Raw genomic sequence first — 66,629 nt, 5'->3', positions numbered from 1 at the left:
CCTCAGCAAGATGCAAACAAGTTGTCAGTCTTCACTTGCTTGGGTGAGCCAGACCTTCAGTCTGGCTAGCTTTGGTTATATCTCACAGCACAGCAGTGACTGCAAAGATGGGAGGTTGCTGCTGAGTTCAGTGGCTGGGGATTCATCACATCACTGCAGAGATAGAGGGGAGATGGAGTGTGTTTGGAGGCCAGCCTGCAGTGAGGGGAAAGCAAGGCCTCGGGTCAGGTCCTGGTTGACATCACGGCCCCAAGATGGGAGATGCACTACTGCCTGGGAAAGGGACCTGGAAGTTGTTGGCATAGCATAAGGGAAAATGAGGAGGTTAGACAGAGTGTAATGGAAAATAAATAGCAGATGGAAACATGTGCTGCTGTTTGTTCCTCACTGCTGCAGCAGATACCTCTGGGAGACAGGGGAAGCTGCCACCAGCCTCACACCTATGGGCTGCCCAGAGAAGTCTGTGGCCCAGGGTGCAAGGGCAGGGAGAAAAACTGCTGTGAGAGGCTGAAGACACTAAGCCAGGAGCAGCAGAAAGAATAGTGCCAGAAAGATAGTGCCAGTGAACAGCTCTTGGCAAGGTCATGCTCTTCTCCTCCCTCTGAACCTTTTCTTTCCATTTTTCTCCCCAGTACCTAACTCTCTTTCTAGAGATGGCTGCTGAGCACAGCAGGCCAATGAAGACTCCAGCATGACCACCTGACAAAGAAATCTGAGACTTTTCTTGATTCAACACCAAACAACACAGCCCTCAGCAGCCCAGTGCTTCAGCCCTGAGGCAGGAGAGCAGAACTGACTGCAGTGGTTCACAGAATGGTTACTTCATTGTGTGTACTCTTCTTTCCCCAGTGAAAACCAGATCTGCTTTTCTCTTTCTTGTATTCTCACCAGAGTAGTAGTAAAACTTCCTACAAGACTCCTCATTTTATTTGCCCCAGTCTCCAGGGGACTGCCAGCACTGCCTCACCTCAGGCAACTTCTGGCTGGCTGCAGCACCCCTACCCTCCCTCTCCAAGCACTGAGTCAGGAGCAGTTATGAAAAACCCTATTGCCAGTCAAGGTGAGGGCCTGAAGAGCTGTAGACAACATCATGTGTGCTCAGGCTAAAAGCTTCGATCCGAGTCCTAAATAGATGTACTCTTGATTTGAAGAAAAGCTGTGTCTAGTTAGCAGACAACGTCAGCAACTAAGGTTAACTGCAGCAGTAAAAAGCATTTTCAGCCATCTGCTCTTCACACACCTTAATGGTCTCCTCAGCAACAAGGCTGCTGAGTGCAGACGTGCCAACGGCTGGCTGCATGTGGATGCGAAGATCAGGCTGTGAAGGTGGAAAGAAGCAAGTCAATGCTGGACATGAAGTCCCCTGCTCCTCATGCAGAGACCACCCAGGAACTTGTCTGCCCTGCCCACATCCTTCCCCAGCCCCTCATCCCTTGCTGCACATTTTATCTGCCGCGGGGCAAGGCACAAGGTCAGCTGCCTTCTGACCAGCTCCATGCTTTTGCAGGAGCACAGACCAGGCAAGGCTGCTTTTCTTCTTTCCAAAACATCTCATCTTCCAGCTTGAAACAATCCCTCTGAGATTCCCTTTCCTCTGTTTATGCAGTTTCACAGCAACTAACTAGATTTAAAGTTTGGGTTTCTTGCCTGTGGGAATCAAGATCAGTAGGTGAGTCAGGAGCTGTGTACTTTGATCTGCAAACAGACTGCTGTTTGAATACAAACTACTTTGTCACTCCTGATTTTGGTACCAGGTATGAAAGTAGCAGTTACTGAGTCCAGTGCTGTGTGCAAGGCCTGCCACACTGGAAAGAACAAGAAATGAGCTGCTCTGAAAAGGAGAGAACCTGGCTAAGGAGTCCAAAAAGGCTGACAGGATTTTATTGAACTTCAAAATACAAAACAAGTCAGATTGTCTCCCACTCCCTCAGTACCTTCCCATCCAGCATGTCGTAACAAATAATCAGTATTCACAGTGACAGCTCCAGCCAATCCACAGGACTGTTAGTCTCAGTCGGAGCCTCCAGCACCCCACATATGAACCCACCTGAAAACCATTCCTATTTCTGGTATCTCAGCTTTCAACAAGGAGGTCCACTTAGCCTCTTCCAGGACCAAAGGCCAGCTATTAGAAAAGGTGCTGAATTGAGGGGGTCTGAAGAGTGCTCCATTTTGTGACTGTTGCACAGTTAAGCTGAATCCTAAAAAAGAGCACTTCCAAACCAGGGATTGCCAAACTGCGGGGTGGATATTAGTACCAGCACGCTGCATGGGTGGCAACTGATTGCGGCTGGGCATGTTGTCACCCTGATGTTGCTACACGCACTCTACCGACAGGGTTTTTGGATCCCTGCTCCAAACGAGGCTGCCTGCATTCTCATCACTGACCACAGTGGGGCGGAAGAGAGCCCATCTGGGGCAATCCCCAGCCTCGTTCACAGCTGCATCGCTTCAGGCGCCCAGCAGGGGTCGTCAGTCGCTCCTCACGGCGCGCTGAAGCTCCCGGAGCACCTCTCCACGGCAGGCGAGAAGCACAGCACGGTTCAGCTCTTAACTGTGAGCTGTGGGTCAGCACAGGAGGCAGCCTTCAATCCATTTCTATCCTAGCCCAGTAATATGACTGAGTACACATTCTCCTGTCGCAGCTGGACCTCTTGCCCAAGACTGCCAGTAATAGGAAACACAGAAGTCAGTTGTGGTGTTTTCTGGTGGGGTTTGGTTTTGTTTTTTACAAGATGGAGAAGGCTGCATAACAAACTCTGATAGGATTAACTCACACCACCCCCCCAAACCCAGGCTCAGTCTTGCATCAGGGCAGCCCTGACCTGCTAGCTGCCTACCTGGGTACTTTTTGCACTGTAGTATTTAAGCACTAACTCGAAGCGGTGATGTAAAAAATGAGGCCAGTGAAAGCTATTAAACTAGTGATTAAACCATTTGTAACCAGAGAGATTCTCTGCCCACTGACCACAGACTCTCAGGAGGTTAGGATTAAGCCCCAATGCCTGCTTCTGAAGGCAGTATGTTTGCTCAGCTGCTAGCATGCATAATGAAAGGTGTTCTCTTCTCACAGCACAAAGCCTTCTGCTGTCCAAGGCATCCACCTTCTTTCCCCATGCAATGGAGTACTGTGGAGTTGGCAAAAGGTGCCTCTTCTGAGCATGTCTGTGAGGTTGTCCAGCTGCTGAGTGCACTTGTCAGGGCTGCTGGCTGCACATGGCATCAGCCACCAAGACCTGAAGTGCTTAGAAGAAGGCAAAATATCTCAGGAAAGGGTATCCTATTCAGCGCCAGCCCATCTGATAAAAACGACAGCTCTTTTTTCCCAGAAGTCTCAACTGCAGCACTGTTGTCTGTTGTCCAAAGCCTGCTGCCTCTCCATGAGGCACCTGTGGCAGCACCAACAGGAACAGTCTGAGCACCACTAGAGGGTGGATCTGGCAGGAACAGCAACAACGTTTATTCAGTGATCTGGAAAGCAAGCTTCGCCTTCCTCCTCTCTAAGGCTCCTCCTGCTGCATCAGGTATATGATTTGGAAGCTCATTACCTCTTCTCCATTTTCTGCATCTGCAGGCTGAGTGATGTGAAGCTGGCCAGGAGGTCTGTAACCTCATCCACCTGCCAGAAGAGCACAGCAGGCTGTTAGGCAGGGGAATGCAGTAGTGCAGTCACCCACCACCACTGAACGAACTGCCATGCAGCAGGGACCACTCTTACAAACAGACTGTCAGTAATGCCCATGTGAGCTTATACCAGGACAGGATCTTTGGTCCCATAATTGTGTAGAAGAGCTCCTGTCCTCATGATGAAAGAGGTTCTAATCTAAGGCAATGGGAGCTTTTCCCCATTCCCCATGAGGTCAGTGCTTGACCTCCACCTCGTGTAATTCAACCAGTCCTCAAAACAGAAGCATGTTGCTGCATTACCCAGAACTCAACAACAGCAGCAGGGCTGTTTCCTCTGAGCCTATTTGTAAGGGCCAATCTTGTATAGGAAAACAGAAAAACACCCAAACAAACCCAGGCCCTGCAACTGTGTGGTTGTGCTGATCCTGGCCTTAAAATGCCTCTGCCCTTGGCCCATTTGATCTTCAGAGCTTTGCTGAGCTGTCAGGCACAGTGATGCTTTCTGCCTTCTGAATTCAGCCCAAAGGAGTCACCACATAACTTGCCTCCTTTACCCAACGTAACCAAGAGTGCTTCCATAACCATGTCTTCACCATCACCTCGCTCACACACTCTTGAACACAGAAGGCAAGACACAAACATGTGACTCACAGCAGCACAATGCTGCCTACCTGTTCCTTTGTGCTAGTCATCTGTAACCTGGAGCAGAGGTCATCCAGCTGTTCCTTCTGCTCATGCCTCCCTAGACGGTCCAGGTATTCCCGCAACATCTGGATGATCTGCAGCCAACAAGCAGAAGAGGCAAACGTCAGATGTCTGTTCCAGGCTGGGATGCTGCTCACAGGAAAAATTAAGCTATGGTGAAATTGCCAAGCACAGCCTTGGCACTACAGTATGTGGCAGAGTACGTGACCCACAGAGAACATGTTCAAAGCAACTAGAGAGACCTACTGGAGCATCGGCACCCAGCAAGTCACTAGAGGCATTGGTCAGCCACAGATGGACTAGCTGTGATCCCAGTGTCTGGTCTGACGACAGGAAAGAGCACAGGCTCAGCTGAAGGAGTGTAAGGTCTAGCCCTGAAAGCACCAATCTTTTTTTTATGGCCAGTTAGCTTCCTTGACTGTGAGGAGCAGAGACTTCTCACTCCAGCAGGATCTGCTTGTGCACCAAGAATGAAAACCTGTGGTTCCCATGTGGCTCCTAAAACAAGGCCCCACACTCCATGCATTTGTGATGCAGTCCTATGACTGCTTTCCTAGAACATGCTTCCACACATCACAGCAGGGCAGACTATGTTAAGAATGCAGAGTCCCTCTATGTGTAGGCCACAGCTACAGTCCTATGTGGTGGTGGTCTCTCTCCTACCACAAGGTGATGGAAGAAAAGAGTGCTCCACACAGCCTGGGAATTAAGACATTCAATGCATCTTCAGCCTACCAGAACCAAGAAAGAGCCTTCAAAAATTCAGAGTATTGGTTGGGAAAAAGGAAGATCTCTGAAAACAGAAGGCAAAAGTCACTCTCTCCAAAGCTGCTATGAGACTACACACAGGTATTTAAAACAGCTGCTAAATGATATCTGACCCTTAGAGGGTGCAGGAGACTGGCACCACCTTACCAGAACATAGGGCTGCTTCCTTTACCTGTTTCACTTCAAGTCGCACAGCCTCCAGGCTGTGGGAGAGTCCTTCCTGCAGGATGTTTAACTTTGATTTTGCAAGGTGCAGCGGAGTTCTGCCAGCTCGATCCAAGGCATCGACTCTGGCCCCTGCAAGACACATGAGCAAGGACAGAAAGTAAGGTCTGTCTTCAAAACTTGGTGTCCCTGGGGAGCATCGACAGGGGCAGGGCAGGAAAGGGACAGGCTGTAATTGTTTGAGAGGAAATGTTACCTCCGCGCAGCAGCGTGGTGATGACAGGAACATGGTTCGTGCAGGCAGCTGGGGAGGGAAAACACAGGACACACAACTCAGAGGTGCTAGCAAACAACAAAGGCAGTTTGCTGCTTCCCAAAGGGCTCTTTGCCACGGGAAAGAGGAACAGCTCAACTGTTAGGGGCAACCTCACCCTCGAGTCTGAGTACTCTCCCAGGGTGGATAGGAAAATTGATTTTCTCAAACTCTGACCCTTAAAACCTTTGTGAAGAGTGAAGCTTATGAAATGCAGTCCTTCCTATGTCCTTAAAGCTGGGGATGCACACTGTGATGCAGAGGAAAAAGGAAGTGGAAGAGGAAAGAAAGAGAACGGGGACATTCACCTCACCTCTCTGCATGCAAAGCTTATCTTCATGGCACTTACCCAAATGTAAGGGGGTGTTTCCCAGCCCATCTCTCTGGTTTGGGTCAGCCCCATGGTCCAGAAGCAGTTGCACTGCAAATAAGGAAAAGAGACACATCAGTCTCTCCCTTTTGCCCCATAGGTCAGGCCTATGTGGGCCACAGCTGCAGATGGCAGCCACAAGGCTGCCTTAAGGCTGCTTCTGTTCAGTTCATCAGCTTCTGCCCAGACACAGAAGCACAGGTTTGTGCAGGAGGACAGCAGGACCCACTACAAAGCCAGGCAGTGCCACTGCCCCTGGGCACCCTGAGAGGCAAAATAAACTAAGGACACCATTCCTTCTGCATCAGTACAGGCCTGGAGCTGGGAACTCATGCCTCCCCTTCAGCAGGGATAAACCTGGGAGCCAGGGTCCACCTGGCAATTTTGCCACAGAGCACCCAGAAAACAGGAATCTCTGTCATGTGCTGAATCAAAACAAAGAGCATCCTTCACAACCTTTTCCACAGAGAGGTTGCAAGACAACTCCCACTCACCAATGTGATCATTGCCATTGCAGGAGGCGAAGTGCAGGGCTGTCCGCCCCTTGTCATCCGCAGCACAGGGATCACTTCCATCCTCCAGGAGTTGCTGGACTGACAGCACCAAGAAAGAGAGGAAAGTGGGTAAGCTGAAGGGGCCCCAGTTAGTAATGGGTAGTGCTGTCCACTCCTCTGCAGGAAGATACACAGTCTGCCAAACTCAACTGGATTTGAATCAAGCCCAGCCAGCACTTTGGCTCAGCAGAACCAGCCAAGGCAGTGTACACTCCAACCTCCACTACAACCTTCACCAGCTTCCATATACTGCCATAAAAGGCAAGCTAACAGCTGTAATGGCTAAGGCTAAGGATCCCTCTTGCCAAATTTTCAAGCTCCAAGGACGATCAGCAGCAAATACCTACAGAAGAGTATAAAAAGACAGCATGGGTGTGGCGCTAACTCTCAGGCATGTTTCAAGCTAGATTATCCTTAAGGTCTCTTCCAACCAAAATCATTCTTGCATCTATGAATTAGTTCCTCCATGGGCTTTCTCTGTAGATTTCCATGGCCATTTTCTGCATCTGTTTCAACTTTTCACATCAACATGGAACCAGGGTGAGAAGTTTCGCAGTGTAACCCCATGCAGTGAGGGAAAAAACACCTCTTCACACCAGTTCTGAATATGCCCCTTCCTAGGTAAATTTAAAGCTCCTCATTTTTGCCATACTAATGGTGGCTGCTCTTTGCCAAGCAGGCAGGTGAGGCAGGGCTAATAGGATTAGTGAGCAGCCCAAGAAGCCATGCCATCATCTACTCGCACTCACTCCTCCTGCTTTTCTACCCAGATCTTTGTCAGTGTCACCACTGGCACTTCCTGTAAGCTGAGCTACCTCCTTCTTTCAGATTAAAAGGGAAAACCTGCTTACACAGAAAGACAAACTAATGTGACTCTCAAGTATTTGGTACAAAAAAGGCAAAGACACCAGTAAAGGGAATAAAAGTAGCATCTACAGCAACATGTGTAAGGGCAACTCTAAGACCTACTACTCCTATTGTTTCAAGATCATCCTGATATAGTAACCAGTAAGTAAAATAAAGCTCATTCCATGGCTGCTAAAAATACTGACAGACTTGCTGTATTTTGAGAGCTTTAACAGCATACCCTGCAACAGTCCAAGCTGACCAGTATTGGAGACAAGAAACAAGACTGCTCAGATCATCAAACATCACTACTTGTCCCAGCTTCCAGAGATTTAATTACAGTCACATCTGAATTTCTGTCTGTGTGGATACTGCTTTAAGTGTGGTACAAAAGTGAAAGGAACACCTGAAAAGATGGAATTGGTATTAACAGGGGATGCCTGATACTCCAGAAGAAAGACAGAGACTGACAGTGCCACCAGTAAGAACCATTACTGGGGAACACTCTACCTAGTCCTTCCCTGAAGCCAGCAGGAAATGACATAACCTCTCTCACCCACTGCCACCACAGGAAACAGCAAAGATTTTCACTTGTTGATGAAGAGTAAATTAATCATTAGACACTTCCTCAAGTTGCACAGTACACAAAACACAGCAGGACTGTAAACAGGGGAACCTGTGTTATCAAATACAGATGCGTCAAGCTTCTAAACCAGATTGAAACCAAGACCTTCATAAAGCCTGATTCTTTCCTCTTGACCTGCTGACTGAAGCCAAGCCTTTCTGTACTGGCAGCTCACAGATGGACTTTACCCATCAGTTCACAAAACAAGGCATACTGTGGAACTAAAGGGTGAAACATGCCAGACAAACTGCAGTTTTGATATACTGGGACTTTCTTTAAGGCAATTTCCAGTTCCTTTAAGTCATTTTCCAGTTCTGTTCAGACTCACTTGCTGAACAGTTAGACCAGCACAGCTGAGAGGACAATATAGTCTAAGGAGGGTGTGTTAAGAGGCACATAATACAGAGCAATATTGCTATTACATATTTCTTATCAAACCACATCTGATCTACAGTAGAGTAAAAGGATTCAGAGACAGTCCACAAACCTTCTCTGATGTCAGTGTGAGAGTCCAGCACTGCTCCTGGTTCTGATCAACTGTATCACACTGTTGCATTATGCAGCTTAGATAATCCTAACTTTTCCACCTTATCAGAACACTGTTCTCTTCCTGCTTAAAAATGGGCCAAAGTTACATATCAAAAAGGCTGGCTTTAGCTTGAGGCAGCTGAAAAAATAACACCATGAACCACATACTGTGAAAAAGTGAACACTCTGACCAGCCTTAGTCTGCTCAGACAAAACAAAGCTCCAGAAAAACAACTTCTAGATTTGTACCATTTAAAAGCACCACGGACACAAACTCCCTATGCTCCCCTCCTCCTTTTTATGCTCTCCTCCTCCTTTCCTAAAATAAAGTCCTCGACAAAACTGTACTTCCAGGATGAGGTCTCAGATACGCCTTACCTGTGTCCAAATCGTTGCTATTGGCAGCTTCACGCAACCTTTTCAGAGCTATGGGGGGGGGGGGAAAGAAAGCAATTACTGTAAAGCAGAGATGAAAATGTTTCCCTATTGAAACATTCCATCCAGGTACTCCACCGCAGGCATAGGGCCCAAAGCACGCTGGTGCTGGCACGGTCCTGAGAAGGAGCTGCCCAAAACGCCAGGTAAGAAACGCTCTCCTCGTCTCCTCCCGAGGCAGGCCACCGGCCGTCCTGCTCCTGACAGGCACCCTCCCGTGCTGGAGCCAGGCTGCCTTCCCAAGCCGCTCGCCTCTTTCCGAAAGCCCCGCATCGGGGATAGCCAAAGATTTACCCGCTCCCCATATCGGAGGCTTTCCGCCCCGACACGGATGAAAAACACCGTACACGGGAAGGGTGTCCCCCACCGCCTTCCGCCGCTTCCCACTCACCGTGGGTCTCCTTGCCCGTAGGCCCTATCCGGCGGTGGAGGCGAGCGGCCCTGCGCAAGCGGCGAGTCGGGATTTTGCCCGCGGGCTCCTCCCGCTGCCATAGGACGCGCAGGTAGCCGAGGGAGGCGCCTGCAGCCTCCCCCAGCACCAGCCCTGTCCCCAGCTCTGGCTCCGGATCCGGCCCCGCATCAGGCTCTGCTGCGGCCCCGCCACCGTCCTCCATCCCGTCACGGCCAGACGGCGCCGAGCAGGGCCGGGCGCGGAGCGGCGCGGGGGAGAGGGGCGGGCCGTCACCATAGCAACGGGGCGGGGCGTACCCGCCGGACCAATGGAAGGCGTCCACCGCCGCGTGTGCAGCCAATGGGAAGGCATAAGGAGAAGGAAGAAGGGAAGCCAGGCGGGAGGCGGAGGCGGTGCCCAGGGAGGCCTGACGGGCAGGGATATACTCCAGTCAGAGGAAGGGGCGGGGCACAAGCGGCTCCAGGCCAATGGCAGCTCAGCAGGCTGAAGACAGGCAGTTGTGTGAACCAGTGGAAGAGCGCAGCACCGCCCCGCTCTTGTATTCGTTTCCGGCCGGCCAGCCCGACCCCCGCCTCTGGTCCCACAGCCACTTCCCGCCCGCTCCACGCCGGGCCCTCGTTGCGGCCCGGAGTCCTTTCCCTGTTGCTCCTCGCCGCCGCCATGGCTTACCCGGGGGAGGACTACGACAACGAGGTGCGGGGCGCAGGGCGCAGGTCCCGGGGCAGCGAGAGGGTCCCAGGGTGGGGAGGGTGTCAGGATTAGTCACGGTGACTCTCTGCCGTCTTCTCTCCGCAGGCCGCCTACGACCCCTACGCGTACTCCAACGACTATGACATGCACACGGGTGAGTGCGGGCCTGGGCCGCGCCGCTGCGGTGGCTCTACGAGTCCCACCGTGACTCTCGGGCCTGCCGGGTCTTTAGGCAGCCGCCTTACTGTTCCTCTTTCCCCGCAGGAGACCCGAAGCAAGACTTGGCCTACGAGCGCCAGTACGAGCAGCAGACCTACCAGGTGATCCCCGAAGTGATCAAAAACTTCATTCAGTATTTTCACAAGACGGTGTCGGATCTCATTGACCAGAAGGTGTATGAGCTCCAGGCCAGCCGTGTTTCCAGTGATGTTATTGATCAGAAGGTGTATGAGATCCAGGACATCTATGAAAACAGGTACCGAGCCATCATTCCTGCAGAAAGGAAGGGCTGTTTAAGCTGTAATGGAAGTGCACTCTGCTCTTAAAAGGAAAGGCTGGCTATTACCTGTGCCATTCCAAACTCGGGCTTTCCCACAAACATAGCACGGAGTTGGATTAGATTTATGGGGAGAAAAAAAAAAACCTGGTTATTTCCAGACAATTAAGCCAGTGTGAGTATAGGTGTGCTGTGACTTTTGTGAAGGAAAACACCAGTCCTGTGCCTAACACATACTGAGGCAACAGAAAGTGACTTAAGAAGTGATGGGTAGGCAATTTGTGGAAAGCTGTGAGGTGTTACTGCTGTATCTGTTGCTTACAGATACTCCTACTTCTGCATGTAGCTGTGTCACCTTGCCATAAAGGGAATGTGGAAGTATCAGGCAAAACGTTTTGTACTTCAGTGATAAATTGAAGACTTGGAGAATTCCAAACTAAGCAATCCTTTGTTTCAACACTGCATTAAATAAAAAGGGATGTTTGTGCTGTCTACAACTACCTGAAGGGACATTGTAGCCAGGTGTGGGGTGGCCTCTTCTCCCAGGCAAACCAGCAGTAGAACAAAGGGACACAGTCTCAAGTTGTGCCGGGGAAAGTATAGGCTGGATGTTAGGAGGAAGTTGTTCACAGAGAGAGTGGTTAGCATTGGAATGGGCTGCCCAGGGAGGTGGTGGAGTTGCTGTCCCTGGAGGTGTTCAAGCAAAGACTGGATGAGGCACTTAGTGCCATGGTCTAGTTGACTGGCTAGGGCTGGGTGCTAGGTTGGACTAGATGATCTTGGAGGTCTTTTCCAATCTGGTTGATTCTATGATTATGTTTTTAAGTCCAACTCCTGTGTATTGTGTCCTCTAGCACTGTCATACTCAGACATGATTTGTAATACCACATGTATGTCTATCTTGCAGCTGGACAAAGCTGACAGAAAGATTTTTTAAGAATACCCCATGGCCAGAGGCTGAGGCCATTGCCCCTCAGGTTGGAAATGGTAAGTCTTGTACTTTTCTTTTTCACTTGTCAGAGAGAGAAGGAACTAAATTGCTTTTGATGGACCAGTGAGCAGGCACACAGTATTGCTGCAGTCTGAGTCATCCTCTTTTTTCATTTGGGCATCCAGAACATGCCTGTCAAGAAGCCAAACTTGAATGAAGTATCCTTTGGTACTTCCTTTTGCTACTGTGGCAGAAGGAGCACCACTGTTCTATCTGGACCTTGTGGCTTGCTAATCTGCATTTCTGTCATCTTTTCCAGATGCTGTTTTCCTCATCTTATACAAGGAGCTGTATTACAGGCATATCTACGCCAAAGTCAGCGTGAGTCTTTGTTCTCTCCTTCCCATTGGTTGCACACTGACATCTCCATGCCATAAAGCTTGCTAAATCTTGTCACCACAGTGTCAGTGATTCCTTAATCTTTGCAAGACAGAGTTGAATGGACTTAGGAACTGTAGCTGCCTTTTAATGAAGCTTAAAATTCTTGCCTTTTGTTAGTTTAGTAAGGATTTGCTGATTGCTGAAAAGCAAGTAAGGCTTGACTGTCTGGGGCTCGTTAGCTGCCTCCTCATGCTTGGTTGTGACGAGTGTGTGGGTTTCCCTGGCAGGTCATATGGGTCAGAAGACTTGGTCTGAGTTTTCAGCAGGCTGTTGTGCCAGAGTTTGTTACTGACATCAAAAACTGGTTAGTGAGTTGAGGAAGAAGGAGTTGTTGGGATGTAGTTACTTTCCTTTTTGTTAGAGCTGTGATTGGCTCTTTGTTCTGTAGATTAGCAAGTGAGTGAGAGTGAGTGGCATAAGAAAAGGGGAGCTATTCATGATTTAAAAAGCACGAGGGCAGAGTGCCTTGCAGAGAGGGGAGTACAGGCACTGTAAGGGATACAGGAGAAAGAAATAGAAGGACTAACAATATTAAAAAAAAAATCGAACCTCTCTATTTTCTTAAGCTACTTTGAAGTCAGTGATAAAATCACAGCAGTTCTTGATTCTTTAAAGAAAGAAGCTTAACAAAGCCTTGCTTTATAGGGTAAAGGAGAATTGGTGTTTTGGTGTGGACCAGAGAGTGAGAAATGGACATTTTAAAAGGCTGTTGTGTTAACCTGAGTCAGGCTTTAACATGAGAGACTGGTTTCTCAAGCTGTGTGGCTCTCAGACTGCCCTGGAGTGTATCCAGGTGAAATAAGGAAGATGATCCAAGGAAGAGTGATTTGCCTACTACGTTTGCTGCTCTTTCAAGGCATTTAGAAATACTGTCCAGAAGCAGAGTTGATTTATTAAGTTTTCTGATGAGGAGAGAAGGAGGGAAAGCTATAGAAGGCAATAGGAAGCTCTTAAGTCTGGAAAGCAAGGAGGATAAGGAAAGCTAATGCACTATATTTGCAGAGGGTTTGAAGGCTTATCCTGGGGAAAGCTGTATGTGAGAAGTCAGCCCTTTTCTCTGGCACAATAGTGACCCAATGTCAGGTTTTCTGAGTGGTGCTGGTGGATGTCTTGGTTAAATATTTGCTGTAACGTTTCTGAAGTAGATCCTCTACCACTGTGACTGTTGACTGTCCTGTTTATGCTGCTTCCTGTAAACTCTTGTCGTGCTTGAAACTGAGCAGACTGTGCTCAACTGTTCTTGCAGGGAGGGCCAACGCTGGAGCAGAGATTTGAATCCTATTACAACTACTGCAATCTCTTCAACTACATCCTCAGTGAGTTGCTGCAGTTCATTTCTGGTTTGTGACCTTCGGAGAGGGAGACTGGATGGAGAGGACAGAGATGGAGAAAGAGTCAGATGAACTAGGACATGTTTGTTATAGATCATATAGGGAGAAGCAGTCCATGAGCTTTCCATGTGTTTAAATTTGTTGCATGAAGAGCACTTTACACTCATGCATTTTAAACCTACAAAAAGTGCAAAGTTTCCAATGCTTTCTGAAGTACTGTGAAGGGTAAAACTTACTTAGCTTTTTGTCATGCTGAGAACTGCTTCACCTACCTTTATTAAAGAGCAAAATGAAGCTATAAGCTAGATATAATTCACGTTGTTTCACAACTGCTTGCTGTTGCCGATTCCCCTTGGAACAAATGGTTTGGGAGGGAGTCACAAACACTACTTCTTGTGGGTAAACCCCTACAGTCTGTGGTGAACTTCTGAGAATCACTGGGCTGAGCAGTCACACAGCAGAGGTTAAGCCTGTGTACAGTTGTGTGTTTCAAAAAGGAGGACTGTTGAAGGGAGCTGAAGTTATGTATTATTGCCCTGCTGGAAGCTTCATTCATCTGCTGCTGTATCACCCACTTCAGGAAAATTCTTTTGTTCTTTGTCTATTGCTCCAGTTCTGCCACTGTTCTTGCTCAAGAGACTAAGCCTCTCACCTATTACTTGTGTTCTTCTGCAGATGCTGATGGTCCTGCTCCTCTGGAGCTGCCCAACCAGTGGCTCTGGGATATCATCGATGAATTCATATACCAGGTGTGTGCCCTGAGCTGATTTGGAAGTGGCCTCACCTCTGTGAGCACTATATGCTGTCTCTGTGATTTTGATAGCTAGGCTACCATTGCAAATCCAAAAACTTAGGTGATCATTGCTATTTATGAGTCACCAGGTAGGTGAGGTGTCTGTAAATGTGCAGATTTTTCAGTTACAAGATGCTCTTTGGACACTGATACTTTGTTTTCAGTTGCTGTTTTGTTTTTTAAACTCACTTTCATTTCTTCCTGGTTTGTGCAAAGTATCCTGAAGTCTTCTATAATCACAAAGACCTTGCTGAGGTACATGTTGAAACTATTATGTTCTATGGTTTTACTTGAGTTTCCCTTTTTAAATCAGTATTTATGCTTCCACTGATAAGATTCCTGACTGGATTTGAAATCTGTGGTCTAGGATCTTGATATTAGGAAATATTTTTCTCTGTAGACTCCTTTTTTCATAACTTTTTATTCTAAAGCTGCCTGGAATTCCTCAAGTGCAGTTTTGTCAGGCTTGAATGAAAATGATGTGTGCTTGGCCATTCTCTTAGCTGCCTGTTCAGACAGCAAATTTGTATTTAGCTGCCTGTCCTAATTGTCTTAAGATCCTTCTCTTTCCATTATTATTTTCTAGCCTTTTCCTTTAGATTGTCTCAGCATCACACCAGATTTTCCCTAGGTTCTTTACTGGTGGTTTAATTGGTTTGTTGACTGAGATGGTCTCAGATAAAACTTTGGTGTTTTCTCGCCTGACTTGTAGCTTGCTGCAATGCATTTGTGAGCAGTCCTTGAGCTAAGTGCACTTAGCTGGACATCTCCAGTCTAGCTTCTCATCACTGCCTTTTCCTTCAGTTCCAGTCTTTCAGCCAGTACCGCTGCAAGACAGCCAAGAAGTCTGAAGAGGAAATTGATTTCCTTCGTTCCAACCCCAAGATCTGGAATGTCCACAGTGTCCTTAATGTGCTGCACTCTCTGGTGGACAAATCCAACATCAACCGACAGCTGGAGGTCTATACAAGTGGAGGTGAGCTAGCTGGGTGATGCCAAAACATGACTGGTGGTGTGTTTGTAGCCTTACTTTGATTTGGCTGAGCTCTGTTAGTTTTGGGAGCTGGATGAAACCCTTAATAAGAGGATGGATGGACTGGGAACAGGTTCTGTTGGCCTGTTACAAGAAAAGCTAGTTGTTTACACTTGAGGTCTTGCACCCTGAGCTTGTGAACAGAGGTGTTGACAGGAGAGTGCTTCCTTGGAGGAAAGAATCCTAGTTCCTGTTTTCCCTAGGTGACCCCGAAAGCGTGGCTGGCGAGTATGGTCGCCACTCTCTCTACAAGATGCTGGGCTATTTCAGCCTGGTTGGGCTACTGCGCCTGCACTCTTTGCTGGGAGATTACTACCAAGCCATCAAGGTTCTTGAGAACATCGAGCTCAACAAGAAGGTAACACAACATGTTTTGAACACTTCATTGCAGTTTTCCAAATGCCCTTGTTCGAATGTGCTGGTGAAAGATTGGCATAAAAAATCTTCCAGCTGGGGAGCTGTTTGTAGCTGTTGTGTTTGTCAAGAGTTTGTAGTTGAACACAGCTGGAGCTTTGGCATTAAATCAAGCAATAAGATAATGCCTGGTGCTGTTGCAGCACAAATGCCTCATTTTTTTTTTAGGAGGTTTGCTGTGTTAGGCAAGGCATTGTTGTGATGGGGAATATGATTTGAAGTGTAAGCAGCAGAACAGTGGCAGCTAACTGAACACATTGTTCCCATCTTGGTCAGTGCCTCATCCTTGTATTTTTGACTCATTCTTGCTGTTCCCACTCTTACTTGGTTGGTTTTGCCCTGAAATTGGGTGCTGCTTGTAACAGTGACTAAGAAGATCCCAGCTGCAAAATAGGCTTGGCTTAAGGCTTGATGCAACTTTGTCTGTGTGCTGTCAGGCACAGGACATGGAGTGAAATAGGGTGAAGGGGAACTGGGCAGAGCAATATTAGGCAGAGTGCAGAAGTCCTCTGCTTCCAAGAAACTGAAGCTGGAAAACATAGGAAATGGGATGATCTAATTAACAAACAGTGAGGAAGCTGCTGCAGGGATGAGTGGGAGGTTGAGGTATCTTGAATTAACCCTCTCCTTTCTGCATTTGGGGTGAGAGTGGAAGCGGAGGTGGCTGGATTCTGGGTAACAAGCTGTTTGGATCGAAGGTGGTTGTCTCTGCTCTAACACTGTGTTGTTGATCCTTGCTCCTCAGAGCATGTACTCCCGGGTGCCCGAGTGCCAGGTGACCACCTATTACTACGTGGGCTTCGCATACCTTATGATGCGGCGTTACCAGGATGCCATTCGTGTCTTTGCCAACATCCTCCTCTACATCCAGAGGACCAAGAGCATGTTTCAGAGAACAACATACAAGTATGAGATGGTAAGATAAAGAGTAGGTTTTGACTTCCAAGAGAAAAAGCCGCTGTTTTCTTTCCTGCCTCTCCTCTGTCACCTGGTAGACCCACACCTAACAGTCCAGTCTTGTTCCCCTGGGCTGTTCTGGTGGTGGTAACTGGGGATCCTTTGAACTCCCCTGCCATGTGTGGCAGTAATTTCTCTTAGCTATGTGACTAGTTCCTTTCATCACCATGCAGTTGCCCCAGCTCTGTCTAGGCAATGTTGTTAATATCAGCTGCTAATGATATTCTTGTGATGCTTCTTCAAACTCAGTCCTGCTTCCTGTCCAGTCTGCATTTCAGGTTGCTGCCATTTCAAATATATTTCCATTGTCAGTTAATCGTTCACAAACTATTTTAATTCAGCATGGCTGAAACAAAGCTCCTTTCTTTTTCCACCTAAGCTGCCTCTGGTGCCAGTTTTACACCGTGCTGCTGTCTCTTTTTCATCCTTTCAATTAATTTCTAACTCTGTGTAGCCAAATCTTGCAGTTCTTAATTGTATTATGCAGCTGTCTGTTTCAGCTACACAGCTCTCTTGTTTCATCCCACACTCATACATCCTTCTCAGTCTTTCTTCACTGACTGTGAAGATAACTGTCCCTTGCCAGGAGATGGCTGTTACACTGTCTGCCTTCCTTTCTCTGCAATTCTGTGTGTCAAACAGTCAAACCTGTTTCTGGCCATCCAGGTTCTGGATGTCTCTGGATACATTCACTCTATACTTTCCTCTTGACCAGCCCTCTTTTTCGTTGATGAGAGTCTTGGTAGAACATTTGTCTTTCTGCTTTGTCCAGAGACACTGCTTCTTTGTGCTGTCCCCCTTGGTCAGTAGGACCTTCAGTGTTCTGGGCGAAGGGGTCTGTCTCCGAGAAAAAGGCAGCTCCCAGCTCCCTCTGATGCCAGAGAGGCTGAGCACCATGACAGGCTAACAGGTTTCCCTCTGTCTCAGATCAACAAGCAGAACGAGCAGATGCATGCGCTGCTGGCCATCGCCCTCACCATGTACCCCATGCGCATAGACGAGAGCATTCACCTGCAGCTGCGCGAGAAGTACGGCGATAAGATGCTGCGCATGCAGAAGGGCGATGCCCAGGTCTACGAGGAGCTCTTCAGCTATGCTTGCCCCAAGTTCCTCTCCCCTGTGGTGCCCAATTATGACAACGTGCACCCCAACTACCACAAGGAACCCTTCCTGCAGCAGCTCAAGGTCTTTGCTGATGAGGTTCAGCAGCAGGCCCAGCTCTCCACCATCCGTAGCTTCCTCAAGCTGTACACCACCATGCCTGTAGCCAAGCTGGCTGGCTTCTTAGACCTCACAGAGCAGGAGTTTCGTATCCAGCTGCTTGTCTTCAAGCACAAGATGAAGAACCTGGTATGGACCAGTGGCATATCTGCCCTGGATGGGGAGTTCCAGTCTGCCTCTGAGGTTGACTTCTATATTGACAAGGTTGGTATCTGCACCTTTGCTGACTGGGAAATACCTTCACCAAGGAATCCTGGAAATGGCAGTGCCCCGTTTTGTTCTGATCAGTGGGAAACATCTCCTCCTTCTTTGCCCACAGTATAGCTATAGCCTTGCTTAATAGAAGTGTCAGTGAATGAACAGTGACTGACTATTGCTGGGGAAGTCTTTGAACACAGGAAGCAAAGGTCCTAAATGTCTGCTGCAGGGCAGAGGGAACAGTTTGCCTGTTGGCCACAGGTGGTGCTGCCAGTGTGTCAGGTGGAATTGTCAGCTTTGTAAGTCTCCCCCATGCCTCTCCTTTGGCTAACAAATCAGGGATATTGCTTGGTTGTCTTGTAGATCATTTTTTCACAGTAGCAGCATTTATCTTTGTCTGCTCTAGAAGGATTCTAAATACAAACTACAGTCCTGCCCTTGGAGCTCTGGGCAGTAAGAAGCACAGGAAAGGGTCTTTTAAGACTTTTCAAAGAATATAGTAGTAACCATTAGATTTCTAGCCAGGGAGGAGAAGAGATTGCCCTTTGGTCTTGGTCCATAGAGGAGACCTATTCCTGCAAGGTTTCGTACTTTGGCTTCCTGGTTTATGTGAACCAAAATGGCTAGTGTCTGGCTTATGTTGCAGCCTATCTGCTTGTGGTAGATAGGCTGACTCCTAGCTGCTGGTAGAGAGAAGCAGGGCATAAATTGGTGTTGGGACTTTGAAACTGCTGCAGAGAGACACAAAGATAGGCCAAGCATGCACAATGGTGGGAAGCAAATGCATTGTGAATTTGAGATCCATCCCAGGCTGAAAAAAGTTCTCTGTGAGTTACCAAATGGTTGCTGTGTGACTGGTGCAGGTCAGGTATATGTGGTGCTGAATCTAGGCTGGAGTGAAGTCCCTTTGGATGCTTCTCAAGCTTGGTAGTGCTTACCATCTGCCTGCTAGCACAGTCCTTCTCCTGACCTCATGGTCTTGTCTCCCCAGGACATGATCCACATTGCAGACACAAAGGTTGCTCGACGCTATGGGGACTTCTTCATCCGCCAGATCCACAAGTTTGAGGAGGTGAGGCCTGGGGCAGGAGAGCTGTGTAGCTCCACAGGGAAAGCATTGGGCTGTGCAGGCCCTGGAGGTGTCACACTTGTGTGAGACAGCTGTGTGATGTCTTGCTGGGGCAAGCCCCAGGTCTGCAGGGCACTTGAGCAGGGGCAAGTGGTTTTAGAAGCAGCTGCTGGCCTGTGAAGAATGGTCTGGTTTTGTGTGAGAAGTGCTTGTTTGAGAGACAGTGGAAAAGTAGGAAGGTTTTACTGTCATGGGGCACTAACTCCCTGTCTCCAGACAGCTGTGGTGTTCCTGTCAGTTAACACAACCAAAACGGTATCTGCCCTCATAACGTCAGCTCTATGATTTCTGGAGCACAGATGATTTCAGTGTTGTGCTCAGCCAGAAGGTGACATTCTGTCACTGCTTCACTCTCAGGAGAGGCTGCTGTACAATGGAAACTTGGGCAGAGATGTGGGGACTTGGGAAATGTAGGATTGCTTTACTGCTGGAAGTTTGCACCCTCTCTTCTCACACCCTCCTCTGCTGTTTTGGAGAGGAGGAGGGAGTTTACTAGTTCCCCATCTGCTGCACACACTGCCTGCACTTCACAGGAGCTCTTCTTTTCAGTGAGTTGGAGAGGAAAGGGTAGAGGCACCGCATAAAGGCTGCTGAGGGGAGCAGCAATGCACCTTAGTTACTGTGCGTTTTTCTGACCTTTGTTTTCTCTAATTCCAGCTGAATCGAACCCTGAAGAAGATGGGCCAGAGACCCTAACACTTCTGTGGATCATCAGCCTGAGCAGAGAAGTGGGTGGGAGAGATTCTGTTTGTGGTAAGGCAGGGGAGCTCAGGGTTCTGGCATTTCTGGCATCCCCTGTGACTCTGAAGGGTTTTTTGGTATTTAAATAAGCAGATTCATTTGGCTCAAACTATCCCATGAAGGACCAGACATCTAATAAATTACTGAAATTTGCCTGCTGAGCATTCAGTGTCTGATGTACCCCCTCATTTTTCAGAGAATCAGCCAGGTTGGAGGAGTGACCTCCAAGCTCATCCAGTCCAACCTATCACCCACCCCTAGACCATGGCACTAAGTGCCTCATCCAGTCTTCTCTTGAATACCTCCAGGGACGGTGACTCCACCACTTCCCTGGGCAGCCCATTCCAATGGAAATCACTCATCACAAAAGAAATAGGGAATACACTTTCCTCCACGAAAGAATGTAATTGTAGCTGGAGATGGAGGCAGCCCCTGCTGGTTTGCGCTGTCTTTGGTCCATGCTGTTGCAGGTAACTGGGGAGCAGTTACCATTCCATGCTCTGTAAAGGCACTGCAAACCACAAACAGGTTGTAGAACTGATTAACTGGCAGACAACAAGCAGCATTTCTGCAGGATATGGAAAGAGATGCAAGTCACTGTGGCTGCTTTTAGCTCACGCATTGCCTTGCCACCCCTCTACTTTTCTTCCTTTTTAGTTGCTATGAAGTAGAAATGTTCCCAAGTGGTTTGACACATTCACAAAGAAAGGGTGAGGAGTTTTGTAAACATTCAAGCAACATTAACTTTGGTCATCTGATGAAATGTCCTTACTGGAGGTTGTGTTTTATTTTAGCACAAGCAATGCCTACGTCCTGGCCTTTAATTTAATGGAGTTCAGTTTCTCCAGAAAACTCCCTGGGGGCCTTTAATTTACTAAAACACTTTAAATGCTAATTTTCTCAGCTCTCCAGCTGTTTGGGATTCTTCAAGGCAAACTTAGAGTGCCTGAAAAGATTAAAAAACAGTTGAAAACTAGCCCTACAAAGGGGAATCAAGGACCTGCAAGCAGAAGAGAATGCAAAGAATGAATCTCATCTGCTCTCTACACCCTTTCTTCCCTCTTCTTTTGCCATCTTTGAATAGTTGGGTGCTTGAGTGGTAGAAACAGGTGCAAGAGAAAAATGTGGCTGTATAAGAGGGAGGCTACACAAAGTGTGCTTCATGTATACCATCTGCCTCTTCCTACCCCTCCCTCTCATTCCTTTCCACTGAGAGTGGTCCTGGCAGTCCAGCTTGGCTTTGTGATTCTGTTTAGAAGTCAGGAATAATTGGCCTTTGTTGGATTATACACCATGTTTGAATCAGAGTCAGGTTTCTGGTGTCCTAGATTCTGCTCAAAAAAAAACCCAACCTATTGCCTGTCACAAAGTCCCATAACTCAGGCAGGCAGGGTACAGGCAGCACAGAGGAAGATTAAAGGCATGACTCCTGATGGCCTTAGAGCTGCTGCCATTAGTGGTATGCATGCTGAGAACTTAGAAGCTCCAGTTCTGGAAGGCTCGAAGCAGTGATACCATTAAGAAATTAAAGGAGTGAGATACCACTGCATTGCAGCAGCCCAGGGGAACTGGGATCATAGCAAGAGAATCTGCTCCTGTTTAGTTTTAGGACTGGCACTTTTGCTTGTCTCTATTTACCAACAACAGCACTATGAGCACAGCTGTCAACAGCAACTCCTCTTACTTTCTTGTTTATCTAAAGCCTAAATCTTTCCCAGAACATGTGTTAAGACAGACTTGATATACAACAGGAGAACCTCTGGCAGCATCTCCGTGATCAGTACTAGCTCATAGCAAAGAAATCCAGTGTGTTGCTGGGGTTTGATGTGGCTTTAATCTGTGATTGTCACATTGGAGTTGCAGATTTTTTAATGCATGTGTGTATCTTAAGCACTTTAGCACTTGCAGGCTGTTCTCAGGCATGTGAATATGCTGCTGCTTGTGTTTGTAGGATGCACAGGGATCATCCACTGGTCTGCCTGGCTCCACGCCGTGACTGAGGGAGTGGTGAAGGTTAACTGAGCAGACTGGCACTTGGTGGAACAAAGCCAGGAGGAGCTTGCAGCTCTCTCGGGGTGGAAAGATAGGCTTAGCGAGGCGCTGTGCCTGGCACTGCTTGAAGCTAGAGGAATGCAGAGCGTTTAGCAGCATCAACAGAGCCCTGCTGCTGCTGGAAAGACGTTCCACAGGGAGGGGGGTGGGTTTGTCACAGCTCAAACCTTGCCTGCTGCAACAGTATAGTTAGTAGAAGTCTTCTCAAGCAGTTCAGGTCAAAACGGTTCTATCAGAGGGAACTACAGCAGTTGGTTATCTGTTCTTTATCTCTGACTTGCAGCTGTGAAGGGAGCGAGTGTGACTGTGGACCCTGGAAAAGGCAGTTAAGAAACTGTCCCTGATTCTGCTCTCCCTTAGGATACATCTGGAAGATGCTGTCGGGCAGGGGCTAGGGGATCCTGAGCAGCCAGCTCAGTCATTACAAAACTAAGGCAATCCTTCATTTCCTTTATCACTGCACAGTAGTTTTCCCAGTGATTTACATCACAGCTTATCTCATGCACTGGGTGGGGAGGCTGTGCAAGCCATTCAAGGAGAATTTATTTTCACTTGTTACACTTCTGGGAGCGTGGAGTGAGAAAATGAAACAGTAGAATAGGAAGAGGGTGCTAAGCATGAGATCTGCAGCAACTGCTTCCCCTACCCTCTTTGCCTAACTGGAAATGACAAAAGTGCTTAGCAAATTAAATGAACACACAGTGGTGTGCTTTCTTCCCCCACCTTTGTCAGACCATCACACCAAGTATGCAAGCCAGCTCTCCTGGCAATCCATCTCCTGTGTCGTGGGTTCCTGAGATTGTATCACACCCTTCCTTCACTTCTTCCAGGGCTTCCTGTGAAGTGCTTCCTGCAACTCCAAATGTCCTTATCCTCAACGACTTCACTGGCTGTATGCCTACCCCACAAGCCACTTATGTCCCACATATCCTCCACTGCCTGATGTTGCCGTGCCTTCTGCTGCTGCAGTGTATGCCCCTAGGACTGCTGAGAACTGCTGCTGCTGCCTAGAGCAGCCTACATCTAAGCCTAAATGGGATCCAGAAATGAAGTTGCCTGATGTTTTGGGTTTTTTTTTGCTTTAGATGAAGTTAAACTTGAGTTCAATCACAACTTTTTTCAGCTCCTGCTTGCAGTCCTCCCCTTCCTTCAGAGGCTAAGCAGGGAAAATTGGGCTTTTCTCTGAGAATTCAGCCTTCTCTGATCTCGGGAGAGCCATGAGGCAGATGCATGTCCCCAGACCACTGCCCTACTTGTCTGGCAGCAGAAAGATTGGGGACTTTCTAGGGTACTAGTGTGCCCCCTTTTGTGTTTCATAAAGTCATAGAACAGTTTGGGTTGGAAAGGGACTTTGAAAGGCCATCTAGTCCAACCCTCCTGCAGTTAGCAGAGCTGCCCTTGCTGTCCCTGTCTTCAGCTAGATCAGGTGGCTCAGAGCCCTATCTAACCTGGTCTTGAGTGTTTCCACGGATGGGGCTTCTGCCACCTCTCTGGGCAAGCTGTGCCAATGTTTCACCACCCTCACTGTAAAAAAAAGTGGGGAGGGGAGAAATCTTCCTTCTATCTAGTCTAAATCTCATCTCTTTTGGTGTAAAACTGTTAGCCCTTGTCCTGTAACAATAGACCCTGCTAACAAGTCTGTCTTCATCTTATAGGCCTTCTTTTAAGTACTGAATGGCTGCAATAAAGTCTCCTTGAAGCCTTCTCCAGTCTGAACAACCCCAACTGTCTCTTAGCCTTTCTTCTCAGCAGATATGTTCCAGCCCTGTGATCAGTTTTGTGTCTGTTCTCTGGACTCACTCCGACAGGTCCATGTCTCTCCTGTACTGAGGGCTCCAGAGCCGGACACTACTCCAGCTGGGGTCTTACCAGAGCAGAACAGAGCAGCAGAACCACCTCTCACTTTGCTGGACACGATTCTGTTGATGCAGCCCAGCATACGGTTGGCCTTGTGGGCTGCGAGTACACACTGCCAGCCCATGTCCAGCTTCTTGCCCACCAGTGATCTCAAGTCGTCCTCTGCAAGGCTGCTCTCGATCCCTTTATCCTTCAGCCTGGGTTGCTCCCACCTTGCACTTGGCCTTGTTGCCCCTCATGAGGCTCACAGGGGCCCACTTCTCAGACCTGTGCAGGTCCCTTAGGGCGGCATCGCACCCCGCAGGCGCCGCACCGCCCCGCTCAGCTCGGTGCCACCCGCAGACCTGCTGAGGGTGCTCTCCAGCCCGCTCCCCACGGCAGAGGCGAGGCTGCTGAGCCCCAGTTTCCTACCTGCCCTCGCCGGCTGCTCGGGACCGGCTCTGCCACTCGCTTGCCAGCCCACCCCTCCCTCTGCTCCAGCCTGCCGTGGGGAGCGAGCCAGCCCCGGCGGGGGACGGCGCAAGTCCCGGGGCCCGGACAGAGGCCGGGGCTGCCCCGGGCCCCGCCTCTCCGTGCCCGCCCTCCCGGGGAAGCCTCGCCCCTGCCAGCCGTGCGCCGCCCCTGGGCTCGCCGCGGCGGCGGTTGGAGCGGCCGCCCCGATGTCGGGCCCACGGGGCGCTCTGCAAGCCTGGTGCCGCCGGCAGTGCGAGGGCTACCGCGGCGTGGAGATCCGCGACCTCAGCGCGTCCTTCCGCGATGGCCTGGCCTTCTGCGCTATCCTCCACCGGCACCGGCCCGACCTCCTGTGAGTGGCAGCGGCGGCGGTGCAGGCCGCGCGGCACCGTCCTCGCCCGCCGCCCCGGACGGGGCGCTCCGGGGCCCGGCTCTGGACCGCGGTCGCGGGGGGCAGGAGGAGTGTTAGGGGCGGACCTTTGGAGTGCGAAGACGTGTCCGTTTCTGGAGAGTCTGGGCCGTCCGTGCCGCTTTGCAGCTCTCCCGGGGTCTGCCGGGGCAGGCGAGGGCTCGCAGGGAGGCGCCGTAGGAAGCGGCTCCGGTCTGTCCGGTATGGAGGCACAGCATCTTCCTCCGAGCGGGCGGGGAGTGGGGGTGTTTGGACCAGAGGGCACCCCAGTGGCGCTGTCGCCTCCTGAAGTGATTTGGTACCGGGATGAAGGTTGCCATGTCTCGGTGAGTGACCTTCTGACCCGGGCTCAGAGACCCGTCAAGGTCAGAGTTGGCAGGAGCTGAGTGGTTTAAGGCTGAGCAGAGCACGGAGGTGGGCTAGGTCTGGCCTCAAGCTGGCATACTGGTACTGCCATACACCCAGCAGGGAGGAGTCCTTGTTAGGAAGGAGGCAGGGCACCATATCTGGCCTGTGGGGATGTTTTCCCCCCATGAGAAGTGGACATTCCCTCTTCCCCAGCACCAGAGGCCTGCCCGGCACAGGGATGACCCCGACTGCCAAAAGCAGCCGCTCTGAAACATGCAGAGCCCTGCAGGTCACTTCTTGCATTTGCTTCCAGCTTGTTTGCTGTGAACGCTGCAGCAGAAGCAGGAGGTAGCAGCTACCAGCTGAGATACCGAGCCTTGCTAGCCTTCCGTGGCAGCCTTCCGTTCACAGCGTGGATCGGAGAGGAGTGTGTGTTTCAGGCAGCAGCCAGTGAGTTTGGGATTGCTTGGAGGCACAGAGTCAGGCTGGAGAAACTGGCTGAGCCACTGGAAGGAATCTGCCCCAACCTGCCACCATAACTGCATGCCCCACGCTGCTGGGAATCTGCCTTCCTTCTACTCTGATCTTTGGGAGCCGTCGCAATGCAGGTAGACGTTGCCCCACCTTGCCATGCCTGCAGTGTGCATCTGCTCCTCGCCTGTCACGTTCTGCTCTGGGAATGGTGCCTCTTCCTCTGAGGTTGCCTGAATTGACCAAATTCACTTTTCTGAGCTGGCCCTGGGACTGTCTTTAGTCATGACAGCAGCCTCTAGCAGACAGAGACTTTCCTCTTAGGAAGGGCTGAGAAACCCAGGGCTATTTAGCCTGCAGAAACGAAGATCTTATCAGTGCTTGTAAATACCTAAAGGGAAAGTGTCAAGAAGATGGGGCCAGACTCTTTTCAGTGGTGCCCAGTGATAGGATAAGGGACAGCAGGTGCAAACTGGAACACAGGAAGTTCCATCTGAACATGAGGAAAACATCCTTTGAGGGTAACAGAGCACTGAAACAGGTTGCCCAGAGAGACTGTAGAATCTCCTTCTCTGGAGGTATTTGAGACCCACCTGGCTGTGTTCTTGGGCAGCCTGCTCTGGGTGATCCTGCTTTGGCAGGGAGGTTGAACGAGGTGATCTCCAGAGGCCCTTTCCAACCCCTGCTCTTCTTTGATTCTGGGACAGTGACTGCATTGGAGCTGCAATATCCATGAGAAACCAAAACAAGTCCCTGTGTATAGGAGTTGAAGCTGAACAGGTAGGCTAGGAACCAAACTGTTGCCTGTGTTTAAGGTGGCTGCCTCAAAACTCTCGGCATCGCATTCAGAAACCACCAACAGCTGAGATGAGTGGTGGCTTTGTATTTGGGTCTTGAGGGAGCTGTGTGATCTTGTATCCCAGTAGCTCCCAGGTGGTATGGCTTGCTCTGACCAGCTAGGATGGAGCCTCTGAACATCCAGTCACAAAGCTGCTGGAGGGGAAGAAGCAAAATTAAGGACAGGAACACTTGCAATTGCCATGTTCATGAAATGTTTTAATTGTCTGGGTTTTTTTGCTAAGTGACACAGTAACTGGGGGCTGAAAAGCAGAGGTTCAGCAAAAGTTTACCATAAACACCACTAAAACCACCTGATGCTTTCTCAGTAACTATATTCACCATCCCATTAAGCAGCAGCCACTGCCTTTAAGTTGTTAGCGGGCTTAGATCTGCTCCTGGCAGATGTCCTAACTAAATGCTTCACAGATCTTCTGCATGAGCTATATTGTTGAGGCAAAGCCCAGGGCCTTACAAGGACATAGCATATTGTAGAAAGATTTTCAGGGGGTGGTCAGGAGAGTGGCATAATTTCATCTGATTCCAGCTTCTACAGCCTGTCCTGATTTGGAAGTGGAAAAGATCCTATCAGAGGCAGTAAATCTGATGGCTGAGGAAAAGTGGTTGCTGTGCTTTTCTTCTAAAGTGCTTTCAGTCAGCCTGGTAATGGGACCTGGCAGGGATCTGCGAGTAGGTTTCTGACCTTGAGTGGTGTTTCTTTGTGCGGGGCTCTTCTGGCCTTCTTGAGGCCATGCTGCTCCCCAGAGGCTGAAGTTGTACAGGTAAGTGATGCTGAGGACAGTTTTCCACTTGAGCTCTGTTTTCAACACAGTTGCCTTGGATGAGACAGGTGGCATTGGAGGGATGTTCCCCTGGAACTCCCTTGCAAGCACTGGAGGGTGTTTTATGGTTTTTGGAAGAGGTAGACTGTAAGTGCTCAGTGCCTGCTGAATCTGGTTAAATGTGTCTTGAGGGGTGAGAAGCATACCTACAGGACCTGTGTGTTGAACCACGAAGGTGAAAGTCCTGACTGTAGCTGCACTACTGTACTCACCTCACTTGGCTTCACTGCCTCTCGCTTCCAACTGGGGAAGTGGGAAATCTGGATTTAACCTCTGACTGCACTGCTGGCTCTGTGATCTTAAGGCGAGACATTTAATCTCTTTTCCCTTGTCAGTTAAGCTGGGAGCATCCAGCCCAACTTGACAGTGGACTGTGGGTATTAATGACTTTGTTTGCTTAGTGCTGTAGAAATCTGAAGCACTGAGTTAGTGTTTACAAGGCACTTCCTGCAGCTTAGTGAAGTAAAAGCATCTTTCTGCATCCCAAGCCATGCAGTGTCCCTGGGGCTCAGGGGAGGTTCTTGGCACTTAGAGGAGAGAAGAGTAAGAGAGCATGGCACATGCCTTTCAAGTGCTGAGAGAGATGGAGGCTTGAGGAAAACAGGAGATGAGAGCCATGTGTTAGAAACACAGCTTTGTGTCCCTAGAGCTGTGGGTTCAGTTACAGGCCAGCATCACAAATCCCATTTGTTCCTGCCCCTGTACTGCCTGTGTTTCCCTGACAAGACCTGGAAGGCCAAAGGGCTTATTATGCAGTAGTGCTGTTAAAGTGCTCATGATTTATACTTGAGGAATCCAGGAATTTGCTCTGGTTTTAGCTGCACCACATACCCTTCCCCCTTCCCTGGGTCTCCTGTGCTCCCTGGCAGCTGCCCTAAAGCCTGGAGTGCACAGTGGCTCTGCATGTATCTAATTAGGTAAGTGCCTGGGATGTTATTTGCATGGATATATTACTTCAGGATATGGTAGGACGCTGGGGTTTGCTGAGTCAAGACAGTTGTTCAGCTGGGCCAGCCGGAGTCTCACCTGTTCTTACATCCCACCCCGTGGACTGGAATGTCTTCAGGAGAGGAGCCTGAACAGGGCTGGCTGAAAGGCTGCTGAGATCAGGGCAATGAAATAATGTGACATGCAGCCACATGCCATAGAGCCATGAGGTGGCAAGTTCTGGCCTTTCTGCAGAGAAGGCAGTGTAGAGAGAGGAAAGAGGTACATCCGGGATGACTTTCCCTGAGCCTGCTCCTTTCAGGTTGGTAGAGGGAATGTGCCTGGAGCCACAGGGATGCAGGAATTCCATGTGACAGAGTAGCATGTGGGAGTCCTCATGTTAGGAGTGATGGAGGTCCCTACAGTCCTTCTTGGCTTGTTGAGAGGGGGAGATGGAAAATGCAGCAGAGAGGAGCTGAATAAACTGTGGTCTCCTGAGCATTGTACTGATGGGCTTCAACATCTCGGGTAAGAGCTGAGAGTCTGCAATCCTATGTTAATGGAAACAAATTCCCTTGCTGCTAAGTAGCCTCTCCTGTTACCTCTTGAGCTTCACATCCTCTCTGCTAGCATCCACTTTTCCCAGGCAGATTTACCTTGGTTTACTAAACCAGCTTTGATTCACCAGAAATGGAATGGACATGATGTTTTGTATGTCAGAAAAGACTCTCCCAGCCCAAGCCACCAAGGAGTCTTCGAGCTTCCAGCTGCACCACTCCCATATCCTGCAAGTGAGGGCATTCGAAATGAAGGTCACGAATGTTTGGAGGGCAGCTGATACATCAGACTTTGCTGTCATCGTTTCTCCTGTGTTCCCAAACTGGTGTTTTCTTTAAAAAGAAGAAGAAGAAGGGGGGGGGGGGGAAAGGCACAAATTAAACAGCAGCACACAGCAAGGTTAAAGAAGTTCTCCAGGAATAAAAAAAAAAAAAAGGAAAAAACATCTCCCAGTGGAAACTAGTCATAAATCCAAAACCACCACTGGTTTTCACGTCAGAGTGAAAGCCGCGGCTGAAGCCTTTTCTCTCCAGCATGCAGGGAGGGAGCAGTTGCAGCATTTTGTACAAGCTGAGTTCCGTGCAGAATGTGCATGAGCTTTGGGGAAGGTGCTTGACTCGGAGCTGAACATGCAGCCCTCCTTTGGCGTGTCTGCTGCGTGTGCTCCGGCGGCTGCAGGAGCGGCTCTGGTTTCATCTCTCTGGGAGGAAGCAGCAGCAGCAGCCCCTGGCTTTTGAAGGGAGGAAATGTGGGTTTGGTGGCGCAGGCAGACGGGAAAACCTGCCTGAGCCCGCCGCGGGCTTCCTCTGCAGCGCTGGGAAAGGCGTGCGAGGGGCTTCGAGAAGGGGCCGCCTGAGTCGCTGTTACAGGAAAAGGCAATAAAATCCAGAGGGGGGCGGAGGAAGGGAGGCTCCTGCAGCCCTTCCCCGTGGGCGCAGGGCAGAGGATTCACCGTCTCACCGACAGCTGAGTAGCACCTTTGGTGTGGCGGACTTGCTCCGCCCCGCTAACTTGAATTGTCTTTCTGACTTGAGATCCCAAGCTTTGTCACCTCTCTCTGGTCCACTGCGGTGGTTTTTCCCGGCCCTGAACTTCCCTGGGCTGTGTCCTCCCCAGTGAATCCAGCTCACAGGCACACCGAGCTGCTGCATGAGGGTTTTGTGGTGACAAAGCTGAGATCCTTGGCAGGAAGGGGCTGCAGTCATTTAGCGTGGTGCTGTTTTCACACATTATACCCACACACAGATGTGAGCAGCAGAACTAAATCCTTCCTGTGCTTCTCCCCCTCCACTGAAAACCTGCAGACTTCTTTAACCCTCTATCCTCTGCTCCCCTGACAAAAGCTGGCTTGTCAATCCCTGTGACCAGGCTGATTCAATCACCTGAAGGGATCCAGGGGAGCAGGTGAGATGCCACAAGGCACACGAATTGGGAACTCCTAGGGTTCCTCTCTGTGCCCTGATCTCCTTGCATTCAGCAAGCTGCCTTGCTTGCTGGCAGGCTGTGGCAGAGGACAGTCTGCTGGATACTGCAAGTGTTGGGGGGCAAGTGAGGAGAGAAATGCAGGTTAAGACTTTTCTGTGTTGCCCCAAATCCTGGGTGACCTCTAATCCCTTAAGCTGGTACGAGGAGGTTTGTCTAAGGTCTCTCATGGAAGGGAGAGATCTAGCACAGGCAGCTTTGTCTGTCCTCCTGCTGTGGTGCTGGTGGCCTTGGAGGGGCAAGTTTAGGATGATGTTGTGCAGCCTTCAGTGCAGCTGTGTCTGGTGATATCGGAACATGGCACTGATATTCCTGCAGCCTTTAATCACGAGCACAGAAGTGGATAACAAGAGACAAGAATGACATTTTCATTTCCTGGTCACCACCCATTTGGGACTGCCTTTTTATCCTTTGGTTTCTTTGCACCTTTACAGTCTGAAATCTGCTTTGCCAAGGTTTTGTTTATGTAAGGTCTTACATGTTGAGTTGTTAGAAGGTCAGCCATCCTTGAGAACCTGTGTGTGGTGGCATTGGGTGCTTTTCCTCTGCGCCTCCTGTAGCTTTTTTATGCTTTCTCTTTTCAGAGACTTTGATTCTCTCTCCAAGGATGATGTCTACGAGAATAACCGCTTGGTAAGTCTCAGTTAGGCAGTGCACAGAAGGAAGAAGGGACGTGAGAATGACTTGATGGAGGTTATGCAGTGTGGGAGGACTTTGTGATGGTGGTGAAGGTGTTAGAAGAATCTGTGTAAGTAATAGGCAAGAGCTTCTCTGGAAGCATCAGGGAAACATGAGCTTCCAGCCTGATCCAGTTCTTCTAGTGAAGAGAAGATGCCTATCCTCATGGCTGCCAGTCCTCAAGTGAAGATTAAAATGGTGCAGTTTTGGTGTCAGCTGTTACAGACCTGCAGACAATGGAAGCAGGAAACTGATTTTACTCCAGGCAGGGGCAGAGATCATAGTGGACCTAGGCTGGTCTGCAGCATTTCCCTCCTGCTTCGAACAGCTGAAGCCAACAGCTGAAACCGGCAGTGGGGAATGGGGAGATGCCCAACCTCAGAAGCTTGGAGTAGGACAGAGAAGCAATAGCTTTAGGACTAGAACAGAGCAGCTGAAGACCTTATTGCTACAAGCTGTGTCTAATCGTCTGTAGAGAGATATGGGCCATCACCTTCCCAAGATGATTTTTGCTAGTTGTTGGAGTTTTCAGGATTGGGCATTCCAGTTGGATCCTGGCCATGCACTTTCTTGGATCGATTGGCTGCTTTCAGCCATTAGTAGCTACCTCTTCCCATTCCCAAGCAATGGGTTCCTTGTCCTGTTAGTGACCCCTAAGCTGGAGTTTCTTTTTGCTCCCTGCTGCTTGCAGCCTTGTGTTCAGCAAGGCTCAGTCCAGAGAAACAGCTTAAAGTCAGACTGAACAGAGCTGGGTGTCCACAGGAGACGTTTTACACTCCCAGTTCCTGCAGATAGTTCACTTATTTCTCAGTTCCTTTAAATCCCACATCCTGCACAGCATTTTTTGCCTCAGAGACCACAGCCTTCAGTATTCACCCACACCCTGCACCATTCAGTGCCCACATCACTCTCCTCCCCTCCCGACTCGCTTTCTCTTCAGGCCCTTCTGTAGCTTCTCATCCCTCCTGCTTTGGACATCAGCATGGGTACACTGCCCTTGGCACAGCAGTGGCATGGACAGCAGATCACCAGTAATGCACATACACCATGAAGTGGGAAGCTCTCAAACAGCTGTTTTCATCCTTCACTCCTTCCTTTCAGTTGTAGGATCTGTGTGCTTGTTGCAGTAATGTCCTTGTCATTTCTGCTTGCTGAGATACAGAAATACACTGAAGTGGCTTGTGCCTGGCAGGCTGCTGGCTGTTGAGCTGAGGTGGCTGTGGAAACTAGGGCTGGGGGAAGATGTGACACCCCAAAGCATGAACAGATGGGCAGGGCCAGTGTTTGTGTGGGGTGAGCGTTTGGAGTGGCTGAGGACAGTGCTCAGGAGAGATGCTGTTTGCCCGTGCTGCCAGCCTTAGGCCCTTCACGGTGCCAGCCAAGGCTCTGCCCCTCTTGTGTGAGGGCCACTAGTGGTGTGCCCATTTCACAGGCTCAAAATACACAGATTTTTTTTTCACATGAAAACTGAGACCTCTCAGGAGTTCTTCCTGTCCCTGTGCAGCAGCTGAATGCCAGACCCCTCAGGTGGCAGCTACAGGGGTACAGGCAGGTGAAATGACTCAGAGGAGAGGACAGCTGTAGCAGTTCCTTCCCTTCTAACACTACCTTTCCAAACAAGCAACACGTCTGGGAGCCTCTGTCTGTCAGAGATGCCATTCTCCAGGGTCTTTTCGACTTGGCTATCTCTGTTATGTTTCAGAAAGCATCGGTTTTCTCTCCTTAATGCCTTTCTCTGCTGTCTGTGCAGGCCTTTGAGTTGGCAGAGCGGGAGCTGGGCATCCCAGCCCTGCTAGATCCCAACGACATGGTCTCCATGAAAGTCCCTGACTGCCTCAGCATCATGACTTACGTGTCTCAGTATTACAACCATTTCAACAACCCCAGCCAAGGTGAGTGTTCTCGCACCCCTCTGGCTGCCCGTATGCCCCTACGTGAGTGCAAGCAGACCCAGCCATACTTTGCGCTTCCTCCTGCCTATGGGAGCCATGTGTGTTCGTGAGGAAGAGGAAGGAGAGTGCAGTACCTGCCTCTCCTGGCTCTTGCTGCTGGTGAGGAGGGCCTGGAAGAGGGAGTAGGGCAGGGCGGGATTTCACCAGCAGCGGGGAGTGATTTAACAGCTCAGGCTGTGGAAAGAGGAACGCCTTGTGTCTCCTCCCTCCCCGCCGCGTTCCTGCCGCTTGGGTTGGGCCACCGCCTCTGGTGCTTATCAGACCCCTTTGTGAGCTGCTTTAACCCACTGAAATAGGAGAAAGCTTGACAAGCATCCTGCCTACCGCAGCTACTTTGCTTCACGCCGGTAAGTGCGAAGCGGCTGGAGGACCTGGAGGACGGAGGGAGGGGAGCCAGGGTGGAGTGTCTCAGATCAGCAGTGCAACCTGAGCCGGGTGCTGCTCTGAGACAGCTCCTCTGGGCGTCCCTCCTGGGTGGAGACAAGGGCTCCAGCTCTGCTCCTGCTCGGCTCTGCAGCCACGGCGTCAGAGAAGTCTCCTCCACGTGCATGTACTTCTCCAGGGATGCTGGCCTCCTAGCCAAGGACTCCTGCCGGGGACGGGTGTGTGAGTGCCAGATGGGCAAGGGACACTTAAAGACCTGGAAGCCCAGGGGCACAGTGGGTCACAGTACAGCAGCAGCTACCCAGAGTGCTCTGGGCTTTAGGCATTGCTAGAGGAGTCGATTACAAGGAAGCCAGACAGCATTTGAGGAGTAAATCAAATCCCAGTGAGAGGCTGGTAGCCCTGGGCCACAGAAGGGGATCTGCAGCAGGGTCAGGCTCTCTGGCAGCCTCACAGCTGACCCGTTATTAGATTGTGTTTGTCTCTTCCGCCTAAAATAGGCACTGAAGTGTCAGGAACGGCAACTCCCGTCCTGTGTCACAAGGATGGATGATTTCTTTTTTCTTCCCCTCCCCTTCCCCCACACGGCTGGTGTGAGTCACTGCTCCTCTCAGTGCCTGATCCTCCTTGCCTTCTGCCTCCAGCCAGAGTCCCTCCGCCTATGAAGCACCCAGCTGCTGCCTCCTCGCCTCCTCTGCTGTCCCACAAGAAGCCCGTGTCTGTCAGCGAGAGCTCCCCCCCACCGCAGGTACATCGTTTCATCATTCAAAGGCAGCCTGAGGCAGCTGGGACAAGATGGGAAATTGCCCAGCAGAGTGGGATGGATCTTTGCAGGGGACTAGCTGTGTCTTTCTGGGTGGGAGGGGGGTTTGAGATTTGGTGCTCTGGGGGATCCAGCCAAGGGAGTGATTTCTCTCTAGGAGTCTGGGCTGAAATGTGTCCATGCTAGGCAAGAATTTGGGTGGATGGGTGGTTCCTTGAGCTACCCAGGGCACAGCCACCATTCTTCTTATAGAAGGATAACCCTGTGGATGAGGAAGGAATAGGAATGTGGGATTAGAAGAGCAGAAAAGAGGCCTATTTCTTTCTTGACCCTTTATTCCAGGTTTTAGCTGACGTCCAGGATGGCACATTGTTCAAAGAGAAGGGCTTCCTCTTGCAGGTTCCTGCTGCCTGGGGTTTAGATTAGTTCCTTCCATGGTCCTTAAACCCTAGACAGGGGCAAGGCATGTTTTGGAGTGCCCCTTCTAATTTGGGAAGAGGCAGCCTGCCTGTGCCTGGGCTCAGGGACAGCTGTTCTGTGCATTATCGGCCCCTGAGGTCAGCCCCTGAGCTGTGCCACAGGCACTCAGCAATGGGACTCGCAGATCAGCTGCTCTTGGAGAAGCTCATGGCCCCCACCCTGAGCTCCCTGTGCGTTGTGTGTCAGGACGATGCCCCCTCGGCGCCGCCGGAGCAGCCCCCGCGCCCCGCGCTCAGCAGCACCTGCGCAGCCTGCCGGCAGCACGTCCACCTGGTCCAGCGCTACCTGGCTGAGGGAAAACTCTACCACCGGCAGTGCTTTAGGTATGTCGTGGCCAGGCCTGATAGGTGACCACTCTCCTTGGCACACTGGAGGTGTGTGGCCAGCTGCACCCCATCTTTGTGTGTCCCTGTCCATGGGCAGCGTGGAGCATCAACAACAGTGTCCGAAATGGTCCTGAAGAGAGTCTGCTTGCCTGCCAGGCCCCTGTCCCAGAGGTCAGGCTAGGGCCTTGTGCCCATCCTGTGCTGCTTGCCTTCCCTGCTTTCCTGCTCTTTCCCACTTCCCTGACTTGGGATCCCAGCCTCTTATGCTTCTCCCACCCCAAATAACCAGGATTCTCTGCCTCCCTGCCACCTGCCAATGTGGAGCACCCTCCACCACATTCCAGTGAGGTCTAAGCTAGGGCATCATGCTACAGACCTCCTTCCACCTACAGTCCACATCCCCAACTGGATATACAGGCTCCCAAGCTGCCTGGGGTGATGCTGAGCTCTCAAGGGAGCATGTGGAGAGCTGCAGATTGTTACCAAACTGAGGAAAGAGGGATTAGACGTCAGCAATTCTGTGGTTTACTCTCCAGGTGCAGGTCCTTACCTGCACACCTGTGAAGTCATTGCTTTCTCTGAACTGTTGATGAAAGGGTGAGATATCTCCCATGGGCCACAGGACAAGAGCTGGCATCTGAAGGCAGAAATACTGAGCCACTCAGAAGATGCAGGAGGCCTCATTCACCTGTGTGAACAGTTTCTGCCTAAGCTGACCAAGGATGTGTCATAGCAACAGTACTGCAGGAGAGGAGCTGAGCTGGGGCCCATCAAGCTTTCCATCTGCTCCTGGGGCAAAAGCAGGAGCTTCGGGGTGCAGGTGCAGCATTGATCATGGGCCTGATATAGGAGAGGTGCCATGTCTGCCTTGGCACAGCTAATGGCCCTTCAAACTCAGCAGTGAGATTTCCTGTAATTTCATCCCAAGTGTTTTGCTTCCTTATGTCCCCCCCACCCCCTGCTGATTTATGAACACAATTTGGCTAGGAACTTCCTGTGGCAGCATTTTTTTGTGGGTTCACAGGGATAAAACCAAAGCAAACCTCTTTATTCCCTTGTCCCAACTTGCCAGCTCTTCATTTCATCATGCCTCTTCTCTCTACAGCCTCTGTGTCCTAACACTTCTGCTCTACATTTCATAGGAAATCCCAGTCAGCTGGAGATGAGGAGCAGAATCCTTCCCATAAATAATCAGCTTGCAGTGTAGGGCAGCCAGCTGCTGTCAGTGCCAGCTGTTTGGACAAGAAGGAACAAGCTTGGTTTTCGTGGGAGTGCTCGATCAGCCCCTTGCCCTTGGCTCTGTGTCATGCATGCTATCCACCTCCCTTCCCAGGTGGAAAAGGGCTGACTTGGTTGTCAGTGCTGTGTGTTACACCTGCACCTGCAGGGCTGTTGTTAGGGAGAATTCAAAGGCTCAGCAGGGAAAGAGTGGATGATCCAAGGAAACGTGGCAGACAGTGAAGGACAGGGAAGCTGTTAGCCTAGTTTCAGCAGGCAAGGCAGAGTGCAAGAGTGTCTCATTCCCTTGGCCTTCCAGCCAAATGACATGACCCTGGTGGGGTCTGTGGTCAACACCAGCAAGGGTGAGTGTGAGACCAAGCCAGGCTTCTGTGCTGCTGTTTTGATTTAATATTCAGAGTCGGGGTGGGGGGTGTTTCCTTTCCACCCATCCCCTCCCAAATGCATCTGATGGTTCTTTAACCTGCCTGGATTCTTGGCTCCCACAAGGAAGGCTTCAGCTTCTTTGTGCCAGTTCTGAACCAACTGTTCCCCAATTCCAATTTGTACTCCCTATTTCATACCTGGGAATGGTTAATCCCTCTCCCACCTCCCAGGGCCATGTGCAATCTTGCACTCTCTCTGCTGTCCCCTAGCAGCCACATCTCTTCCAGGAAGACTGTGGGTTTCTACTTTTCCAAGTCTGGAGACCATGCCATATCCCGGTGCCAAGTGTTGTCCTTCCACATCTATTAAATCCTTTCAGTTGAAGGTGGAACTCAAATGTGCACAGTATTTGAGTTGTAAACTCCCTCTGGGTTTGTGCATTGGCATGATGATGTTTCAGTCTTCCTCTCCTTTCCTGAATGACTTTTCCAAAACCACACTAGGATTTAATAGCAGAGGTGGGAACTAACTGCACAGCCCTGCAAGGATCTCTCCCTTCTCTGAGGGACAGGACAGCATCCTCATCTCACAGGCTGTTCTCTTCTCGTTGGCAGATGTAAGGAGTGCTCCAGCACACTGCTCCCTGGGTCATACAAGCCTGGGTCAGAGGCAGGGACTTTTGTCTGCACACAACATCGTGGTAAATTGGCCATGAGTGGGAAGGCGGAGAAGAGGCCCAGTCCAGACCAACTGTCACCAGAGCTGAGAACTGGAACTGGGGCTGGCAGTGTGGGTGAGGATACCCTCTCCACAGGAGCAGAGGTGGGGCAGGACAGCAGCGACTCCCTGGAAGGCGCAGCAGAACCTCATGTTCCTGCAGAGGGGCTGGCTGGCCCAGCACAGAAGGATGGCACACCCAGCATGGCAGAGACAGCAGTGCCCCCTGCTCATGCAGGCAGTGTGGCACCCATCTCCCAAACTCCTCCCAGGCCTCCTCTTCCCAGCAAGCCCACCCTGCTCATCCAGGAAAAAAACAGCTCACTGGAAGGACAGCTCAGAGACACACGGCCCACTCCTGCCCCAAGGAGGACCACTGATGCATCAGCCCTGTCCTCTCCAACATCTCAGCCTGTCCCCCGGCCCAGATCCACTCTCCAGGGTGAGAGCAGTGAGTGTGGGTCCAGCATGGTGAACGGTAAGAGCACCACTGGGTGGTCTCAAGGGTTACTCTTCGCCTCCCCAGCAGCTGAAATGGTCAGCTGTAGGTTGGATGAATTTTGTTCCTTCTCTGTATCCTGACATCCTCTGCCTCCAAATACATCTCGTGGTCATACCTGGAGCCTTCGATTGCCAGCCATCCCCATCACAGGGAGATCAGTGCTAGGTTCTGCACCTGCCTGCTCCCATACATTTCTCCAGAGCTCTCCGGGGGTGCTGCCAGCTTTGAGGGAAGGTGGCAGTGCTGGAGCAGTTTGCCCATGTGGGGACAGAGGAGCACAACAGCTCTCCAAGTGCAGCTTCCAGGGTGGGGTGGGGAGAAGAAAAGATAAGGGGGTTGTTTGGGGCTGAGTGACTGTGAGAGAAACACCATGATGTCTTCAGAGAGTGGGGATATGCAGGAAGTGCTTTGTGTTGATTTAACCTCTTTATTTATGTCCTTTTGGTGTTGTGACAGTCTGACCCTTTGTCTTTTTAGGTAGGGTACCTGAACCCAGCCCCCCAGTCCCAAAACCCCGAGGGAGACCCTGCTCTGCTGATCGGTAGGTCTGCTCCTCTGATCAGTAGGTCCTTCTGTTCACAGGTCACGTAGTGAGGTGGGGCTGTGGGGTTGGCTCAGCTGTGGTCTCCTCTTGCACCTCTATCAGTCCCTGCTCTCAGGATATAGGCTATGATCAGGTCCCTTCCCATATCTAACAGGTGCCAGCCCAGTATAATCAGTCTGACAGTGTTTGTCTCCACCTCTCTGTATTTCCCAGGGTTTGTAAAGAGTTTGGGAACTTCAGAAAGGTGTTTCTGTGGCACACGCAGACTGCCTTCCCTAACAGCCCCACTCGTGGGTGCTGAGAAGGGGACACTTGTCCTCATTGTGGGGAGCTTGTCCTGGGAAAGATCCAGTACAGGGACATCATGAGTGCCTGGCAGCAACCTTTATGCTTCCTGAGCTCTTGCCCAGGAGCCTGCTGGGGTTGCTCGTGGGCAGAGGCTGCACAAGCACCCTGCATTCGCAGTGGCCAAGGAACAGGTGGGTGCGGCAAGTGACAGCTGGTTTCCTGGTGAGCAGTGGTTCACTGAGCAGCCCTCTGGGCTGTGCTCCCAGAGGAGCAGCAGTGCTTCCAGTGGCAGGAGGTAGCAGGGCAGTCCGTCCCTGGGACGCGTGGATGGCAAGGTGATAAGCAGACCTCTGATGTGTGAGAAGTATGACCACACTCCACATGCAGCTTGCAGGGCAGAGCTGGGTCTGGTCAGGGTGTCAGGGAGAGAACAGCTCTGCCCTTAAAGCTCAGTCTTCAATGCTGCTGAACAGATGGAGGCTGTAACTTGCAGCTGTGCCCAGAAAGCATGGCAGGGTGCATTTCCCTCAGGTCTGCCCACAGAGCATGAGGCACCATGTGTCTGGGAGAGACTAGGGCCACGCTTGGATGAGAAAGCTGCTTCTGCATGGAAGATTTACCTGCTCCATCTGTCCTTTCCTCTGAGGGCTAGGTCTGTCTCCTGTGCCTTGCTGTCCCAACTTGTCTCTTTTGCCTGCCACCTCAAACTTTCTTTCTACTCTCCTAGTGCTGGAACTGTTGTGAGAGCCAAGGACCCACCATGGATGGCCCTAGTGCAAACAGAGCCCAAGAAGAAGCCAGCTCCTCCTCCACCAGGCAGTAGCCATGAGACTCTGAGTAGGACTACAGAGGAAGAGGATGGAGAGGAGGTAGAGAAAGTCAGGAATGAGAACAGGTTTGATGCCACAGAGGCCAAATCCTACAATCCATTTGAGGAGGATGATGAGGAGGAAGAGGAGAGTGCTGCTGCCCAAAAGAGCACACCTGAGCAGGAGCAGAGTGAGACTGCTGCCAAGCCTCTTCACCCCTGGTATGGCATCACTCCCACCAGCAGCCCAAAGGTGAAGAAGCGGCCAGCTCCACGAGCCCCCAGTGCTTCCCCTCTAGGTGAGCTTCCCCACACCACATTACACCTCCTCTGCAGCCCCCGTGCAGCCCCTTGGAGGCTTCCCCTTCCCTATTTCCTCCGGATCACTCTGGCAGACCAGGCCTTAATGCAGTAATGGTTGTGCTAGGACTGTTGCTAGCCATGTCCTTTCTACCCACCGGAGTAGAACATTTGCAGACAAGACATTTGCACTGGAGAGTCCCTTCTGTCTTCTCTGAAGACAGACAGACACTGATTCCCTTTGCACTCGCCCCTGTCTCCAGTATGTACCACACTCCCTTTCTCTCCTGGCTGCCCCACTCTGAGCTCTCCCTTTGTTTTGCAGCCCACCACCCCATCTCCAGGCAGTCACACTCTGAGCCATCATCCTCCACCCCATCTCCAGCCCTCAGTCTTGAGAGCATCAACTCTGAGAGTTCAGCCAAGGTTCTGGGTGACGCTGATGAGACTTCAGTGCCCAAAAGCTCTTCTGAGCCTACTGTCCACACACCAACGGCCGCCAAGACCTCTAGCGCTGACACGCCACTGGCCAGCGTCTCCTCCAGCGAAAGCCCTGCTGCCCCAGCCAGCCTCTCCACCACCTCCTCCTCCTCCAGCGAGCTGGCCAACTTCAGTGGGGAGCTGCAGCCTAGCACCCAACACACTGGCAGGAGCGTCTCCACCAGCAGCTTGAAGACTAGCCCCAGCCGTCTGTCTGTCAAGCCTCCTGCTGGGGCTAGCCCTACACCCATCCTCTTGGCGTCAGATGGTGGTGCTGGAAGCCCTAAGACACCTTCCTCACCCAAGCCGCAGCTGAAGGTGAGATGGTGACCTTCCTCCCGTGCACATTAGGGGGATTTTCCTCTCCATCCATCACTATCCTGATGATACTCTGATACGTGACAGTAGGGAAGCTGAGTCCCTTAGGACAAGCCCCTAAGGCTTGCCCCTTAGGTTTGTTGTGTGAACCCTTAGAAGCAAGCCTCAGGTGTAAGCCTGTTAAGCGGTGACTGTGCTTGTACTTTACCTGCCCCATGTGCCAGAGAAAAGGCAAGATGTGGTCAGAGCAAATGGGAAGAGATCTGTGAAGAGAAGTATTTCAGCATGCTTGTTGGAAGCAGGGCAGCCGATGCCAGACGGGAACATGGCTGTTCTTAGCTTTGTGGCCGTGCTGCCAGTGCCATGTTTCTCCTTCGGGAGGGTATGGAGCTGCCCTGTCTGCTCAGTCCCTGATGTTGGGTTGCCATATCCCTTCCCTTTCCCAGATCCTCTTTTATGTCTTTTCGTGCCTTCCTCTCCAGTCTTCCTGCAAAGAGAACCCTTTCAACAGGAAGCCATCACCTGCGGCCTCCCCCTCTGCAAAGAAACCCCCGAAGGGCTCCAAGCCAGTGCGTCCTCCTGCACCGGGTCACGGCTTCCCGCTCATCAAGCGCAAGGTAAGAGCGCCCTTGGGAGCAGGGACCAAAAAGCAGCTCTGTACTATCCCACAGGACCATAGCCATCTACGTGCACCCCATTGATGAATGTAGGGATTGCAGAGGTGGCTAGACCCCACTGATGGCCTCTCTTTGCTCCAGCGCAGAGTAGGGATTTCAGATCCGTGCTTATGTGGAGTGTTCTGTTGTCCTCCCTCTTGATGTGGACCAGACTTAGTTACCCCTAAACACTAGAGGCTGATGGTAATAGAATTCTCTGCCTTTTGGTTTGGCAGGTGCAGACAGATCAGTACATACCTGAGGAAGACATCTATGGGGAGATGGATGCTATTGAGCACCAGCTGGATCAGCTGGAGCACCGTGGTGTAGCCTTGGAGGAAAAGCTTCGCAGTGCTGAGAATGGTAGGTGGAGTGGGCTGTCTGTGGGTGTGGGGCAGGTCAGAACTTAGGCTTGTTTGGTGCCCAGCCAAGGTGATAGCAGTGGTGACTTCCTGCCTGCTAATCCTGGTGTTGGAAAACCACAAGGGACTGTGCTAGCCTCCAAGAATGGGCACAGCTATACCCTGGACATGGAGATTTCCCTAGAGTGGAAACAGGTGGGAGAAGAGATAAGGTCTTTCTGGGGCTCAGGAACAGACTGAGGTTGGATTTCATCTAGCCTAGTAGCCCTCTTCTGGCTTGGCAGAGGGTGTTGGGATTCTGCAGAGTTGAGGATGGCTTTGACTCGTACTTTGTTTGGCAGACAGCCCTGAGGACAGCCTGCTGGTGGACTGGTTCAAGCTCATCCATGAGAAGCACATGCTGGTGCGCCACGAATCAGAGCTCATCTACATGTAAGCATGTGAGGGTATGTGGGGGGAGGCACTAACATGCTTGCAGGGAGCCCTGTCTTAGCCCTCCTGAAATCATGCTCCCAGGTAGGAGCCTGGCATGGCCTGCTTGTGTGGAGAAGGCAGGCAAAGGCAGCAAGCAGACAACTGTATCCAAACCCACTCAGAACTGACTTACTGATAGTCACCAGAGTCCCTGCATAAGGAAGGCCTTGACAGCCAAGTCTGCTGGTACTTGGATCCCTGGCCCTTTGGCTATAAGAGGCTGAGAAGATCAGCTCACAGTGGTTCTTTTCAAGCTCCCCATTGTGCCTTGCCATGATACTCTGCCTCTGCAGCCTTGCAGTGGTTCCTGACAGTGCCCCTTCCCTTGCAGCTTCAAGCAACAGAACCTGGAGCAGCGGCAGTCGGACGTGGAGTACGAGCTGCGGTGCCTCCTCAACAAGCCAGGTAAAGCTGCAGCCTGAGTGCAGTTACTCCCGTTTTCTTTTGGGCTTCATCTCTGCTCTCTCTTGGTGAATCTCAGGCAAAAAGAGAGAGATCTTTAGGGATGCCAGTGCAGTCAGCTGGCTTTAGAACTGCTGTCACATCTCATTGCATGCCCCCAGCCTTATGCAGGGATATACTCCTTTTGTCCCCATGGGATGCCACCTGCAGGACCCTCCCTCCACAGCACTGCAGCATGGGAAGGTGGCAAGGGATCGTGCTAGGGGATTTCAGAATCATAGAATTGTTTTGGTTGGAAAAGACCTCCAAGATCCTTGAAGCCAACCATCAACCTAAGACCACCATGGCCATTAAACTGTGCCCAGGAGTGCCACATCCACATGTTTCTTGAATACTGTCTTTGTCCCAAAAGCTCCAAGTCTGAGCTCCTTCAGCTGTTGAACTTTCTGTCCTTTGGTGTTTGTCTGGGTAGAGAAAGACTGGACTGATGAGGACCGAGGGAGGGAGAAGGTGCTGATGCAGGAGCTGGTGACCATCATTGAGCAGAGGAATGCCATTGTGAACTGCCTGGACGAGGATAGGCAGAGGTGAGTGATGAGTAGGGTGGGCTGAGGGAGAGAGGAGAAGTGCAGTCCGTCTGACTCAGCACCACACAAACAGCTTGGGGGTGTCCCCTGTTGCTGATGTCTTTCCCAGGCTTCCCAGTTCTTTTCTATTCAAATGCCTTGTGTGGGAGACAGGGCAGTACTTACAGCATGTGGGATTTATCCTGCTGGTCACAAGTGTCCACAAGACAGTGATGGATCTACCCCACTGTGGCTTTGAAGTGGGAGGTTCTCTAGTTGTAAACAGTGCAGCAGCTGTTTTCAGGGCTGAGTTGCTGACCTGCTTCCCACTCTTTGTTTCAGAGAAGAGGAGGAGGATAAAATGTTGGAAGCCATGATTAAAAGAAAAGGTAAGAAACAGTTGGGAGGATGTTTGGAGTGATGTTTTCACTGCTGACCCCAGAGAGGGGCAGCACAGGCTGTGTGCAGGAGGAGAGATTGACTCTGTTCTGTGTAGGCTCTGGAGCCTTTCCTGTAGGGCCACTACAGTCTGGGGCACAGTCGTGCTGCACACTCCTGTTACCACAGGAAGAAGTGCATTCAGTAGAAGGCTTCGATTCCTGGCTCTCCCCTTTGCCCCTGTTGTTGCGTGTGTACAGCCATCGACATCCTGCAGTAACTCCTTCTGTTTGCAACCCCAGAGTTCCACAAGGAGACGGAGACCGAGAGCAAGAAGAAAGGCAAATTCAAGCCCATGAAGGTGCTTAAGCTGCTGGGCAACAAGCATGACTCCAAGAGCAAGTCACCCAAGGAGAAAAGCTAGAGCAGGGCAAACACCAGCAGTGGGAGGGATGTGCTCCCTGACTGCCCTGGCCCTGCTGCAGCTGGCTGGGACACCTGCCAGGAATGGGAGCTTGTTTCCCTCTGCTCCCCTCACCTCTCCCCCAACACCCTCCCCAGGCACAGGAGCTGCTGCTCCGGGGAGATGCCAGCCCTCTGCTCAGAGTGGGGGAGTCCAACCAAAGCACTCCCCTTCCTGCGGCTGTGGAGGAGCCTGATCATTCCCTCCATGAAGCCTTGCTAACAAGGTGGGGAGAAGATGGATTTGCTTTTTGGATACGTCACCCCACTGCGTGTTCTTGTGATTAACTGAGAAGCAAGCCAAGGAGTTTGGTGTTTGTGGGAAAACTTGCACTAACTGCCCCCATCCCTTCTGCTTTTAACTGTGACAGTTCCATGTGCCTCCAACCTCTGCCAGGAGGGAACTGGGCCTTCCCGGCCCTCCCTGCCCACCTGCTCTTGTCCCCTTCCTGTCCCACTTCTAACTTCAGGAGAAAACTCTGGTATTAGAGCCAGGATTGTTTGAGTTTTACTTGCCTAAACTAAAATGTTAGGAAAACGCCCCTGCATCACAAGGTTCTAGAACCGAAGCCAAAAAAAAGCTGGTGCCCTACTTATTTTGAGCTGTGCCTCGAGCACCAGGGCTGGGCAGGCTCTGTTACAGGGATGAGGGGACCCAAGGGGACAGTGTACAGCTGTTAGGCTGTAGCTCACATGCCCTACTCAGGACATCTTTTTCCCCACTGCTGCTAAACACCACTGACTCTGCTGCCTTCCAGGGAAGGGAAGAACATTTCCTTTTCCAGGCAAGAGCAGAAAAGCTCAAGACTGACTCAGTGCCAGCAAGGAGCACACTAAGCTTGTGCCCCTGCTCGCCAGTGCTACTGCTGAGCGGCTGGGGAGAGAGGCACAGTCACAACTGACCTTTACTCAGCTTCATCTGTGTATACTTTAGAAGTGTGCAGGAGTTGGCTGGTTATTTTTTACACCTCCTTTACTAGATTAATTCAAATCCACTCTAAAAACCTTTTAAGGCCCTTATTTTATTTGTCTTATTTGTCATATGTGTGTGTGTGTGTGTGTGTGTGTGTACAATGGAGGAGGGAAAGGGGGTGGTGTTCTTCCAACCGTCTCTTCTTCCTTCCATTTTTGTTTCCTGCCTTCTCCTCCAAGGTGAGGAGTTATTTATTGAATTGTTGGATCAGTCTGAATTAGTTTCATGGGTGTTTGGTTGGTTAGCTGTTCATCATGCCTTCTCATTAATAAACCAGTCATAAGCAGCCCCAGGCAAACTGCTGCAGTACCTTCTAAGAACCCAACAGGCTTTAGCCAAAACACTCTTGGAGCAGTGCCTTGCAAGGTGGCTGGTGTAGCATTCTGGAAAGGGATCTTCACTTCCCAAAACCCGAGGGACTCAAGCTTCTTAATCCCAGCATTGCCTCCGTGGCTGAAAGCCAGCAAGCTCAGCCCTGCACTGGCAATACTATCCAACCTTGCCATACCACAGCAGGCTGATAAGGAGCAGTAGTGGGGAGAGGAGATCCCACAGCACAGCTCTTCTCCAAGGCGAAGCAAATCCACTTTAGAGCCTGCTGTCTTGTCACTGTTGCCAAAGGCCATGGGAATTGTTACAGCCTGCCACCCCTTGGCCCTGTGCCCAGTCAGAGCTCTGATTTGTAAAATACACTGAACTAACTCTGTGACTTCCATCCACCTGAACAAAAAATAAAAGAAACCATTGGATTTAAAACCCATCACAGTCTAGGTTTCCAGTTCCTTTGTCCTGGAGACAGGGCATGCTGCTGGGTGTTGGGGAGTAGCTGGCACAAGTGTTGCTAAGAAGCAGATGATGAGATGTTAAGGAAAATGGGAAGTGGACTTATGCTGGGATTTACATAGGAAGAGCAAGGCATCATACTTCAGCCTGCTGGAGGAGAGGTGCAGGTATGTGTGAGGTGACCAAACAGCCATTCCCAGGCTCTGCATACCATGCTTTCAGGAACCAAAACACCACAGCAGGCCTGCAGCACAGAGCAGCATGCACTGGACTGAAATCCCCTCTCCTCAATGCAGCTGTGCTCCTCAGTGTGTGCCCAGGTCAGCTGGCAGCAAGAAGTTTGCTGATGGACAATCACACTGACCTGCAGCAATGCCAGAAGCTCCTCTTTGCAGAAGGCCACGTGGCTGCATCTTCTTCCCTGCCATCTGCCAGCTCTGCCATTCCCAAAGTCTTGGGGACAGGAACAGGTCATAGCTGTGCAATACAATACACATTAGCATGGTACTGTTACAAGAAAGCTCCACCTCTGGGTGGATGAAAAGGAGTGACCTTTTTGTGGGTGGGTTGCTGTACTCCTACGCATTGCATAGGGTAAAGGAGGCTCTGCTTTGTCACCTTTTGGTAGCTGCTGCTGTCTGCTTTCATCTCTAAAACAGATGAGCAAAAAGGGATCCACTGTGTGGGTAGCATCTTCTAACAGCTTTATTCTGTTACCAGTTATGTACAAATTGCTTCTGGCTTTAGGCAACAGGTGGTGCTGCCCCCTCTGGGTACAGGCACAGATGAGCCCTTGAGACTGATACCAAGAGTCTAGGAAGAACAGGCAGGAACAAATTGCACTTGTGTTTTTCTCTTGGTCTCGTCATGGGGATCGGATTTGTTCCCACCAGGGAAGTCTTTTGTCATGCTCTCTCTCGTTTCCTCACTTCTCTTCTTGTCAATGATCTCCATCTCACGCATTTTCTGTAAGGTACAAGGGGGCAGAGCTGAGCAGGGAGAAAGCCAGCAGCTTTTTCTTTTTTTCCTCTCTTCTTTTGCCAGCCCGAGGATCAAAAGTTCCATTCCCCTGATTAAGTTACATGCAGAGATGAAAAGAAAGGCTAAAAACCTCTATCCCCCATTAATCAAATTTCTGCCAGCCCTGTACCATGAAGGCAAACACTCAGTTTTCTGTCCCCTTCCCTGTTCAGGTATAGGAGGAGACTCTGCTTTAAGGTCTCTCCTTGCACTGTGTGACCAATGCCACCAGAACCCCCTATGTGTACCTGTGAGATTTCAGTGAGGACAATGCTTCGATACTTCTTGCCCTGTCCTAGAGCTTCCATCTCTGCCAGGAATTCCCTCCTCTCCTGAACTTCATTCACCACTGATGGATAAAAGAAAACATTGTGGAAATTGGAATCAGCCACAAGGCAAGAAGATCTGATTTTGTCTAGATCTGAGCCCCTCAGTTTCTGAGCTCTGCTTGAAGAGTGGCCCATCAGGGGAATAATGATGTTTGCTGTAACACCTTGTGCATATCATCAAAATACTTCAGCAGTCCCTCATGCAATGGGTAGTGTCCCCCCACCCATCTTCTTACTGCTTGCCAACTTGCAGGAACAATAACTTCATAGTTTTCTTTCAGACAGTTGTCTGTTACTTATGGACAATTTAACCACTCTTTGGATGGAGTCAGAACCAGCTTAAGGCAGCTGAGGTTCATTAGTTGGCATGCATCACCCAGTGACCACAACCATCTCTGCTGCCAGGACCAGCATAGGCATAGAATGTTAGCAGCATGGACCTGCAGCCAGCTGGTCCAAATCTTGCCATGCTACAAAGTACATGGCTGGGTATTTCAGGTATATGCAGGCCAAGGACAACACTCAGCTTGCAACAGGTTTTAAGAGATACAAAGCCTGGGTGAAGCCAGCTCTGCTTGCCTCACTGCAGCAGGGACCAAAGTACCCCTTCTGTACACATTATTCTAGCATGAGCCATCTTTCTGCTGCCCTGGCTAAGGAAGGGCTGACTGAGGTGCACACACACACATTGAAGATTCAAGATCAGAGAGGTATTAGGCAGAGTTTTGCCATCCCAGAATATTCTGCAGACCATCACTGCTCGAAATTCTGCTCAGCTTTTAAGCTTTGCCAGTGTAACTGCTCTGATCTGGAGGTAACAGAAACCACAGTCAGACTGGCAAGCGTCCTAGTCTATGTTGAGTTATGCTGGCTGGGAAAAGGACCCATGGTACCTGGGCTTCCTGCCCAGGTCATCCTGAACGTCCTCAGGGAATTCCCCTGCCAGCAAAGTTCATTTTGTGAGCTCAGCCCTAGGAGCTTGAATCTACCAGCAAACCTGTGCTAGGACAGCTGGATCAGAGTGTCACAGCAACAAGTTCCCTCTCTTGGAAACTGGGCTTTGTGCCTCCTCCCACAATGGGCTTCAGGTTACTGGCACTCTGGCCTGCCACCTCAGCCCTGGCAGGGAGCTGGCTTCCCCCCTGCCTTCCTCCAGGATACATAAAGACCTACATTCTTCAAAGTGGTCAAGTTCAGGGATCTCCTCTTCCTCTTTCTGAACCTGAGCCTGCCTCATGTTGCACTTTACCACATCCTTCCCTGTTGCTAAGATGTTTTGGAGTCTTTGCTTCTCCTTTTCCAAATCTCCTGTGAATGCCAAGGGAAAAAGAAATTATTATCAGCTCATCTCCTCCAGGAGGGGCCTGGCCATGCCCCTTCTGTGCTGGTGATGCCAGAGGAAGCACTATGACAGCAACAGCCCAGCCCCAGACTGAACTGCACAAGCAGCACACAGGTTTGAGTCACACTGATAAGGTACAAAATGACAGCGGGCTCCTTTCTGCCCTAGGTTCGGCCAGCTGAATCAGCTGGTGCATATTCAGTACCATGCTGACATCATGCCCTCTGCAGGAAAGGGCTGGCCAGAGCATAAAGTATGATGGGGCTTGCTGTTCAGACTGCAACCTGTGACACTTCCTACATGCTCTCCACACAGCTCATAGATATCATTGGAACTCAGTCGCCGGCCTGTCACCTCCCAGGCCAGCGGGCAGAAGTCAGCAAGCACTGATGCAGACATTCCCTCAGAGATGCATTTTTAAAGCTTCCTGGAAGACAGAAACTACAAAGATGAAAAGCAATCAAAGCACTCCCTGCTGCTGCCGAGATTGCACGCAGGGGATGGACAGAAAGGGAAGAGGAACAGGATGCCATCATTTATTTATTAGTGGTGCTTGCTGACTTACGCCTTGCCTGGGGCTTGAATTTCTCTCGGCTGTAGGCATCTCCTGCCTGGCAGACCTTGGCAGGCCGGAGATGTGGTTTAGCTGAAAGCCTGCTGTGCTGACAGACTGGTGGGGAGAAAGCAGGCACTGCAAGCTCTGGCTCTTTGCTAGACGTGGGGTGCAACTGGAGGGGCAGGGTATCTCCTCCTGGAGAATAAAGTGAAAATAACAGTAAGTGAGGCAAAGAAGACTCTGGATGGACATCACTAGCAGAAGATCTCTCTGTTGATCCACTGTAGCACCAGGAGCAAAGACCCCAGGTGCCACAGACGTTCCCACTGGCAGTTGGTATGCACTGACACCACTGGATTTTGTTCCCTGCATGACCCTTAAGGCCACCTCACCTGTATGTTACTGTGTATTGGCAGCAGCCATGCTGTCCTGAAACACTTGCCCATCCAAGCAGGCTGTAGGTGAATGTCTCCATCTCATGGTGAGCAGCAAGAGCTCTTCAGCACAGCAAAGTGGTGGGAGGGAAAGCAAGAGGGCCTGCACTCACGTTTCACACAGTCCATCAGGTACCGCCTCTGGAAGCACGTTAGCTTCGACTCCTTCATCATCACTGTAAAACACAATGTAGAGGTGAAGACAGCAGCCCCAGGGGACTTCATGCTTCCCCTCTAGCAGTGGGGACAGGCTCAGGCACTCCCTCTCCAAAAGCGATCCCCCCTCACAACCCAAACCCAAAGGGGAAAATGCAGGTTTAGAGTAAGGGGGGGGATCATTTAGGTTGGAAAAGCCCTTTAAGACCATCTGGCATTTACACATCCTCTAAATACCTCCAGGTATGGTGACTCAAGCACTTCCTTGGGCAGCCTGTTTCAATGCTTGACAACCCTTTCAGTGAAGAGATTGGTCCTAACATCCAAGCTAAGCCTCCCCTGGTGTAACTTGAAGCCATTTCCTCTTGTCCCATTGTTTGCTGCTTTGAAGAAGAGACCAATATCCTCCTCACTACAGTCTCCTTTCAGGCAGTTGTGGAGATTGCAATAGGCTTTCTCAGTCCCTTCTTCAGAATAAACAAGCCCAGTTCCATCAACTGCTTCTCACACTTGATCTGCAGACCCCTCACCACCTTTGTTGCCCTTTTCTGGACATGCTCCAGCACCTCAGTGTCTCTCTTACACTTCAACACCCCAGACTGCACATGGTACCCAGGTTGCAGTCTCGCCAGTGCTCAGGTCCAGGGGCAAGATCACATCCCTATTCCCACTGGCCATGCTACTCCTGATACAGGCCCGGATGCTGGTGGCCTTCTTGGCTGGCTCACGTTCAGCCAGCTGCCAACCAGCACCCCCAGGTCCTTTCCTGCCAGGCAGCTTTTCCAGCCACACTGCCCCAGGTCTGTAGTGCTGCATGGGGTGCTTGTGACAGAAGTGCAGGACCTGGCATTTGGCCTTGTTAAATGTCATACAGCTGACATCAGCCTGTCAAAGCAGCCTGTCCAGATCTCTCTGCAAAACCTTCCTACCCTTGAGCAGATCAACTGTCCCACTCAATACAGTGTCACCTGCACACTCACAGAAGGTGTACTTGATCACCTCATCCAGCTCACCGATAAGGTAAGCAAGACTGTCCCCAAAACTGAGCCCTGAGGAACACCACTTGTGACCAGCTGCCAACTGGGTTTAACTCCATTCATCACAACAACCTGGGCTCAGCCACCCAGTCAGTTTTCAACCCAGCAGAGTACACCTGTCTAAGCTGTGAGCCACCAACTTCTCCAGCAGAATGCTGTGGGAGATGGTGTCAAAGGCTTTACTAAATCCAGGTACAAAACATCCACATCCCTTCCCCTTCCCTCATCCACTAAGCAAGTTGCCTGGTCACAGAAGATCAGGCTGGTCAAGCAGGACTTGCATTTCATGAATCCATGCTACCTGGGCCTGATTCCCCTGGTTGTCCTACACATGCCATGTGGGTGCACTCAGGATGAAGTGTTCCACAATCTTTCCCAGTACTGAAGTTGGGCTGACAGGCCTGTAGTCCCCTGGAGTCTCCCTCTGGCCTTTCTTGTAGATGAGCATCACGCTGGCCAGCCTCCAGTTGTCCAGCACCTCCCCTGTTAACCATGAGGGAGAATGGCTCGGCAAGCTCCTCCACCAGCTCCCTCAGCACTCCCACAGACTTGTGAGGTTCATGCGCAGTAACGGGCCATAGCCAGAGGGAGTTTCCTAGAGGTGTCCTTACCCTGGCCTCCTGGGAAGCAGCAGACTTCCCTGTGGAATGGATCTGCTCAGCAAGTGGGCCCTTTGGTGGCAGTCATAGTGCGTGGGGCTGGCACCCTTGGCAACGCCCTGGATAGACCTTCATCTACACCATCATTTGCCTGGTCCTCAAGTTCCACAGCCCTCTACCTGCTGCAACTGAGAAGGTGAGGGAGGCCGGGAGGGGACTTGCCAGCCAGGAACCTGTTTCCATTCCCCTTCACCTCGTAGCTCCCTTTTTCTGCCTGGTGGCAAGAAGCTCCACGGTGTTCGAGGTGCGGCCCCACCAGCGCCGAGTGCAGGGGCACGGCCGCATCCCCCCGCATCCCTGCTCCTGCTGGCCATGCTACTCCTCCCCGGGCCAGGATGCTGGTGACCTTCCAGGCCACCTGGGCACTGCTGGCTGCTGTTCGCTGGCCGTCAGCCAACACTCGCACGTCCTTTTCTGCCGGGCAGCTTGCCAGACCTCTGCCCCAGGCCCGTAGCGCCGCCTGGGGTTGCTGTGACTCAGGGGCAGGAGCTGGCTCTTGGCTTTGAAGGCTCAAGGCGGGGTGGCGCCACCAGCGCCAGGCTCGCCCGGTCCTCTCGCTCCCTCCCGGGACAGCAGCGGTGGATGCTTCACTGCTGGCTGGGGACCTCCTCCCTGCAGCGGCCGCCGTGGGGACAGGACGGGCCGGATCCCACGGGTGCGCGGGCTACGGGGAGTTGGAGCAGAAGGTTTTGGCCTCAGCCCCGCTCCGCCATACCTCGTAGCAGCTCCCGGGTCCCCGGGCTGTACCGGGCCGGCTCGGCAGCATGACCGCCGCCGCCACCTCCCCTCGCCGCCGTCGAGCTCCCGCGCCGGAGCGCCTGCATAGCGACAAGCGGAGCACCGGGAGGGAAGGGAGGCGCGGGAAGCGGCGGCGAAGCACAGACACCGAGCGCGGCGTCACCCCGGTAACGGCGCCGGTAGCGCCGCGGCACTTCCGGCGGTGGAACGAGGAGCGCCCGGAAGGGGCCGGCACTTCCGTCCGGCGGAGAGGCAGCGGCGCCGCAGCATGTCTGACAACGAGGACAAGTGAGAGCGGGGTCGGCCGGGGCGGGTGGGGGGAGGAGCTGGAGAGAGGCGGCGGCGTACCGTGAGCGGGTCGGGTGGGGCCGGGAGGAGGCTGCGGCGGCCCGGCCCGGCCCGGGTACGATGTGCATGTCACTCCCGCAGCTTCGACGGAGACGACTTCGACGATGTGGAGGAGGATGAGGGCCTGGAGGACCTGGAGAACGCGGAGGAGGTACGTGTCGGCCAGGCCAGGGTTGGACTTGATGACCTGTGAGGTCTCTTCCAGCCCTGATGATACTGTGATACTGTGGTACTGTGTCCCACGGGCCGCCGGGCTGGCTGGCCCGGGCCGGCCCCGCTGCTACCGCAGGTCTGCGTGTCGGCCAGGCTAGGCGGGCGCTGGGCCCGCGGGGGTCTCAGCAGCTCTTCCAGCACTGAGAGGCCTCCACGATGTGCACAGCTGAGATGCATCGCTGCTCTGCTTTCCCCAGGAGGGACAGGAGAACGTGGAAATCCTCCCCTCGGGAGAGCGGCAGCAGGCGAACCAGAAGCGGATCACTACCCCCTACATGACCAAGTACGAGCGAGCCAGAGTGCTGGGCACGCGTGCCCTCCAGATCGCGTGAGTAGCCCACTCCTGACCCCGGGTGTGCCACAGCCTCCTCCACCCTCCCCGGTGAAAGCTGCTTTCCTCCTTCCTTAAAAACTGCTGATCCCATGTGACTGCCTGTCCACAGAGCGCTGTCTGGGGCAGCACGAAGGAAGGGACCTCAGAGACCATCTAGTTCCAACCCTTCTGCCATGGGCAGAGACATCTCCCACTAGACCAGGTTGCCCAAGGCCCTGTCCAGCCTGGCCTTGAGCAGTTCCAGGGAGGGAGCATTCACAGTTTCCCTGGGCACTGTTCTACTGTCTCACCACCCTTACTGTAAAGAATTTCTTCCTAATATCCACTCTAAATCTACCCTGTTCCAGCTTAAAGCCATTAGCTGTCATTATGTTGCTACAGGCCCTTGCAAAGAGTCCCTCCCCAGCTTTCTTGTAGTCCCCCTCCATTTACTGCAAAGCCTCTATAAGGCCTCCCTGGAGCCTTTTCTTCAGGCTGAATAGCTCCAGCTCTTGTGGCCTGCCCCTGTAGGGGGTGTGCTCCAACCTTCTGATCGTGGAGCTCTTAGTTGCAACTGTAAAGCTGATCCTGGCTTCTGTCTTTCCTAAGGGAGCCAGTGGCAGCTGGAAAGCACAGAATTGGTTTGCCAGAGCCAGCCTTGAAGTGTGCTCCAGAGCATCTTTGGCTGATGTCACAGGGACGGAGAACTTGGGAATGGAGTAATCAGCTTGAAATCTATTTTAAGTGCAGTTGTCACAGTATAAGTTTATAGAAGTATTTGAAATGGTGGGGCCTCATTTATAGCAGGTAGTAACATTTACATCCTATTTTAGGTATCTCAGGCTGGCTGCTCTCAGCTTCATCCATTTACCTATCTAGACTTTGTATTAATAATACATAGCAAAAAGTGTAGCACTTTTTGTGGTAGAACTGCTTTGTGATCAAGGTTATTAGGCAGTGGCAAGGTTTGTCTGCAGGCGTGCCTCTTGAGTTTCATCTTGGTTATATCCACTCTTAAAATGTCTCTCTTCTACATCATTTAGGAGCTCCTAGATATCGATCAGATCTTTCCGTGCTCATCACTCTGCCAAGCTAGTCTTTGCACAGGCTGTTTTCTGCAGATCCTTACAACTGGTGGAAGGCCAGAAAAATGGTGGGAGTTGAGATGAGCCCGTACCAGGTCTTTGACCCAAAACCCTGGTGCCTGATTCTGCTTCACCCGCGTATTCTGCCTTCATTGCTGAACACAGGCCAGCAGCAGCCCCCAGTGGCCTTACCCATGCATAACAGGGACTTTCTTTGCTTCCCCTGTCTAACGGGCAGGTGTTGTCACCCAGGTTTGCTCTGCTGTCACAATCCTCTGTGAAATGCCTTTTTTTTTTCATTTCCTAGAAGCAAATCCAGACCCTTTCACCCCCCCAAACAATGCCTGGAAGGTGTGAGCAAATGAGAACAGAAGAGAGGTGCTGGAATTGTAGGGGGCATGTTATTTTCACAGTGTTTCCACTCTTTTCCTTTGGATTAATTTTAGAACCATTCTTTCTTCTTATTTAAGTACAGCAGAGAGTGATTAGCATGGTGGATCTGAGCAGCTGTTGAGCCACCAGTTGGTCAGCAGAGGCTGAGGAATGGGGCAAGATAAACATTCTCACATAAAAGCCCACTCTGTTACCACATGGGGAAATTTCCTTCTTGAAGCGTGTAAGAACAAATCAGACTTGCCATGGTGGTGTCCCTTTACTGGCTGCTGTGCTTAGCTGTCCCACTTTTCTGTACATTCACTCAAATGGTTGTTGATGTTCTGTCCTAGGATGTGTGCCCCTGTGATGGTGGAGTTGGAAGGAGAAACGGACCCCTTGCTGATTGCCATGAAAGAGCTCAAGTAAGACCCAGGCTTTGGTGGTAAGGGTATTGATTTCCATAAAGCCAGCAGTCCTCTCTTGGTGCCAGCATTTAGCAGCAGCTCTTTGAAGACAGCCTTGTCTTCTCTCAGTGACAGTGAGCACTACAGTTGTCTTCTCTTTTTTTCACCTTGGGACTCATCTGTGGTTGCTGTCTCCCATCCTAGTTGCTCATGTAAATTACTGCTGATTAGGAGTGCCCTTTGCTTCAGAATCCAAACGTTCTTCATTTCTCTGGTGAGAACCCAAGGTCTTCCTCTTTCTGAAATCAGTTTTATTCCCTGAATGGGTTTGAATTTGAAGCAGACACCTGAACAGACCTGTGTTAAGTGAAGTGCCAAAGATCAAATACAGGTCAGGCTGGTGACGTGGACACCCTGTTAAGAATGGTCTTTTCCCACACCCTTGTGCACTTGGCTTTATTGTGCTTGTGAGGAGGCATGTCCCTCGCTTACAGAAAGAGAAATAAATCCTGCCTGACTAGAAGAGGTGGCTTTTGGATGGCCATTTACAGGCCCACCTTTCCTCAGCAGAGCTCTCTGCTGGCCTGCAGTTTGCCTGCATAGTTGGTGGCCTAGATCACACGCAGGTATCCTTCACACAGAGCAGCTGGACTCCATTACTGATTAAGTGGCTATTACTGTACTGAATTGTCCCCTACTCCTCCAGTTTCTCAGTATGTTGCAGTTGCTCTTGCAAATTTATATCCATTCTACATCTCTCTTTATCATTGCCAAAAGCTTCTTAGGTCATCTTTCTGTTAGATCTCCAAGCTCGGTCCGAGTTGCTTCTTGTCACTATCTGAGCATGAGCTCTAGAAAGTAAGTCAGGGTGTGCCAAAGCATAGTGGCATCCCGGTCTGTGCCAAAATTGGGTTGTAAGCCTTGGCAGGAGGGAGCTGCTTTGCTACTGGAAAAAACATCGGCCCTGAATGTGACCACTAAAGAGGCTGTATAACTTTTCAAGTGATACAGTTGAAACCTGATGCTCAGATTTCAGGCTGATTACATTCTGCTGACTTAAACCTGCTTCCATTAAGTTAAAAGGGGCTCAGCATTTTCTTGTTTTCTGATTGGAAGCCCTGTTAGGAGATGCTGTACTCCACCACAGCTGTACCAGCTTTGGACACCTGAAGAGTCTCTGTTCCATAGATCCTTAAAATGTAACTGCTGCTCTCAGGTTGCAAAATACTCTGGAAATAGTGGTTTGTTGTGAATGTCCTCTCAATTCTCCCACTTTTTTAGTATCTTGTGGGGAAAAAAACTCCTGTTAAACAGATTGGATTTGTTCTTCAGATCTCTTGATTTTTTTTTAAATTATTCTTAATTTTCTCTCCTAGATCTGTGTGAGATCATAGAGTATTAGAATCAACTGGGCTGGAAGGGACCCTCAGAGGTCTTCTTGTCCATCCTCCGTGCAGTAAGCAGAATCATAGAATCAGTCAGGGTTGGAAGGGACCACAAGGATCATCTAGTTCCACCCCCCCTGCCATGGGCAGGGATGCCCTACCCCAGATCAGGCTGGCCAGAGCCTCATCCAGCCTGGCCTTAAACAACTTCAGGGACAGGGCCTCAACCACCTCCCTGGCCAACCCATTCCAAGCTCTCATCACTCTCATGGTGAAAAACTTCCTCCTCATGTCCAGTCTGAACCTACCTTCACTCTGTTCCCCCTAATCCTTTCACTCCCTGATAGCCTAAAAACTCCCTCCACAGCTTTTTTGTAGGCCCCTCTCAGATATTGGAAGGCCACAAGAATGTCACCTGAGAGCCTCCTGTTCTCCAGACTCAAGAGCCCCAATTCTTTCAGTCTGTCCTCATAGCAGAGGTGCTTCAGCCCTCTGATCATCCTCATGGCCCTTCTCTGGACATGCTTCAGCACATCCACATCCCTCTTGTAATGGGGGCTCCAGAACTGGATGCAGTACTCCAGGTGGAGTCTCGCCAGAGTGGAGTAAAGGGGGAGAATCACCTCCCTCGACCTGCTGGCCACACTTCTCGTGGGGCAGCCCAGGATCTGGTTGGCCCTCTGGGCTGCAAGTGCACACTGCTGGTTCATATTGAGCTTCTCTTCCACCATCAGGGACACCTCTAACTGGATTAGTTGGCGTTGTCTCATAGTGTGTTGAGATCCCAGGGCTCAATGCCTGCAGTAGCAACAGAGGGCTGACCTTGCATAGGCCCTTGGTTGTTTGAAGGCTAAGGACACTCAGAGCTTTGCACCTGCCAAACCAGAGGGTGTCGTTGGGATTTGCGTCTGTTGTATAACACTAGATCACTGGTGCTGCACAGACCACTCAGTTAAACTTGATGAGCTTAGTGAAGCTCCACAGTACTGCAGTTCCTGTTGCCTGCTGAAGTGATGTAGTGAAGGCTCTGTTCATCTCTCTGTCCTCCCTTCAGAGCCCGCAAGATCCCCATAATCATCCGTCGTTACCTACCAGATGGGAGCTATGAAGACTGGGGTGTGGATGAGTTAATTATCACAGACTGAGCAGCCTCCAGCCATTGTTTTGTATCTTTCCTTCTCCAGAGATGTGTCTATTTTTGTTTATATTTGTGTAAATAAATTATGAACCTCCTCGTTTCAAGTTAAATGTGTTTGGGTTTTTTTCCCCTCTCACTTTCTCTTTCATCTCAGTCCTACATTCTCAAGGGATGACTTCTTTCTTACTGCTCTCTATCAGCTTGATCATCATTCTGTCTGTGTCATGGGCTGTATTAGTAAGATTTAGGAGCTAAGTGCTGTGATTTTCTTGGCCCTACCTTTTAGCTGGACTAAAGGCTGCAGTAGCTACTTCTCCTCCCACCGCATTGCTCCTCCCTAGTTACAAGACTGATAGCAAGTTAAACTGCTGCTGAACAAAAATGCTCTTGCAGGTACTTTGGCTTCAGAAAGACTTCAGCCCTCCAACCATGTCCCTTCTTAAAGCGGGAATGCTGAGACACCTCCGTCGCTTCCCCCTAGACAGTTGGGCCTTTGTGCCTTTCGCAGGTTGCTGTGGAAACCCCCAATTTCCTCTCTGGCCAGGGCTGGCTGTGAGGCTTCTCAGGAGTATCGTAGAGCAGTTCTCATCAAATCACCTATTGTTTGCCTGCTCCTGCTGCTTATCAGAAGTGGGGATCCCTTTTCAGTGGCACTGCCCCAGCCGGAAGCGCGGTCACCACTTGCAGCCCCACCAGCTCGGCAGTTGCAGGTTGTTGCCATGCTTGCTGCTTGTGCAGCCACTCTCTGGCACACGGTGGAACTGATGGTTCTGGATGTGCTCTCCAGCCACCTCAGCTGCACATGCTCTGGTGGTTCCTATAGTGGCACAACAGGAGTTAAATCCTGGAGTTGCTTTCATCTGTAGTGTGATGAAAGATCAGTCATTTGTCTCTTTCAGGTAGCTATGCTCTTTCCTCCGATGTGCAGGGAGGTTACATGCTCCAGTCAGGAGCTGGGTGGATGCATTATAATCTGCAAAGGCTTCCAGCCCGCCACTGCATAGTTTTCATGTCTTGATCTGTCTGCTCCAAGGCTCTTCCTCTGAACTCTTGAGTAGAACACACCAAGTCTTTCTCACTTGCCTTACTAAAACATGCTCTTGGAATTTTTTTTAAGTATATTTAAAAGAGATGATGAGGGAAGATGCACCTCTCCTATGGCCTTTGCTTGACACTCATTTTTCTCTTTGCACTGTTCCAGGAAGAATATTTCCAAGTAGTTTCTATTAAAGCTTATGCTTATATATGCAGTGTACCCTCTCTGCAGTGTATGTATGGTCGGTGCCTGAACATGAGCATTGGTGTCCCAAAGGGAATTTATATCCACCTGCCTGGGAACTCAGCTCACATAACCAGCCATGAATGTCATTCTCTTACTGCTCCCTGTAAAAGCTGTAGTCTGTCCTTGCTCTGTTGGCACGCACAGGAGGGGCTGGTTTTGAAGGTGATTATGCAAGAGCTGAATGGGTCCCTGGGCCAAAGGACAGGTCAAACGGAATGTGGAGGTGCTTGCAGGTGTGGGAAGGAAGTTGACTGTTGCCCCCTTCTCCCCCCAGACGCTTCCTGGTCCAGGCCATCCTTACTAAGAAAAGGTTAATTTGCAGCACTGTGGCCTTCAGCCTTCTCCCCCCACCCTGCATGGAATCCTTTAATCACGTTGGTGCGGTGAAATTTCAGCCCTGAAATGGTGCCTTTGTGCGATCCTTTCGGCGTCTGCCATGGAGCGCGGGGGTCTCTTTTCTTGTCCCTTTTAAACATTTTTTTAAATGGCTTCTTTGTTCCCTCCCCGCCTCCCCTCCCCAGCCTTGCATCTGTATCAGATACGATTAAAGGGATAGGGAAGGATGCCGGGCCAGCTCCTGCTAGGCTGCAGAGGAGTGATTAACCCCTCTGTTACCAGTGGCATTCTCAGTCCTGTCTTAGTTGTGGCGACCCTCCTAGATGAAAGGAGGCATCCTTTCCCACTAGAGAATGAGCAGAGAGAGGAGGAGCAGAGCCCACTCACTTTTTTAATGTGCTTTTTTTGAAGGGCTGGAGAAGGCTGTTTGCATTTTCCCATTTTTGTGTTCATCCACACTGCCCTTTCTCTCTCCCACACCTGTGATCAGTTCTCCCATCCCTAACTTTGTCATGGCTAACCTTCCCCACACATGCTCCTGACCTGCTCCATGGTGCAGTAGTTCCCTTCTGGACTCTTTCCACAACCAGAGGTAGAGATTTCTTCTCCTCTCCAGTGAATGCCTGCAGTCCTCTTTTGTTTGATCTCTTTAGCTGTCATCAGCCATTGTTAGATCTATTAATGTGGTGCTGCTGATGCTCTTGGCCCTATACAAGACTTCATCCAAATAGTGCTGTGAGTCGTAAAAAGTTTTGAATGTGTTCCAGAGTCCTGCTTACTCTCCTCACCCATAAAACATTTAGTGAAGACAGACTCTCCATCAATCACAAAGCATCGGCATTGAAACCCTTTGGACTCAATTTGTAGTTGTTGTTAACTGGGATTTGGATCCTACCTTGCTGCCATTGGCCTTGAGAGATGTTCTTAACCAGACCAATATCTGCTGTATTTTTTCTATCAAACACCTTCAGGACATGACTACACCCAGGATGTCTTCTTCACCAGGTAAGGTGTATACATCTGTTCTTGGATATGCTCTGTGTGCCTTCTTATGGAAGGCAATGGGCTGGGAGTTTGAGTTCCTAGAGACAAGCTAATCACAGAATTGTTTTGGTTGGAAGAGGCTTCCAAGGTCATCAAGTCCAGCCATCAGCCTAAGACTACCATGGCTGTTAAACCATGTCCCAAAGTGTCATGTGTTTCTTGAACACACAACTGCTTCCAAAATACACAAGTTTGTGTACAGGGGGATGCTTTGTTTTGAAAGTGTTCCATCTGCCACCTGCTGCTGAAGAACCAAGAGAGGAGACCCCACTGTCCTGTTCTGCAGAGCATTAGCAATTGCACTAAGAAATTATTGGCTGAAGCCCCTGCAGAGCAGTGCTCTTCTTAATTGCACATGCTCAGTCTTAGCTGAAGAGCAGAAATCAATGTGATTGTATTTCTCACTGAAGGAATGACTGCAGCTGGGGTGTGAACAGAAGATGTTTCATGTCCACGAAGGAGTCTGGTAAGCCTGTCAGAGCTCTGCCTGTGTCCTCTTTGTGACACAGGCAGAGGAAAGCCATGAACCAAGTGCATGCGGTGGTTGTGTGACCCATCATAAATTTACTGGAGGAGAAAACGGACTTGCAGGAAAGATGTCAAAAAAAAACAACCCAGACATGTTAAATGAAACTTTTAAGTTTATTATTCCATATGTTTAATGCAGAGTTAATGGTGCTAGGACAGCAAGGAGACCAGGGAAGGCAAGGTGGGTGAGGAAGGTGCTACCTGCATAAATAAGGGGACAGGGCTGGAAGAGGTTACATGCATACGAGGAGCAAACATTCTACATCTTTTCAGACACCACAGTATAAGTCATCCGTAGCTAAGAGAGGCAGGAGGGGCACCTGACAGTCCTGTCAGCAGAGGGATACAGTCCACGTTGGGTCAAAGTGTTTTATCTTTCTAGACTGGAGTACCCACACATGTGTCTGCGATTAACTGCCAGGAGTCATCTTTTCCTGCGACAACTTTTGTGCCAGTTCACTCCCTGGTGTGACAAACCACCCCAGTCCTGGAGGTGACAGAGGAGAAATAAGTAGTCCTGGGGTGCTGGGCTGAAAACAGCAGGTTGATCAGAACTGTGAGAGCTGGTCAGTTCCAGTTTGAAACCCTAACAGGAAAGAATTTCTTTTCACCTAAATAGGCTTCTTCTCGTTCTGCTTATCCGTGCTCAGGTGTGTGTCTCCCTTGCTGAAAGCCCCAGGAGTATCTTTCCGTCCTCAGCGCAGTTAGGAGGGAGGTGTTGACTGACTGGAAGGCGTGATGAATAAACAAGTGAGGGTGCACATGCCATCAGCTGGAGTGTGGAGTGGGGCCTCAGAGTATTGGAATCAGCTCAGAGTCTTGGCAAGTGCCTAGAATCTTGGTGCCTCTTCATTTTGGGCAAGCATAGTCAGTTACAGAAGAGAAACAAATGTGCTCTGAAGTTGTTTGGGATACTGAAGAGATGAGAAAAGACCGAGATGCTGGAACTGCCAGATAGGAACAATACAGGGTAATCATAGGAGGATTCACTTAGAGCACCTCAAGGATTCACTGGTCCTTCCCCACCTCTCCTGCACCTCCGCACATGAGCATGCACACACAGAGAGGCTGTGATACGAGTAACACTAAGACCAGCAATGCATTTCTTGAGTCCTAGGTGGTGTTTGGGCAACCCTGAAATCTCCATGCAGGAAAGAGCATGAAATTAAACAGAGAGAAGGGGTGGAGAGAAGAGACAGGGACCAAAGCTAGGATGCAGCTTTTGAAACCAGCAGGAAAGCAAGCATAGGCTGGTCTTCCAGTGGGGTTCAAGATTCATGCATGTGTGAATCTCAGGTAGAGCTGCTGCAGGACGCTGATGGCAAGGAAGGCAGCCATGCCATCCTCACTGCTGCGACTCCTGTGTCGTGTCCACCAGGGCTGAGCAACTGCCCTTTGCCTGCAGCGGGTGACAAAGTGTTGGCCATTGTGGCCTGTTGGAAACACTTGCTAGCGCCCTGGAGCAGTCTGGAGGGGGGAAGGAAAGGACAGTCTCTGTCATGGTACAGGCCAGGGTTTGCATAACGAAACCCACCACAAACCAGTCACTCCATTTCTAGCATCTTCCTCATCTAGAAGGCCAATAAAGTGTCACAAGCCAGTCGTGTGGCCTGTGTGAAGTCGGTAAAGGGCGAAAGGACAAAAAGCCTTCCTGTAGGCGGGTGAGCCAGCGATAGCCGGGGACAAGAAAGGCACCTCTGTGTGCTCAGTGGGTTTTGGTGGCTCTATGGCACTGAGTGACCTCGGAGTTCAGAGGCTCTGCTGCCTGTGCTGATTCTTCGGAGCCTTCTCATCGCTGCTTCGGTCACCATTCCTCATTCTCTATGGTCTGGAGAGGGTTGTGTACACAGGCTGTTCCCAATGTGTAGGGCTATGAGACTGTGGCACAGAGGGCGCAGGGTCAGAGATGGCAGTGTAAAGGGGACGTTGGGAAGGTCCCATATAGGAGAAGGCAGAGTAGAGGCCAGAGGCTTGGGTGGAATGGCTGTAGTAGGGTCCCGAAGGCTGATGGTCCGGGTAGTCAAACTGTGGCCTGGAGATGGAGGGGAAGGCTGAACCGTAGTGGGGAAGACTCAGGGACGTGTAAGCTATCTGGGAAGTGGAGGGCTGGTCAGTGTAATGACCTCCAGGGGCAGACCCCTCTGTTTTCACCTGGGCCTTGGAGTCCACCACTGATGAGGTGGCAGTGGACAAGGAGACTCCATGCTGCTTGGAGATCCAGGCAGAATGTCCACTGGCTGCAGCCAGGGCGCTCCCAAGGCCATAGCCAGCAGCCGCTGCTGCTGCATAGCCCCCAACATGGCCCGGGTGGCCGGCGTGTCCGTTGGGAGGCAGGTACTGGTCAAATTCATTGACATCAAAGGTCTCCATGTTGGACATCACTTCATGGCTGATCTCTCCAATGTCCACATTGCCAAAATCAATGTGTGGCTTTCCCCCTTCCCCCAGGGAGCGCCCTTCTCGTTTGGAGTCAGCTTTGCCTGCCTGCAGCTCGGTCTTAGGGGTGGTAGGAGGTGTGGGGGGCCCGTGGCTCTGACCTGTGATGTGGAAAACATTTTGAGGAGGAAAGAGAGAGAAAAGATGAGTCACTGCTTTATGCCTGGCTTTGCACACAGCCCAGCTCTGTTCCTCCCAGTATGCCAGCAACTGTCCAGCTGGAGGCTTCATTGGAGGGAGAGAGAGACAGCCAGTAAAACACAAACCTTTCTATATCATCCTGTGGAAAAAGAGGGAGGGTGCAACAATACCTTGCCTGAGCACAGGAGTGCAAGTGCCCTTAAAATCTAGGCATGTCCTCATGCTGCTGATCCCAGCAGAGTCTGCTGGGTCACAAGCAAGGTGTGAGCCACATCACTAAGGCTGTCACTGTGCTGACTCTGAGTTGTTTGTAACCTGTCAGTAGGTTCCCAGAGACCTGAGACTCACCTGAGGAGTGTTCTGGATGACCGTCAGACATCGGTGACCCTTCGCCAGGATGCCTATGATCCAGGTGAGCGTTCTTGTAGTGAGCCTGGATGGCAGCAGCCCCTCCAGCCTCCCCCTCCACCTGGCCTTCTCCCTCGCCCTGCGTGGCCTTGCCGTTTTTCCGGCGGCGGGGCTGGTACTTGTAATCGGGGTGGTCCTTCTTGTGCTGCATCCTCAGCCGCTCCGCCTCTTCGATAAAGGGCCGCTTGTCGCTTTCGTTTAACAGCCTGCAGAGACCAAGGTGGGAGAGGAGAGGAGAGGAGAGGAGGAGAGGAATGGGACAAGTTTGTCACAAGACCCCCACATGTGTACACAGCATCAGGGGACACATGTAAATCCAGGCATTGGGTTTCTCCCCATTGAAGGTATTTCCCAGCACAACAGGAAGAGCTTGGAAGTGTTTCAGTGACGACAGCAGAGTTTACCTTCTCCTCGTTAATTCTGGAGCCCTGACCCTGGTTGTGCCAGTGCTGGCTTCCCCTTTCCCAGGTGCACGATGCTTCTCTGCTCGGTAAGTTCAACAGCCTCTCTTACACTGCCCAAAGGCCAAGCACAGCTTCTCACAGCCATGTAAAATAAAGCTGGACAAGTTGATTTCAGAGGCTGGGAAAACTAAGGACAGTTGGGAGCACACTTCAGGCTAAGGCAGTGTTGCACACCCTTGCTACCTGTAGTGCTGCCTCACACATCTCTTACTCTTCCCCAGACTGCACTTAATTCAGTTGAACCTCCCACCTCTCCATAGGCTCCGCTCTAAGTTTAAGGCTCTCCTGAGCACAAATAGCAACAATTGGTCCTGGCTCCACAGTAGCCATGTTGCTGCATGGGGCTTGCTGGGACTTTAAGCATCTTGCAGTATCCTGGAAGGGAATTGAAGGAAACATAAAGGCAGGGAAATGATCTGCTGCTGTTCCTGGAGCTACTGCTCACCTTAGACACGAGTAATGTGCAAAGGACCAGCCCTTCTTGATCTTGGGTGAGCAGCTGTAAAATATCTAGCTGCCACATTGTAGGAATAGACAAGTTTTGGTCTCTGGATGAAAGGCACTGCAGAAATGTCAGGTTCTTGTCTGTGCTCCTGCCAGGCCATGTGCTGCTCTAATAAAGATGGGTCCTTGGAGGAATGGTGAAATGTGCGGGTAGAGCACTTGAAGATAAGATCAGACTCACTGCTCAAGCTGGAAGCACATCAGTTTCATTTTATGACTTTTCCCCTCAAATATTCTTGTGACTCGAGGTCATCTTGCTTCCAAGCAGGAAACAGTGTCCCCTGAAGGGACCAATCTTCACATACCTTGCAGCTCTAACAGCCAACAGAAATTGCAGGGCTCCCAAAGGGCAAAAAATACTCAGATGTCAACACCTTTTTCTCCCCAGCAAAACAACTACCTGGGGATGGAGCTGTGCCAAAACCTTGATACTCCTGAAGCTCTCGCCACTCAAATGTGACCATTTCTGTTAAGATGTAGGTACTGAGGATGATACAAAGGCCTGAGCTGGCCTGAAAAACTGAAGACAAAGAGGAGGTTTTGGCTTGGCCGCACAGGTAAATCTAGCAGGGGACCATAGCAGTCGCAAGCAAGTAATGGGTTGGTTCCTAAGTGTGTCTTTTTCCCCTGGTCCTCGTGCATCCCCTCGGCTGACAGCCAGAAGGTGTGTGACACGGGCTGGAACCCGTTACGGCGTTGACCTGGGTTCACTCCAGGCAGCCTGAGCAGGTCGCGGCCGCACACCACATTCCTCCACTGCCTTAATCTCGGAGATTAAAGCAACTGAGCAACCATGAATCCAACACCAGCTTTCCTGTCTCCCTCCCGCCACCACACACCATGCTTACACGTCTCAGAGGACTCTAATCCCTCAGCCTGCACTGCTCCAGACAGCCCTCCAAGGGCATATCATGGCCAATCCTCATAGGCATCACAGCCTGAGAGGTGATCTTGCCTTGGCAAAAACTTCATCCTGGTGGAACATTTCATGTCCCTGGGAGATGAAGAAGAGAGGCAAAACCTGCAAGCCTTGCAGTCTGGGACACTTCACTACAGCACGGCGAGACTCCAGCTCCTGGCCTGTGCTCACCTCACGGGTAATGCTAGAGCTAATAAGATGCTGTAGTTGGGAATAGAAGGTCTCTTTCCATGTGGGCATCTCTTGGAGTGAGAGGGCTGGCTGCACAGCCAGCTTTGACTTGCATGGCAAACTCAGAGCAAAGCCTCCTGCAGAGACCAAAGCTCGGCCTCCCAGATCCATCTCATGGATAGCATGAACCACACCTGTTCAAGACTATGCAGGAGACAGATTCCTGCCCTCTGAGCTATGCCCGAGTACCTCACCTTTCCCCTTGACAGCAGCTCTTGGGCAGGACAGCACCAAGTCCGATCCCCATGTCTTTGCCTTCTCTTTTCCAAGGCTGCCTGCTTGCTCCTCCCTCCCACTGGGATCAGAGCTCAAATCGGCTTTAGCAAAGTGAAACCGGTGCAAGCAGGCAAAGGCCAGGAGATTTGGGGGGATTTGGATTTCACTTGCTTCCTGCCCTCCCCCTCCTGCCCCTACTCTCCCTGGGCCACAATGCAAAGGAATCTTGCACGAGCAGAGAAGTTATGGATCATAGAGCAAAGCCCTTCAGGGGGCATATCTAAGCCCTTGCTACCCTCCTGGACACCAAATGTTCACACCCCCCCAGCTGATAGGAGAGGGACAAGCAGCCAGTGCCCCACTCTGGGAGGAGAAAGAAAGGCCAAAATCTTTCTGCCTGCCTCTTGCAGCCTCTCCTTCTGCCATCTGGCATTGCACCATGCTGCGTGCCAGGCAACTGGCTCAGTGGCCAGAGGCCTGACCCTGTGCTGGAACTCAGCTGCTGCTGAGTCAGTGCGGTGATGGAGTTGGGCACTGGGGCTGGTGTTGGCTAGGAGCAGAAAGCAGCTCAGGGGCTCTCCTACGCACCCAAATCTCTGTATTTTGTGGGCATGACCCTATTTCCTGGGTGCTGCCACCTGCTCATGTAGATCCCTCCGCCAGATCCCCTCGCTCTTCCTTACTAAGCCTTCCTCCCCTTCTTCCCATGCTTCACTTGTGCTCGGCCCCGGAGGTGGTGTTGGCTGGCGTTCCGGCCAGGAGTCATGCCGACATTTTCAGCCTCCAGCCTCCATTTGAGTGCAGCTCCCTGCCCCACCCCAGGGAATGGAAGCAGCCAAGGCAGGGTTTCATGGCTGCCACACACAGAAACGCTCCTTTCTCCTTTGTGAGCACCTTGGGTTCATTGGCGGCACAGCTCACGCGCCCTAACGGCTACAGGCTGGGGACGTGGTGGGGCCATACACCCCTCAGCACTGCATTTGAAGCCAGGTAGTGAGGCCACTGGGGCATGTCTCACAGCCCTTCCCAATGAGGGCTGGGGTCCATGGAGGACATGGTGACAGCACAGAGCTGGAGCAAACGCTGAGCCATTGCAGCCCATTTTGCAGAGGAGCACAGCACTGGGCTTGTTGCTCTATCTGTTAGCTGCCTTTCAGGAATATTTCCCTGCCTCTGCCATACTCACTCAGCACCAACCAGGAAATCACAGAATGGTAGTGGCTGGAAGGGACCTCTAAAGATCTCCCATTCCAACCCCCCTGCCAGAGCAGGATCACCTATACCAGATTACACAAGAATGCATCCAGGCAGGTGTTGAATATCTCCAGAGAGGGAGACTCCACAACCCCTCTGGGCAGCCTGTTCCATCTCTGAGGATGTGGCTGGTTTAGTGGTTGCCTGCAAGAAGTCTCCTTGCTCAGCAGCGTT

At 51.0% G+C, this 66,629-nt stretch overlaps 6 protein-coding genes across 12 annotated transcripts in view; 3 read left to right on the top strand and 3 right to left on the bottom strand.

Annotated features, from left to right (window-relative positions):
- Positions 1-1,859: 1,859 nt before the first annotated feature.
- ANKRD54 (ankyrin repeat domain 54) lies at positions 1,860-9,698 on the bottom strand. Its single transcript, XM_064155282.1, has 8 exons — positions 9,328-9,698; positions 8,880-8,927; positions 6,443-6,541; positions 5,928-5,999; positions 5,522-5,569; positions 5,273-5,397; positions 4,299-4,406; positions 1,860-3,619 (listed from the first exon to the last, which is right to left on the bottom strand). The coding sequence occupies exons 1-8, from the start codon at positions 9,548-9,550 to the stop codon at positions 3,545-3,547; spliced, it is 798 nt and encodes a 265-aa protein (XP_064011352.1). The 5' UTR covers positions 9,551-9,698; the 3' UTR covers positions 1,860-3,544.
- A 216-nt stretch (positions 9,699-9,914) lies between these two features.
- On the top strand, positions 9,915-19,876 carry EIF3L (eukaryotic translation initiation factor 3 subunit L). 2 transcript variants are annotated; one of them, XM_064155280.1, is made up of 13 exons: positions 9,915-10,041; positions 10,144-10,192; positions 10,303-10,513; positions 11,442-11,521; positions 11,785-11,846; positions 13,153-13,222; positions 13,913-13,986; positions 14,835-15,006; positions 15,267-15,421; positions 16,223-16,393; positions 17,362-17,859; positions 18,845-18,925; positions 19,640-19,876. In XM_064155280.1, the coding sequence occupies exons 1-13, from the start codon at positions 10,009-10,011 to the stop codon at positions 19,676-19,678; spliced, it is 1,695 nt and encodes a 564-aa protein (XP_064011350.1). In that variant the 5' UTR covers positions 9,915-10,008; the 3' UTR covers positions 19,679-19,876. The 2 variants fall into 2 exon arrangements, with proteins under 2 accessions (XP_064011350.1, XP_064011351.1); XM_064155281.1 differs by lacking the exons at positions 9,915-10,041; positions 10,144-10,192; positions 11,442-11,521 and having other exon boundaries at positions 10,335-10,513.
- A 4,360-nt stretch (positions 19,877-24,236) lies between these two features.
- Positions 24,237-45,137, top strand: MICALL1 (MICAL like 1). 3 transcript variants are annotated; one of them, XM_064155271.1, is made up of 16 exons: positions 24,237-24,437; positions 30,544-30,592; positions 32,388-32,529; positions 33,618-33,721; positions 34,403-34,539; positions 36,762-37,342; positions 37,844-37,907; positions 38,926-39,305; positions 39,632-40,104; positions 40,587-40,721; positions 40,997-41,123; positions 41,464-41,554; positions 41,928-42,001; positions 42,471-42,585; positions 42,907-42,953; positions 43,245-45,137. In XM_064155271.1, the coding sequence occupies exons 1-16, from the start codon at positions 24,292-24,294 to the stop codon at positions 43,364-43,366; spliced, it is 2,787 nt and encodes a 928-aa protein (XP_064011341.1). In that variant the 5' UTR covers positions 24,237-24,291; the 3' UTR covers positions 43,367-45,137. The 3 variants fall into 3 exon arrangements, with proteins under 3 accessions (XP_064011341.1, XP_064011343.1, XP_064011342.1); XM_064155273.1 differs by lacking the exons at positions 24,237-24,437; positions 30,544-30,592 and having other exon boundaries at positions 32,453-32,529; positions 33,622-33,721; XM_064155272.1 differs by lacking the exons at positions 24,237-24,437; positions 30,544-30,592; positions 32,388-32,529 and adding an exon at positions 32,651-32,936.
- Positions 45,138-45,843: 706 nt separating this feature from the next.
- On the bottom strand, positions 45,844-51,576 carry C15H22orf23 (chromosome 15 C22orf23 homolog). Of its 2 annotated transcripts, none has more exons than XM_064155274.1 (6): positions 51,409-51,576; positions 48,955-49,017; positions 48,417-48,602; positions 47,683-47,817; positions 46,429-46,529; positions 45,844-46,126 (listed from the first exon to the last, which is right to left on the bottom strand). In XM_064155274.1, exons 1-6 carry the CDS (start codon positions 51,515-51,517, stop codon positions 45,974-45,976), a joined length of 747 nt encoding a protein of 248 aa, XP_064011344.1. In that variant the 5' UTR covers positions 51,518-51,576; the 3' UTR covers positions 45,844-45,973. The 2 variants fall into 2 exon arrangements, with proteins under 2 accessions (XP_064011344.1, XP_064011346.1); XM_064155276.1 differs by lacking the exon at positions 51,409-51,576 and adding an exon at positions 50,646-51,349.
- Positions 51,577-51,615: 39 nt separating this feature from the next.
- Positions 51,616-56,802, top strand: POLR2F (RNA polymerase II, I and III subunit F). Of its 3 annotated transcripts, none has more exons than XM_064155277.1 (5): positions 51,616-51,719; positions 51,861-51,930; positions 52,190-52,320; positions 54,116-54,187; positions 56,609-56,802. In XM_064155277.1, the coding sequence occupies exons 1-5, from the start codon at positions 51,700-51,702 to the stop codon at positions 56,697-56,699; spliced, it is 384 nt and encodes a 127-aa protein (XP_064011347.1). In that variant the 5' UTR covers positions 51,616-51,699; the 3' UTR covers positions 56,700-56,802. The 3 variants fall into 3 exon arrangements, with proteins under 3 accessions (XP_064011347.1, XP_064011348.1, XP_064011349.1); XM_064155278.1 differs by lacking the exon at positions 56,609-56,802 and adding an exon at positions 55,326-55,482; XM_064155279.1 differs by lacking the exon at positions 54,116-54,187.
- Positions 56,803-59,977: 3,175 nt separating this feature from the next.
- SOX10 (SRY-box transcription factor 10) overlaps positions 59,978-66,629 on the bottom strand; it is a 9,536-nt gene continuing 2,884 nt past the window's right edge. Inside the window, exons 2-3 of the mRNA XM_064155270.1 lie at positions 62,808-63,073; positions 59,978-62,419 (exon numbers count right to left, since the gene is read on the bottom strand). Coding sequence (XP_064011340.1) covers positions 61,704-62,419; positions 62,808-63,073 — 982 coding nt within the window. The 3' untranslated portion in view covers positions 59,978-61,703. The remainder of the gene's footprint in view (positions 62,420-62,807; positions 63,074-66,629) is intronic.

Source organism: Pogoniulus pusillus, chromosome 15, assembly GCF_015220805.1.
Source record: "Pogoniulus pusillus isolate bPogPus1 chromosome 15, bPogPus1.pri, whole genome shotgun sequence".
In the NCBI taxonomy this organism is placed as follows: Eukaryota; Metazoa; Chordata; class Aves; order Piciformes; family Lybiidae; genus Pogoniulus; species Pogoniulus pusillus.
Note: the sequence above shows the minus strand (reverse complement) of the source record. Positions and strands in the feature narration are given on the sequence as shown.

Coding starts and splice junctions, on each gene's coding strand:
- ANKRD54 (XM_064155282.1), bottom strand. CDS start 9,550: ATGGAGGACGGTGGCGGGGCCGCAGCAGAGCCTGATGCGGGGCCGGAT. Junction 6,000..6,442: donor CAATGGCAATGATCACATTG/GTGAGTGGGAGT, acceptor CCTTATTTGCAG/TGCAACTGCTTCTGGACCAT. Junction 5,398..5,521: donor CACCACGCTGCTGCGCGGAG/GTAACATTTCCT, acceptor TGTGTCTTGCAG/GGGCCAGAGTCGATGCCTTG.
- EIF3L (XM_064155280.1), top strand. CDS start 10,009: ATGGCTTACCCGGGGGAGGACTACGACAACGAG. Junction 10,042..10,143: donor GGGAGGACTACGACAACGAG/GTGCGGGGCGCA, acceptor TTCTCTCCGCAG/GCCGCCTACGACCCCTACGC. Junction 17,860..18,844: donor TTGACTTCTATATTGACAAG/GTTGGTATCTGC, acceptor TTGTCTCCCCAG/GACATGATCCACATTGCAGA.
- MICALL1 (XM_064155271.1), top strand. CDS start 24,292: ATGTCGGGCCCACGGGGCGCTCTGCAAGCCTGGTGCCGCCGGCAGTGC. Junction 34,540..36,761: donor TACCACCGGCAGTGCTTTAG/GTATGTCGTGGC, acceptor TCTCGTTGGCAG/ATGTAAGGAGTGCTCCAGCA. Junction 41,124..41,463: donor GCTTCGCAGTGCTGAGAATG/GTAGGTGGAGTG, acceptor TTTGTTTGGCAG/ACAGCCCTGAGGACAGCCTG.
- C15H22orf23 (XM_064155274.1), bottom strand. CDS start 51,517: ATGCAGGCGCTCCGGCGCGGGAGCTCGACGGCGGCGAGGGGAGGTGGC. Junction 49,018..51,408: donor GACCCGGGAGCTGCTACGAG/GTATGGCGGAGC, acceptor TGTGTTTTACAG/TGATGATGAAGGAGTCGAAG. Junction 47,818..48,416: donor ATTCAAGCCCCAGGCAAGGC/GTAAGTCAGCAA, acceptor TGGCATTCACAG/GAGATTTGGAAAAGGAGAAG.
- POLR2F (XM_064155277.1), top strand. CDS start 51,700: ATGTCTGACAACGAGGACAA. Junction 51,931..52,189: donor ACCTGGAGAACGCGGAGGAG/GTACGTGTCGGC, acceptor TGCTTTCCCCAG/GAGGGACAGGAGAACGTGGA. Junction 52,321..54,115: donor ACGCGTGCCCTCCAGATCGC/GTGAGTAGCCCA, acceptor GTTCTGTCCTAG/GATGTGTGCCCCTGTGATGG.